The 72,089-nt window shown below is 40.2% G+C and overlaps 2 protein-coding genes, 2 long non-coding RNA genes and 1 other non-coding gene across 7 annotated transcripts; 3 read left to right on the top strand and 2 right to left on the bottom strand.

Annotated features, from left to right (window-relative positions):
* Positions 1-1,423: 1,423 nt before the first annotated feature.
* LOC112844745 (high affinity immunoglobulin gamma Fc receptor I-like) lies at positions 1,424-14,459 on the top strand. Its single transcript, XM_025904369.1, has 6 exons — positions 1,424-1,570; positions 1,674-1,764; positions 1,845-1,877; positions 2,260-2,499; positions 13,594-13,872; positions 13,982-14,459. Exons 1-6 carry the CDS (start codon positions 1,442-1,444, stop codon positions 14,269-14,271), a joined length of 1,062 nt encoding a protein of 353 aa, XP_025760154.1. The 5' UTR covers positions 1,424-1,441; the 3' UTR covers positions 14,272-14,459.
* A 1,145-nt stretch (positions 14,460-15,604) lies between these two features.
* Positions 15,605-18,393, top strand: LOC112844746 (uncharacterized). 2 transcript variants are annotated; one of them, XR_003217493.1, is made up of 5 exons: positions 15,612-15,983; positions 16,092-16,157; positions 16,314-16,364; positions 17,340-17,405; positions 17,538-18,393. It is a non-coding gene; the product is annotated as an uncharacterized LOC112844746 (long non-coding RNA). The 2 variants fall into 2 exon arrangements; XR_003217492.1 differs by having other exon boundaries at positions 15,605-15,983; positions 16,314-17,405.
* Positions 18,394-61,226: 42,833 nt separating this feature from the next.
* Positions 61,227-62,452, top strand: LOC109194436 (uncharacterized). Of its 2 annotated transcripts, XR_002061650.2 has the most exons (3): positions 61,230-61,300; positions 61,416-61,694; positions 62,413-62,452. It is a non-coding gene; the product is annotated as an uncharacterized LOC109194436 (transcript). The 2 variants fall into 2 exon arrangements; XR_003217491.1 differs by lacking the exon at positions 62,413-62,452 and having other exon boundaries at positions 61,227-61,300; positions 61,416-61,626.
* On the bottom strand, positions 61,550-62,406 carry LOC112844750 (uncharacterized). Its single transcript, XR_003217499.1, has 2 exons — positions 62,154-62,406; positions 61,550-61,904 (listed from the first exon to the last, which is right to left on the bottom strand). It is a non-coding gene; the product is annotated as an uncharacterized LOC112844750 (long non-coding RNA).
* Positions 62,453-64,398: 1,946 nt separating the features above from the next.
* On the bottom strand, positions 64,399-68,528 carry LOC100692859 (complement C1q tumor necrosis factor-related protein 3). The gene is made up of 4 exons (XM_003460225.5): positions 68,247-68,528; positions 66,708-66,770; positions 65,457-65,588; positions 64,399-65,360 (listed from the first exon to the last, which is right to left on the bottom strand). Exons 1-4 carry the CDS (start codon positions 68,455-68,457, stop codon positions 65,083-65,085), a joined length of 684 nt encoding a protein of 227 aa, XP_003460273.2. The 5' UTR covers positions 68,458-68,528; the 3' UTR covers positions 64,399-65,082.
* Between the last annotated feature and the right edge of the window lie 3,561 nt (positions 68,529-72,089).

The raw sequence follows: 72,089 nt of genomic DNA, 5'->3' as shown, positions 1-72,089 counted from the left end.
GAGTGAGAAAAGTTTTTCTCACTGAAAACTCTACATCCAGATGATCAGAATCAACTTTTTGGGAATGAAGGATGGAGGCTGTGTTTGTGAGCTTTACCTGTGATTGATACTATAGACTGTATATTGACAATGGCCATTGTTATGTGTTTTGATCGAGTGAAAAACTGAGGTACACTGTAGGCTTAGTATCATATAAGTACTCACATGTGACACTGTTGCTAATACAGCTGCACTGGCTCCCCATTGAATTCAGAGTTCATTTCAAGATTCTGGTACTGACCTACATCATTAAACTTCTACAGCCCAATGTGCCTAGCAGGTCTCTTAGGTCATATAATCAGGGTCTACTTGTCATTCATCATACAAGGCTGAGAACTAAAGGGAGACAGAGCTTTTGCCACTGTGGCTCCCAGACTGTGGAACTCTCTCCCACTGAGCTTAAGATCTGTGGACTCAGTAGCTTCTTTCAAAAAACAACTAAAAACACGTTTTTAGAATTGTATTTTGTTAACTGCTGTCTTTTTGTGTGTTTGAAGAACTTGGTGATTTTTTATCTAGAAAGGTGCTGTATAAATAAAGTTTTATTTGACTTACTAGACTCGTATAGAGAGGACTAACAGAGTAGCCAGAGTACCTGGAGAGAACCCAGACAGGTAGAGGGAGAACATGCAAACTCCAGACAAAAAGTCCCAGCTGGTGGATTCAAATCCACAAACTTCCTCCTGTGAGGTAACAGTACACACCACTGTACCTCTGTGCCACTCATTTGTCTTATTATTGAATATCTGTGTAGGTTCTCAGTCATCCAGGTCATGGTTGTCTAAGGAGTTTGGAAAGAAAGTCACTAAACTTCCTTAAGTTTCTTGAAGACGTCTACATCTCATCTAAGAGGCTTCTTCACTTCTAAACGCAAATGGTGGAGAGTCCTGAGTGTTTAACCTTAGTGGGGATTGTCCCTTAAGAGGAACATACACCCGTTTTTAATCATATGTGTAATCAAGGGATCTCAAAACTGCATTGTAGGTGACTGACAGCTGATGCCATAAGCCACCACCTCTGGTCAATGATGGTCATCCACAGTGGACATAGATGGCCTCTTTCACTCACAGTATTTTCAGCTCAAAATGTGAACACGTGCACCTTCAAACGATTCATATTTGATATGTTATTGGGAACAGATGAAAATAAATCAAATATTTGGAGATCATTGTCTGTGCATAATCCTGGAGAGTGAGTGAGTGTGGTGGCCTGAAACTGAGAACAACACATTTCGGGAAGACAGCATTCATGTATGGCACAATAGATGTTTGTGGATGTTCAGAAACATTGGCTGATAAGATGAGTCAAGATAAAATATTCCAACATTATGATGATCCACAGCACACTGCACACATCACATAAAAGTCTCTGAGGATAAAACATAATTATGAGCTGGTAAAATATGTCACCTGACCTGAAACAACAGAAGGTAAGAAGAAAACACAAGAAGCAAGCCTGCATGTTTGCAGTGGACAGGAAATGTGAACACGTCACACAACTGCTGTGGTCAAAGCTACAGGAGCTGTTTGAGGTTTGTATAAAAGGAAAGGAAGCACAGAGAGGCCACAGTCAGAAGAAACACTCTGGTCTTATCTGTATTAAATGCAGCTTCTCTTTTTATTATTGATGTAAAGTCAAAGTGTTTGAGATCAGCTGAGGATCAGAGTGCAGCAGGGCTGGATGTGAGGATGGGGCACTCTTTGCTCTGCATGACGGGCTTATTGTGTAAGTACTAAATACTTTAGTTCATTTTGAGTTTGATTTTCTGCCAGTTTGATCCTGATGATGTTTAATCTTTACTTTAGTGCTCGGTACTCTCTTCTATGTTAATGCTGGAGGTGAGAAATGTTTCTCTTTTATTACATTTATAAAATATGTATAATTTTGCTCTGATATTTCATATTTCATATTTCATGCACCATTTTAAATCACATTCTGTTTCTCTGTTTGTGCATCGTTTTATTTAAGGTATAAAATCAGTTTATTAACAATAGTCAGTTAAATCCTGCAGCTCTGTGCAGTCACTCTGTGGTTTTGCTCAGAATATTAATTAACTGCTTTAATTTGTTTCATGAAAACACATCTTATTATTTTCAAGTCCAAATGTCACCAGGATGCAGTAAATCTTTTGACTCTTAACAGCAGCAATAAAAATCAGGACAGCTTCAAAATGACTTTATGCTTCCATCAATCTCTAACTTGATGTGTTTATGTGAACAGTTCCCAATAAGCCCACCGTGATCCTCGAACCATCCTGGCCTCAGATCTACAGCGGTGAGACAGTCACTGTCAGATGTGAAGGAACTCAGTCGCTGTTTGTATGGAGAGAAGACGAGTTAATCAGACCATCAACATCTGAATACAGAATCAGCAGAGCTACTGAGTCTGACAGTGGAGGATACAGCTGCTGCACCATGGCTGATTTAAAGTGCAGTGACATCATCACACTGACTGTATCATGTAAGTTGGACACATTTCATTCAGTCATATTGTTCTTTGTCTTAGTTTAGTAACAAAATCAGAGAAAATCATAACAAATATTAAACACAGATGTAATTATTTCTGTTTCCTCAGTACCTGCACATGTGTAGTTTCCACCACTGCAGCTCTGAATTATGACAAAATTATTTTGTTTTTATAATTTATTTGAAGTTGTTGAACAAACATGATCAATAAATACAGAATGAGCAGAGCTGCTGTCTGACGATGGAAAATACAGATGCTGAAAAAAGAAAAGGCTGATCATCAACAGAGAAGAGTTCTGTTATCACATCACAGCCCTGGTTGGAGTCGGGGATAGCATACAGTATGAAAAACATCTGTGTAAATTATGGTGACTGATAAATGCTGCTGACTGTCCACTGGTTATGCATCTTTATGCATATATATTTATGTGATCATGATCCTTAAAACAAACATTTAAATAAAAAACAGATTAACAAAAAATCTGAAAATAAGAGTTTCCACAATCAACTGGTCTCAGATCAGTTAACAGTGTATAGTTCACCTGTCTCTGCATTTAGGAGTACAGTTTGGTGGCAGAGCATAAAAACAGTCTCACCTTATTCTTGATTCACTCTGATAAAGTTTTCATCATGTTATATACATCCAGTGTTAGCTCCTGGCTCTCTAGCTGGCTAACAGTTAGCTGAGATACCTGTGCTGTCCTCATGTGCTGCTGACAGTTGTTGATTCTCATCTAATTTGCTTTAAAGACACTTTTTTATTCTTGTGCTGTTGATGCCTGTTTGCATCATGTGTGATGGTCACACTGAGATCAGGGACCGACCTACCTGAGAAACCTGAGATCTATTATTGAACTCCATCTATCTTCTTAACCCATCATCCAGGGTTGTGACCTATTAAGCACTTACTGAATACATAAAAAAAATACATAAATTATAAATTAATAAAAATAAATTTTGATTTTTTTTAAAATTACTATTGAGTTTTTATGTTGAAATCTTTATTTGTAATATGACAAAGTTCTTCCCCAAAGCAACTGACAGTCTGATGTTTGTCTTTCCTGTAACTACAACAGCAAGTAAACCCAGAGTCACACTGACAGCACACAGTTCAGTCATACCAGCAGGGGGCAGTGTGACACTGAGCTGCTCTGTGGAGGGCTCTGCTGGCTGGAAGTTTGACTGGTTCAGACGTGATTCACAGTTTTCTGGAGCTCAGAAAATAGGAGCTGGAACATCAGAGCACACTATCAGTATTTCAGAAGGAGGCATCTATTACTGCAGAGGAGGGAGAGGAGATCCAGTTTTCTCCACAGAGGACAGTGCTCCAGTTACAATTCAGAAACAAGGTGAAGGTGAAATTTGGTTGTGAAATAAGACGAAAAATCATGATTAAACTGAAGTAACAATTTATAAATATCATTTTTTCAGTTTAATATTTGTGTCTATTTGTTTGTTGAACAGTTTTGGCTGTTGTGAAACTGCAGCACAGCTGGTCTCAGATATTCACTGGTGAGACAATCACTCTCAGATGTGAGATTCAGGGAGGTGAAGGAAAGGTGTGGAAATATGAATGGACAGCACCCAACACAAACAGCCCTCCAACATCCAGTGAATACAGGATCAGCAGAGTTTCAGTGTCCCACAGTGGAGACTACAGATGTCGGGGTAGCAGTGACTATCTCTTAACAGGATGGAGTGATGCCTTCAGACTGACAGTTTCATGTGAGTTGGACCATGATTCATGCTGACATTTAATGTTTTCATGTTTACATCTGTCTTAACAGGAAAACTCCAACAATGATCCAGCTGTCTGCAGGCAGCTCAGGACAACAGTTTTTCTCACTGTGCAAACAGAAAGTAGAGACACCATGGAGGCTCTTAAAATATCAGCAATGTAAAGAGGAATGTACAGAGATGACAGTTTGATAAGAGGATGATAAATCAGTGAAATCTGTAGTTTGTTAAACAATCTAATGTGTCACATGCAGGGAAACTAATTATTTTTTGTGTTTGTAGATCAATTACTTTGTGAATGTTTAAAGTGTGAATAGTTCTGTAAGAAATGTATTCATGATGAAGATTTAATTTTTCAATGGTTTTGTTTCTTCAGCAGCAAGTAAACCCAGAGCCACACTGACAGCACACAGTTCAATCCTACCAGCAGGGGGCAGTGTGACACTGAGCTGCTCTGTGGAGGGCTCTGCTGGCTGGAAGTTTATGGGCTCAAAATGTGGTCATAAATATTTTGTACTTGTAAATCAGGATTTGTATGTGTAAAAAGAATTTGTGCGTGCGTAAAAAAGATTTGTATGTGTAAAAAAGATTTGTGTGTGTGTAAAAAAGATTTGTATGTGTAAAAAGAATTTGTGCGTGTGTAAAAAAGATTTGTATGTGTAAAAAGAATTTGTGCGTGCGTAAAAAAGATTTGTATGTGTAAAAAAGATTTGTGTGTGGACTTAGCCAAAAACCCCCCTGCAAGTTACAAGTACGAATTTTGACCCTATTTTTCTTCCTGTCATCTGATTGGTCAATGTCATGTCAATCACAAATGTAACAATCCAATCAGAGAACAGATGGGTTTGACTGTCGGAGGGGCACTTTTTTGAACTGCAGGTCCTTGAAGGGAATAAATGCCCTTTTACATGCCAACCCAGCGTTTTCCTTTATCACCACGAAGGAAAACAGTCTGTGGTCGTCCGAGTTTGGTGATTTTTGTGTCACAGGTCTACGTGCTTTATACAGGGACTTCCACAGCCTTTTCAACAGCGCTGCGGACCGCGGGGGGGGGCAGTGTTTTGGAAATGACAGTCTTCATTACAAAGCTTTCTTCGTTATGAATTAGCATACATGTTTTTATTGAACATTTGAAGAACTAGCAAAAAACCCAGAAACTGTTGTAGAGGACATAAAGTCAGAGATAGAAACGACAAGGAGCAGGTGCATCTAGTACAGGTAGAGCTGCTGCAAAAACCCACAGAGCTCAGCAGCCAGCGCAACAAATTCTGGATCCTTTGCTTTTAGTTAGCAGTTAGCATTAGCAGCACATCCTGCGTCCGATGTGAAAGGACCTTTATGCTGCGCACTGTGACTCACAGCAATGGTCCCGGGTCAGCCCTGACTTTGTGTTAAACTAATCCTAAAGTAATAATGGTATTTCTAACCATTGACATACCACAACTTTATCCTTTCAACAGCTGCTGAAAGTAAGGGGACCTAGCTGCTATCGGATATTTATATAGAGATCCTCCAGCTTCAAACTGTATTACCCTTCAAGGACCTGCAGTTCAAAAAAGTGCCCCTCCGACAGCCAAACCCATCTGTTCTCTGATTGGATTGTTACATTTGTGATTGACATGACATTGACCAATCAGATGACAGGAAGAAAAATAGGGTCAAAATTCGTACTTGTAACTTGCAGGGGGTTTTTTGGCTAAGTCCACACACAAATCTTTTTTACACATACAAATCTTTTTTACGCACGCACAAATTCTTTTTACACATACAAATCTTTTTTACACACACACAAATCTTTTTTACACATACAAATCTTTTTTACGCACGCACAAATTCTTTTTACACATACAAATCCTGATTTACAAGTACAAAACTGATTTACAAGTACAAAATATTTATGACCACATTTTGAGCCCATAGAAGTTTGACTGGTTCAGACGTGATTCAGTCTCTTCTAAAGCTCAGCTCATGAGAGGAAATGAAGCAAACAGAGTTATTAGTGTCTCACAAGGAGGTCTGTACCACTGCAGAGGAGGGAGAGGAGATCCAGTTTACTACACAGAGGACAGCAGTGACGTCACAGTTGTGGAGACTTGTGAGTTTTAAACTTTCTGTTATTTAAGTTTCTCATGTGTTTCATACAAATGTAGAAATAAATATTGTGGCATCAACTCCAGAAAAGACTAGAAAAACTGCATATTTATAGCTCATTAGCTGCTGTTAGTCTTTAAATTGTGTTTTGTTAAATATTTTTGGCCTCTCTCTTTCTAAATGCTTCTTTATTCTAAAAAAGACTTTAAGTGGACATGAAAGACTACATGTATGAAGCCATAGAGCCCTAAAAACAAACAAACAAAAATAAAGGTTAATCCTGAACATGTTGCCATCCGAGGTCATCACCAAGCTAACAGCTCAGCTAACATCAGGTCAGATCAGGGTCGGTAACCCGCGGCTCTTCCGCCCCTCAGCTGTGGCTCCCGCAAACTTTGGGTGAAAAATTAAAAGTCCAACCTTGCTTTAAGAAGGTGGCCTGATGGGTAATGTATTCCGTGCCACAGGTTGAATGTTGTGGTGAAGACAGGGAGCGCCTCTCTCTGCGGTGTGTGCGAAGCAGCGAGTGAGAGTAACATCTGCAGGAGGAAGTTTACAGAGTGAGAAAAAGCAAAGTGTGTTTATAGCAGCAGCTACTGCAGCCAGAGAGAGTCTGACAGGCCCAGCTGTGAGCCAGATGTTAGTATCCAGCTGTTCACTGTGTTCACCGCCTCCAGAGGAAGAAAGTGTGCTGCTGTAACCTTCCCACGCCTCTCTCCATCTCTGCACTTTGCCATAAGTTGACCCAGAGCAGAAAGCTAGTTAGCAGCTACGAGCCAAACTCAGAACACTGAGCATCAGCCAGAGGTCTCCGTGGGTCAGAGCCGTGGATCTGGAGATAAACCTGCCATTCTGACACTCATGTCAACATGACACAGTCTGCTTTCATAAGGAGACAAATTTGTCTTGAAAGTGTTACAAATGTGCACGATATGATCAACAAGCAATGATTTGTGACTTGAAAGCAGCTCACATTTGTGGATCTGTGTGAAGCTGGCAGTTAAATTAGACTCAAAACCCCACGTGGGCACGAGACGTGATCTGTGCGTGTCAGGTGATTCGTCCACATGTATTTAAGGTTTTGTGACCTTTATATTATCACCAGATATGTTGTTATTGTGCAATAAATATCTTTATATTTTCGACCCTGAGCTGATGTAATTGTATTTTATACTCAGGGCTGCCCGTGGCTGCATGACAAAAACACAGAAGATCATCGCTCATTGAAATGGACTGAAGACATAATTACATACAAATAGTTTTCATGATTATTCTTCTTATTTTACAATTATTGGACCACAGCTACATTTTATTTACTTATTGTGAACTCAAACAGAGCTGCACAATGATGCTTTATTTAAAGTAGGCCTGCACAGGCCTGTGCTGTTTTTCTCCTCTTTAATGTTTTTGTTAAAAAGTTCTTAAAAGGTAAAAAACCTCTTCTTCTACATCTTGTATTGTATTAAGTATATTTATTATCATCTCTGAATTATGGACGATGAATTTTAAAGAAAGAAATCTGAAAAAAATCTGGACCTTAAAATTTGTGCCTCAATGATCAGCAGTTACTCAGGTTTGTGTCGACACATTTGTAAAATAGTTTGTGTGAACTGGAGACCTGAAAAGTTGCACACAAATCACTGCACACGTTTGTAAATATTACTTAATGATTGTGAATCATATTATACACAGTTGTACCACTTTCAAGGTAAATTTGTTGCCATAAAAACAAGGATATACTGTCCACCTTCACTCCCTGTCTCTGTAGCAGTCAGTGGTTCTTCAAAGGAAAATGCAGCTGTTAGCTGTAATGTTAGGATTTGTAGAGCACTTTATAAATGTGGAGTGTGTGGAGAACAGGCTGTGTGAGTCAGATACACCGGTGGGCCACCACACACGTGTACCACTGTTAAGGGTCCGAAATTTCTACAAATTAATCAAACCCTTGTTTCTTTTTCTTTTTTCTTTTTGACTTGCTCTTTCTGATTATGGAAGGCATGTCCAAGATACTCGTATGAAAGCGTATTTTGAGTGATTTTAACCGTGTGAATGCTGTCAGTATTTGATTTGAATGTCTCTGCATGATTTGTCTGAGTGGGTGAAAAAGGGAGAAGTTTGAGAGAAAAGGCAGTGTGTGTGTGAGATGAGTCATGGCGTCTGAAAGAGGTTAGAACATTTAAAAGTGTGTATGAAATATATTTCTTTTGTGATGTAAAGTAGGATGTTTTAAAGTTTGAAAGTCCTTTTAATTCAAGAAATGCATGAGTGATGGTATGAGAGGTTGAGTTTATTTTTATGTTTGAAAGAGCTCTATTTAAAAGTGTGCATGAAATAAGGGTGTATTGTTTTTAGACCAAGACTTAGTAAAACTAAAGAGGGTTTGTAGACTGTAAATATGAAAAAAAAAACAAAAACAAGGGTTTGATTAATTTGTAGAAACAGGAAAGAGAAACAGGAAATACTGTGCTGCTGTGTGTGTGAGAGGAAGGTGTGTGTGTGACTGATGATGCCAGGGGAGCTCCCAGAGAAATAGACAGACGAGTTAAACTCGAGGGAGATGAAGCAAATCGAGGTTTTAAGAAGGAGAAAGGAAAAGGATACTAATTATATGCTTTACTGTGCCAATACAGGTGGACTTCTCTCAACATTGAACTTTGAGTAACTGGCAAGAAAGTATAGAGGAACAATTGGGAAAAACAGGCCACTTTTTGGCTGAAATTCTACAGCTTCACCTGTCACTTTGTCCCTAAACTGAGAAGAAGTTCAAAGGACAGTCAATCTCCTGATGAAGACCGACAGAACATCGCGGACTCGAATACAGCAGGCAAACGACAGTGCCCCCGATCCATTAACACTGATCACGACTGACGACCAGCAGCAGCATGTAAGAAAAGCAACATGTACTGTGAAAATTTGTGTTTGTTCAACAAACAAACACAAATATTTGTGTTTGTTTGTTGAACAGTTTTGGCTGCTGTGAAACTGCAGCACAGCTGGTCTCAGATATTCACTGGTGAGACAATCACTCTCAGATGTGAGATTCAGGGAGGTGAAGGAAAGGTGTGGAAATATGAATGGACAGCACCCAACACAAACAGCCCTCCAACATCCAGTGAATACAGGATCAGCAGAGTTTCAGTGTCCCACAGTGGAGACTACAGATGTCGGGGTAGCAGTGACTATCTCTTAACAGGATGGAGTGATGAAACCCAGAGCCACACTGACAGCACACAGTTCAGTCATACCAGCAGGGGGCAGTGTGACACTGAGCTGCTCTGTGGAGGGCTCTGCTGGCTGGAAGTTTGACTGGTTCAGACGTGATTCAGTGTCTTCTAAAGCTCAGCTCATGAGAGGAAATGAAGCAAACAGAGTTATTAGTGTCTCACAAGGAGGTCTGTACCACTGCAGAGGAGGGAGAGGAGATCCAGTTTACTACACAGAGGACAGCAGTGACATCACAGTTACAGAAACTCGTGAGTTTAATTATTTTATTTCTACCAGACTAAGAGGTCATTATGTAATGTGTGCTAACAACTTTATCTAATAGTTGTGAGTTTATTAACCCTCAAATGAGTTTTCTGCTCATTAAGATTACTTGGAGAGGTGGGAAAATACAAACATTTATTCAACTTTTATGCTCGTTTTGAGCGAGGGAACCCCACAACCACAACCAAAGGAGACATGACGCCAGATCACCAACCTCTGACTCTCTCCCCCACCGATGTAGGAGCGGTGCTGAGCAGGATCAATGTCCACAAGGCTGCAGGTCCTGATGGCATACCCGGGCGTGTTCTCAGAGCGTGTTCTGGGGAGCTTGCAGGAGTGCTCACAGACATATTCAATCTGTCCTTGGCCCACGCTGTGGTACCGGCCTGCTTCAAATCCACCTCCATCGTCCCGATACCCAAAAACTCCAACCCATCTAGCCTCAATGACTACCGCCCAGTAGCACTCACCCCCATCATCACTAAGTGCTTAGAGCAGCTGGTCTTAGCACACTTCAAATCCTGTCTCCCCCCCACCCTGGACCCCCACCAATTCGCATACCGCCAGAACAGGAGCACAGAGGATGCAGTCTCCATCGCACTGCACTCTGTCCTCTCACACCTGGACAACAACAACACCTACGCCAGAATGCTGTTTATAGACTTCAGTTCAGCGTTCAATACAATCCACCCCTCACAACTCATCAGGAAACTGACAGACCTGGGCATCAGTTCCCTCATCTGCAAATGGTTACTGGACTTCCTGACCAACCGCCCCCAACATATCCGACTGGATAACCGCTGCTCATCAACAATTACAATGAACACCGGTGTACCACAAGGCTGTGTGATGAGCCCTTTCCTCTACTCCCTCTTCACCCACGACTGCAGACCTGCTGATGGTTCCAACACCATCATTAAGTTTGCAGATGACACCACGGTGATTGGCCTCATCAGCGACAACGATGAGACCGCCTACAGGGAGGAGGTGGATTGTCTGGCTGAGTGGTGCGACACAAACAACCTGCTGCTTAACACCGAGAAGACTAAGGAGCTCATCGTGGACTACAGGAGGAATGCTGACCCACATCCACCCATCCACATTAAGGGGACGGCTGTGGAGCGTGTGAGCAGCTTCAAGTTCCTGGGAGTCCACATCTCCGAGGATCTCATCTGGACGACCAACTGCTCCAAGCTGGTCAAGAAGGCTCACCAGCGCCTCTTCTTCTTGAGGACTCTGAGGAAGAACCACCTGTCCTCAGACATCCTGGTGAACTTCTATCGCTGCACCATCGAGAGCATCCTGACCAACTGTATAACAGTCTGGTACAGGAACTGCTCTGCCTCGGACCGGAAGGCGTTGCAGAGGGTCGTGAAAACTGCCCAGCGCATCGCCGGAGCACCACTTCCTGCCATAAAGGACATCTACAGGAAGCGGTGTCTGAAAAGGGCTGGGAAAATCATCAGAGACCCCAGTCACCCAGCACATGGACTTTTCACCCTCCTGCCCTCTGGGAGGCGCTACAGGAGCCTCCGGACTAAGACCACCAGGTACCGGAACAGCTTCTTCCCCACAGCTGTCAGACTCCTGAACTCTGCCTCCTGACATCTGACCCACGTTAAACTCATGGACTGAACATACACACACCCACAACCACTAGCACTTTATCACTATCACAATTATCCACATATCTCACTTATCTTAACTGCACTACTGTATAGTTCTGTGTAAATATCATTCTGTACATACGATAATTTTTAATCCTACAACTGTTTATAACTTGCATAGTTCACATTTCTGTATAACTGTATATCTCAGATTTCTGTATAGTTTTTATTTCATATTTATATCCTGTTCATAGCCTGTACATAGCTTGTACTCACTACAGCCTGTACATACTTATAGTTATAGATATTCATAACATACTTCACACCGTGTACATTATAACATACCATAATAGACCCATTTCTGTAATATACTTACACATCTATATTATTGCTAATATATATTGTAATATATCTATATCACGACTAAAACACTTTCTGGATGGATGCAAACTGCATTTCGTTGCCCTGTACCTGTGACATGTGCAATGACAATAAAGTTGAATTCTATTCTATTCTAACTTTGTTTTTGATTTAAGTCCAAAATGGTGAGATTAAGGACTCACCCTTACAGAGAATGTCTCCAAAAAACATCAACAAAACGATTCACACCTTTAAAAAATGTGTTTTAGCTACAAAAGTTCAAATTCCAAAGAAAAATGAGACCTTGCAGTGAAAAGTTTCAGATTTTGTTTTAATAACAAACAATAAAACAATTGTTTCTTTGTTACAGTGTTGATGTAAATACCAGCCGTACCTGCAGGTGTAAACATGAGACTGTGCTGTAACTATGTAAACACTGTATATGAGAGTTGTGTTGGATCTGATTGTTCAGCGTTCAGCATGGTGATGGCTGAGGGATAAAAGCTGTTCCTTAGTTTGTTAGTTCTTGTCTTTATGGCTCTGAAATGTCTGCCTGAAGGTAGACGTTCAAACAGTGCATGACCTGGGTGAGATGGATCCTGAAGGATTTTCTTCATGTTCCTGAGACTGCGGGAGCTGTGCAGTTCTTCAAGTGAGGGCAAAGGATGGCTGACTATCCTCTGGGTGACCTGTATAACCCTGTGGAGCTCTTTCCTCTGTGCTACTGTGCAGCTGTGCTATACAGTTCTTCATGTAGCACAGTATGCTATCAAAAACCAGCTACAGGTCAGGGTGTTGGAAAATATCTCAGTGCATCCTGATGAAGCAGTCCTGCCTCTGGCCTGGTTTTGACTCTTTGTGCTGTTTATAGCTATTTTGCAAAGTGGGATGTGGCCGTGATCAAAAACTGTTATCTGTGGTCAGACTTCCTGAGGTGTGGTTTAACCCTGTAGCCTGTTGGAGGTTGATTTTTTTTTTCACTCACATCACTCTCATGTTTTAAACAGCAGAATTTTTATGTTTCTATTTGTCTCTAACTGGATATTTTCTGTGAACAGTTCCCAATAAGCCCACTGTGACCCTGCAGCCATCCTGGACTCAGATATACAGCGGTGAGACAGTCACTGTCAGATGTGAGATTCAGGGAGGTGAAGGAGCTCAGTGGACGTATGAATGGAGAGCAGCCAAGTTAAACACACCTCCAACATCCAATGAACACAGAATCATCAGAGCTACTGAGTCTGACAGTGGAGGATACAGCTGCCGGGGCAGAAGGGACTATTTCTTCTCAGAGTGGAGTGATATCATCACACTGACTGTGTCATGTAAGATCTTTCATCCAGAGTATCTAAATAAGGAAAAAGCACTTCTTCTTTCTTACAGCTTTATAACTGTCTTTCATGTTGGTCAGTAAAATGTTTAGTTTTTATTCCAACAACAAAAACCTGAACAGCAGCTTTTTATTCACAGTGAAGAGAACAAAACATATGAGAGTAACTTCTCTGCTGTGCAGCTCTAATACATGAAAGATGAAATGCAGAACAAATGCTGAATCTGTCTCAGCTGCTCCACCACATCCACTAAGAAACATTAAATCCACTGATTGTTCCTCATGTGTGTTTTTAACTTAGAAATGCAGCAAATTAAATCTGAAAGATTAGTGTTGTATTTGTGTGATAGTTGTACAGTTTGTTGTAGCTTCACCATTAAAGTTATGTGATATTTATTATTTACATATTTCCACCAAGTTATTTCAACTGGTTTGATTCAGTCATTGACTTTTGTTCTTTTTCTAAACTGAACTGCAGATAAACCAAAGGCCAAACTGAGAGCTGATAACACAGCTGTTCCAGTAGGGGGCAGTGTGACCCTGACCTGCTCTGTGAACCCATCATCATCATCTGGATGGAAATACTACTGGTACAGAGATGAGAAATCCTCTGAAGCCCTGACCACACAAGATGCAGTTTTCCACTCAAATGGACAAATCAGTGTCTCACAGGAAGGACTCTACAGGTGCAGAGGAGGAAGAGGAAACCCAGTTTACTACACAGAGGACAGCCAGTCAGTCAGGATTGGGAAAACTGGTGAGTTTAACATGAAGTCAGATAAATTCCTGATTAAGGAGGAAGATGAAGAACAAAAGGCATTAACATTTTTGACATTCATGTGTTTTTATTGTACTTTCTTGAACAGTAACAGCCTCAAACAGGCCTGTTGTGACTCTGTATCCAAACTGGTCTGAGATATACAGAGGAGAGACGATCACTGTCAGATGTGAGATCCATGGAGGAGACACTGAGTGGGATTATGAGTGGGAAACAAACAGCAGGATAAAAGCTCCAAATCAAAATGAATACAGGATTAGATCTGCTTCATCATCCAACAGTGGAAACTATCGCTGTAAGGGCAGAATGAAAAGTTCACAGCATAAAACAACAGAGTGGAGTGATTCAGTCACACTGACAGTTTCTGACAGTAAGTAGAGTCATAGTTCATTTAACCTGGAAATAGAAACAGTTTGTAAAAATGTGTTTTTATTAGTACATGTTGAGATATTTGACATGTTTAGATAGTCTCACTCTTAAAGTTCATCATAAATATTTGTGAGTCAACATTTTAGTGACATTGAATTCAGAGTTAAGAGACGAAACATTGAGAGAAAATCTTTGTTGAACAGATAAACCCCGTCCTGTCCTCACTGTGTCTCCATCATGGCTGAGTCCTGGAGCCTCAGTAACTCTGAACTGTGAGGTTGAACATCCGTCTGCAGGATGGAGCTTCTACTGGTATAAAGCTGTTCCTGATCTATCAGAGAAATCCTCCAGTTATGAGCTGCTACCTGATGGCAGTGGGACTGCACAGGACTCCTACATCATTCATGGACAGACACACACAGCAGGATATGTGTGCAGAGCTGGAAGAGGAGACCCAGAGTATCACACTGATCACAGTCAACCAAAGTTTGTCTGGTCTGCAGGTCAGTTTGAGGAATTTTAATCTTCATATTGATGATTTGAAAGTCTGTAAATCTGGCTGCATAACTAGCAGGACTCCTGTGAACCACACAAAAGTCAAATGTATATTTCCACTATGATATTTTGAATCCTAACATCTGTGAGCTTTGTCTCTTCACTGCATGTTGTTTCCAGATGTTCATTCAGCAGCGTCTCTCACAGTGAGTCCTGACAGAGTGCAACACTTCACCTCTGACTCTGTCTCACTGACCTGTGAGGGAAACTTCACTGAGTGGAGAGTGAGGAAGTTCTCTGAGGACGGCCGACTGTACTCTGACTGTAGGAGAATGACTGGATCCACATGTAACATCAACACATCAAAGTCAGATACTGCAGTGTACTGGTGTGAGTCTGGATCAGGAGAGTTCAGCAGTGCAGTCAACATCACTGTACAGAGTATGTTATTATACATTTACTTCTTGGATTTGAATGATTTAGACATCACATGAACATTTCTCCCAGCTTTGCTGTATTTGAAGTAATTTATGTGGGAAAAATAAAACATACAGCAATTTTTAAATACACAAGATCAGATCTTCGTGATGAAAAGCATTTGTACAATCTGTTCTTATTATTGTTTGTCAGCTTTTTCTAAAAGTGTGCACCAGCTGATGTGACTGAAACAATTGTGTGTGATTGTGTCACAGATGATGGTAATGGTCCTATCCTGGTGAGTCCTGTTCATCCTGTGACTGAGGGAGCTTCTGTTAGTCTGAGCTGCAGTTTGAGAACACAAAAAATACTTTCCAATGTGTTTTTCTATCACAATGACAAACTTATTCAAAATGATACCCGAGGGGAGCTGAAGATCTCTGCAGTGTCAAAGTCTGATGAAGGTTTCTACAAGTGTCAGTACTCAGGAAGAGAGTCAGCACAGAGCTGGATGTCAGTTAAAGGTGAGCAGGACCAAAACATGCGATGGATTTTTGTAAATGAGTTTAGTGACTCAGAAGGAACATTAGATTGTTTCAAAATTGAGACAATGTTATATAAACATTTTATGACATTTTCACTATTATTATATTTTATTAATAATAGATGTATTTTTGTTTGTGTCACAGTAACTGTGTCAGGAGCTGACGGCTCTTCATCTCCTGTGTGGTTGATGGTTGGACTGGTTTGTGGAGTCTCTCTCATTATTATTCTCCTGCTCTTGTTGTATCGCTGCAGAAGAACCAACAGTGAGACCTTTTCCGTTACTTATTACAAACTCTTTAACATTCAAAGACATAAATGCGTCATTAGGTGCATTTAAAAGCAAAATGTATGATTTTACATTTTTAATGAAGGTGCTGTTAATGAGCAGACGCTCAATCAAGATCAGCAGCAGCACGTGTACTCCTCTCTTCTTCATGGTTAGTTTTTCATCTAGTTATAATGTTCTGATGCTATTTGAAACAAGACTATTTACTACATTTCCTACAGCTTTTAATATAAATGTTATTTTCAATAATAATTATGTTTAAATTAGTATTACAGACATGAGGTGACTGATTTTCTCTGACCTGTAGGAAATCGTTGTGGCTATGAGACAGTCAGAAGATCTGAAAACACTGGAAGTGGTAAAATATAGATATTAATACAGAGCTTATGGAAGGTGGATGATTATATAATAACTTTGTTTAACAGTAATGAGCTGGTCTAGTTTGAGGCAACAGGGAGGAAAACCTGCATTTTCCTCCTGTATCCGAGGTTCGACTAACAGATGGGCTCTCCTTTCCAGCACACTTTATTGTTATTATGATTTGTCCCCCTTGTCCCCAGACTCTCCTTGCCATATGAAGGATGTGTTAGTGGGAATAAGGAGGTCCTTGAGGTATTCCTTCCACTGCCCGACAATATCCTCAGTCAAAGTTCGCAGCACTCCACCCTCACTACCCACTGAGGGTTCACAGTGTGTAGTGATGGTTCCCCGTCTGAGTCACCTGACTGTTTGCCAGAATCTCTTCGAGACAATCTGAAAGTCTCTTTCCATGGCTTCTCCAAACTCCTCCCAAACCCAAGTATTTGCTTTAACCACTGGCTGAGCTGCATTCCATTTTCCCAGTGGTACTTATCGGCTGCTTTGGCAGTCCCACAGGCTAACCAAGCCCACTAGGACTCCTTCAGGTGAACAAGGCCACAGATCTATTATCTATTATTGTATCTAATGATAACAATAATAAATAGTCAAATCGATCATCTACCTACAGCCTCTGGTGTCCTTGTGCCACATGTATTTATGGACACACTCATGTTTAAACATGGGGTTTGTTATTTATTTACAAACTGTGGTAACAAAACACAGTGGAGGTTCAGATCTGGCAGGATATTCCTCTCGATCATGCTGTCCAGGTCTCACTGTCATTGCCTACATGAGTGTAGAAGTCTCCCAGTAGCACAACGGAGTCGTCAAGTGGAGCACCCCCTAGAACCCCTCAGCCCCACCCTCACCCAACAACAGCCCCTGGGATGCCTAGGACACACAAACTCCTCCACTGTGATAAGGTAGCGATTCACAGAAGGAAGCATTAACATCAATAAGATTATAATTTCAGGTCCAGCAGAAGATGTTTACGCCAATGTCGCATCTGTGATTCAGCTCAAGGTCATTAACAAGACAAGTGAGTGCACAAAATCTGAGGTTTAAAATGCAAAATAATAATAATGATAATAATAATAATAATAATAATAAATGCATTTGTGAACCAAACAGAGGGTGTTTGTTTTGAAATGCTTTCATTTGATCACCTCAGCAGGGCAACGTGGTGACCCAGAGGAGAGCTCTGACTACAATAATGTCAATCTGTCAGGGTGTTTGGTGTTTGACTCAGCATTCTGAGGTTATTTTGGTTTTGTGAGTCTCTCTGTGATCGTGTGAACATGGTGTAAATTTAACTTTATACAGTTTAGCCTTGAGTTTAGTGCTTTCTGTGTTTCTGAGTTTTCTTGTATTTCCAGTTTATGCTTTATTGTCTGTGAGGTTCCTCTTGTGTCTTTGTCTCATCCCTGTGTCTATTGTGTGAGTCTCTCATGTGACCCATATTTACGCTCCCTTGGCCTCTGTGTATCTTAGTAGTGTTTTGTCTTCCTTACCTTTTGCCCCGTTTTTCTCCTTGTGTTTCAGCTTTTGTATCCCTGCTTGTTTCTGCTGTTTCTGCATGAAGCTCGTGTGTTCATGTACTTCCTGTTTTATTTTTACAGTCTTTGGTCTCATGTGCAGTGTGTTTGCTTTTGCTTCCCTGTCTCATTACATTTAATTCATCCGAGCTGTTTTCTGATGTGTTTCCACTTTCCTGATCACCCTCTTGTGCGGTGTTGGGAAGGTTACTTTTCAAATGTATTCCACTGCAGGTTACAGAATAAATGCCCCAAAATGTATTTTGTAACGTATTCAGAATACTTTGGATTAATTAATATACTGTCATGCTTTTTACAACTACATGAATGTACTATTTGTTTGTGATGTATTACTATTACTTAAGGTTACTCGCTAAACCAATACCAACTAGATTTTTACATTTTATTATAAAATGAGTAACAGTAGGTGGACATCATGTACGGCTGCACTTTTTGCAGTGATCTCGTATAGAAAACTATTCTGCGCGTATATAAAACAGGTCCGCGGCTCCAAGCCGTAGTAAAGGGACCTCTGGCTAATACGTCGGGTTCGTGTCGGGCTCGTAGCTGAAAACTAGCTTTACTTTGTTGTCTAGGTCAACTTTGCCAGCGAGAGACAGAGAGAGGCGTTGAAAGGCTGCTCCAACGGAACTCATTATTTCTAAGGAAAACACGAACACAGTGTACAGTCGAGTCTTAATAGCTTACTTACAACTGGGCTCGTCAGGCACTCTTTTTGGCTGCAGTGGTTATTATTATATTTACATGCTTCCAGCTCCTGTTTCTGTTCGGTGACAACTTGTACTTTTCGACTCTCCTTTTTCTCCCTCCTCGCGCTCACAGACACATAACAGGTATGGTAGTCCATTCTCCCTGCAGCACGGACTACACTGCCCATGAGGCTACACTCTTTAGGGCTATGCCTGTAACACTCTGCCTTTTGCCTTCATAATAAATAATTTTTTGAATAGTAATTTTTAAAAATATTTCTTCACGTCATTATGTGGGCTGCAAGTAGAGGTGACATGGGCCTGAGATTGAGACACAGGCATTAGAGCCTCTTAATGCGTGTTTTATTTGGGTTTCACCGGTGTGGAATTACCAAAAATAAAGAGGGGACAGACTAACATATGAAACAGGAAAAGACCGCCGTGTGATCCATTTATTTCAACAAAGTAACTGTATTCTGAATACCACCTTTTAAAACGGTAACTGTAACGGAATACAGTTACTCATATTTTGTATATTAAATATGTAACGGCGGTACATGTATTCTGTTACTCCCACTGCTCTTGTGCGTATATTGTGTCCGTTGTCAGTGCATCTGCTTATTTATGCTAATCCCTATCTATCCCTATCTCCATATTCTCTCAATCCTTTCTAGGTTTTTCAAGGTATTCCCAATGTTCCAGGTTTTCTTATTCTGATGTTTACATTTTAGCTTTCTTAGTTTGGGCTTTTTCTCTCAGTCAGTTCTTTGTCTATTTTTTGTTTAACCTGATTTGGTTCAAGTTTGTTAAGAGTCACATTAAATTGTTCTTATTTTTTTTTTCTTAAAATTGTAATTTTTGCCTCTTGTTGTCTGTGTTTGGGTCTTCAGAAAAAGCCACAGAGTCTGCAGCCGCAGATTGTGTCATAATCCAAATTCAGCCACAGCTCTGAAATGTTAACAGCAGCTCTTTAGCTGTTTTTTCTTTATTTTAATCTTTTTTCTATTAAATGTCCCAAAAGTGAAAGTAAAAAGGAGAAGATTTTGAATTCAAAGAAATTATCCTGATAGCCTCAGGTTATATTTCCTTCAGAAAGAATCACTCAGTGTTTTTTGCTTGTTTCGCTCCTATTAGATAATAATTTTAATTGACCTTAATGTACTGTAGATCTGTCTTTATCTTTTAACTATTTCTTTGACTTTTGATATATTGCACATTTCTTTCTGTGAAGCACTTTGTAACTTTGTTAATAAAAATGTGATATAAAGGAAGTGTGTTGTTGTTGTGTGTCAGACTGAGAGTACATGTTACAGCTGTTCAGTGTTGTGCATAAGTTCACTGAAAGAGAACATTCATTGAAAGCCACTCATTGTCATTTAAAACAGCTACAACCCTCCAAAATGAACTAAAGCGATCAACATAATGGGAAGTAACAACAGCTCTGATGTTATGCTCAGAAGCCTTTTTACTGTGTAGCAAAGTTTTCCCAGTTTTCTCGGGAAGGTCTGTGTGGAGGACCACAAGAAAAGAAATTCTGTGCTTAAATAATGAATTGCAGAATAAATTCTGCATTTGAAAATTCATTTTTGAATTCCAATTTAATAAACTGATTAAATTGGAACAGATTTCTGGCTGATCTTAATGAGTGGTCATTGCTTTCTCTCTCTCTCTCTGGAATGGCTGCACGGAGGTAACACCCATGATAAGCGCTGAGGTGTGTGTCTTTGTCAAAAAGAACATTTGCATAATGACTGAAACCAGCCCACTGAATGATGAGGATGTACACATCCTGGACAGGCAGCAACACTTGTTTGAGCACAGAGTGAAGGAGGCCATTTACATGAAAAGGTAAAGACCATCTCTGAATCGAGGAGGGGGCCTAAGGGTACATCTTTCGCCATCTTACAATGCTGTGATTGCAGCCATTCCCCAACTCTCTGAGAATTGTACTCATGGCCATTGATCAGTGGTTGTTGATCAATGGTTATGAAAATTTGCATAATCATGATGAAAGAACTGACCTCCCAGCCCGTTGTTTATTCAATGGGCTGGTTTCAGTCATTATGCAAACTGTTTATAAGATTGGGGAAACCTGCAGTCAGCTGAGACTGAAGAAGTCACTTCGATGAGTGACGAAACGTTTCTCCCACTGAAAATGCTACGTCCAGATGAACATAATCAACTTTTGGAGATTTACTTACCTGGATGATTGAGAATTTATCAAGACATATCACAATTTATGCTTTTTTAACACCATCTTGAAATATATACACATACGGCGTTGCCTGAACAGTTTAAGTGGATGGCTGTGAATAAGCCTCAGAGCACGACCGCATCAACCAGAAAGAGTCAGTAAACAGGAAATGAACCAATACAGGTAACCCAGCAGGAAGTGAGGTTATTAGCAAGTTTGCCTTCAAAATAAAATCTTCTCATTTAACATTTCTACCCGTTTTACTGTTCTTTCTAACTTAAATGAATTATTTTAAAGCAAACATAAACAATAAATGACATAAATGCTTTTGAGGCATCACACCGGTACTTTCCAGTTCTCTCCCTCAGTTCCCATCCCTGCTAGCATCCAACTCTGATAAGTCTTCTATGTGTATCCCAAGCCGTGTAGCCCATCTGTCTGACACGAGGAGGCCTTGAGGGTGCAGGTGCTCTCCACCTCCCACTATGCTCATAAAACAACCACTGACACCAAGACTAAAACGTGAACTTGACACAGTGACAGAAGACGAACAAAAATAAAAGCATGATTGACTGGGGAAACAGAAAGGAAACACAAAAGATTATGACTAAAGATACAAATTTAAAAGGAACACAGAGTGTAAACAAAGGAGAAGTAACCATGAAACAAGAAACCATGAACCAGAAATATAGATAATATAACTAGGAATATAGACGACTGTGGATTTCCAACACAAAACTCACCACTAAAGACCAAAGAACAGGAGCACAGAACTGTAATACAAGGATAGAAAAAGAAAAGAAAAAAAACCCAAACATCTCTGATTTTACAGTTTAGAAAACAGTCAGATTCTCTGGAAATGCTGAGAGTGGTACAGTATAACCTCTGATAATAACAGAGCAATAAGAGATATATTGATTATAAACTGACTGATCAGACCTCATGTGATGGAAATGATGACACAGACGAGAGCTCTGACTACGATGGTGTGAATCATGAGTCAGGCTCAGGTACAAGTCTACAAATACTTCACAAATACTTTCAGAATGAAATCAATCATATTGTTCTTACAGTAACAATATGATTACAGTTCTTTAGTTAGATTCAATCTTTTGCTAGTTTAGCCAAACAAAAAAACAGGACTTTCATATTAATTTAGATGGATGAGTTTGTGAAATTTGAATGCAAAATAATTTAAAAGTTCACAAAGCAGACTCACACCTTCAGCATGGAAAACAACATAAAATCAATAATTGAACTATAACTGTGTCTGACAATATTTCTGTAACTGTAAACTCATTTAGTTGACTTGGCTCTGATGGAAGATATTACTGTCTACTTTTGTACTTATTCATGTTTATGTTGCAGTAACTCTCTCTCTCTCTCTCTCTCTCATATATATAGATATATATATACATATCTATATATCTATATCTATATATATACATATATATCTATATCTATATATATACATATATATCTATATCTATATATATACATATATATATCTCTCTCTCTCTCTATATATACATACATATACATATACATACATATATATATACATACATATACATATATATATACATACACATACATATATCTATATATATATATATATATATATATATATATATATATATATATACACACACACATATATATATATCTATGCGTTACCGCAGTTAGCTCGTCAATGCATTAGCACAGTTAAACTAGGACCTGGAAACTAATAACTAAACACTGGGAAATTAGAAAACTGGAAACAAGATGTGGGACAAAGATCAAAAGAGCACAGAGGAAAAACAGCATAATGAGGGTACAACACGACACTGACAGAGAGAAACACCGGAGTTAAATACATAAGCATGACAACACAGGACACATGACTCACAGGACAGGGACTATGAAAATAAAAAAGGAAACGCGTGACAGGCACAGAGACATGGACTTAACACCGAGAAATAGACTGACTGAATATAAAATATGGAACACAGGGAAGACACAGTGACTTAAACCAGAAGCAAGAACAACAAATCAAGAGAACTAAAACCATGAATAACAAACAATCAAGAAATATGAATTAAGCACAAAACACTGGGTCACACCCAGGACCATGACACATCCTTTACATTACTGATGAATTTTATTGTGTCTTTGTTATGTACATTACAATATCAGGTTATACCTGTATATGTATAACTGCTATTTTTTGAAAAACAAAATAAACTTATGATCAAAAGCTTTCACTTAAACTTCATCACTAAACAATAAAATGAATGCTACACATGTAGTATATCCATATAAAGCAAACAGTCACTCAAAATGCTTTTAAGCATATTAAAAACGTTTTTTTTAACAGGGCAAATGAAAAAATCCTGCACTTTGTTCTTATTTGTACACTTGTCTCTACAAACTTATTAAAGTATGTTTAAAAGAACAAAAAGCAAAAAATACTATTCCTTTTAAAGTAAATGCTGAACAGCGTGTGAGCTGCCTTGGCAGGGGGTTGATATTATTTTTTAAGTGCTTTGGTCACTGCTTGGAGTATCTGTCTGAAATATAAAATGTTCACTTTTGTTTATTTTTTTTCTGTTCTGTTTGATTTTGTTTTGCCCTGTTCAAAAATCTTGTTTGACCTCTTGGTGATGCTGTGTACGTAGCAGATGTTTTGGCTTCTGCAACAAGCTGTAAACTGAGTCAGTCTGTTTGGCACTCTCTGAAGTATGTTGTGTGTTGTTACCAGAACAGACTGTCACTTCTGGACAGGTGTAGATGGTATTGTGACTTTCCATGGAGATCATCTTCTCTCTTGGGCTGCTGGCTGGACTGAAAGATGTCCACGTTCTCATAAGCAGGGTCAGGATCATTGGAAGAACAGACAAATTTCGAGAAAGATAACTCGAAATTTCGAGTTAGCTATGATATGACTGACCTGGCTATGGTAGTAAACAGTAGACAGACAGTAGACACTGATGTGGCTTATTAAATTTTTTGAACTGTGTTCAGTCTAAATATCATTGACTGATGACCTGTGATTTGTCTTTGGCATGATCGCTTTTTTGTCTGCCATATTTGTGTATCTGAACAAATCTCTTAAGCATATCTAAATGGAAAGTGCTGTCTATTTACTGGGGTGGCTGTAGCTCAGGTGGTAGACCAGGTCATCTACTGATCAGAAGGTTGGTGGTTTGATTCATGGCTTCCCCTAGTCTGCATGCCGAATATCTTTAGACCCCAAATTTCTCTCTGATGCATCTATTTAGTTTGAAAGCATTTATAAAATGTGCTTGTGTGAATGCACAAGTTGTGTAAAGCACTTTGAGTGCTCAGAAGAGTGGAAAAGTGCTATATAAGAACTTACCATTTTATTTCTTTTTCTTTTTTTTTTCTTCTTTTTTTTGCCTGTCCCGTTTAGTTCTTTTGCCATCAGAATTATTGTCTAAAGGCAAAGAAAGATGCCCAACGGATTTACTTTACCAAATGGACCATCCCAGCCTTGCCGTAATGGTCCATTTGATTCACCTTTTATTGTTTATTTTATTTTCACTTGCTGAATACGGGAGAGACTTGACTGGGGAAAAGAAAGGGGAGAAAGAAAGAGGGAAAGATAAACAGCGGGGAAGAGGGACGGGGATAAAGGGCAAAAAACAAAAACCAACAAAATAAGCAGACCAAAAATACATCTATCAATCACCTGGATCACCTGTTGAGAAAGAAAAAAGAAAACAAGCAGAAGAAAACGAGAGTAATAGAATAAACAACATCACAATGATCTATGGGAATATGACAGTAAATACTAAATATTAAACATTATTGTGCAGCACGTAAGATCGACAGCGCACAGTGTGCTTTGAGGTCGGAGCCAAAAAGGGTGTAGTTTGTGTGTGAGCAGCCGTGTGTACACCTGTGAGCATGGACGCGCTTGTTTTTTTTAAAAGGTTCCTTCATGTAATGATCTGCTAGAGGGTGTGGGGGGCCACTGCCCCGTCCTCCAGGGCATGAAGCAGGTATGGAGGAGATCAAAACTCCAGACATCCAGAGGCCCTCAGAACACAAGAGACCAAGGAAGACCAACAGAGGGGCAGCCGCGCCACTATCCCAGAAAGAGCTGAGGAGAGTCCCAGATGAGGGGTCACTCAGCAGCCACGGAGCAGAAGCCAGGGGGGGTTGCAGTGACGTGCCCGTGAGCTCCGCCGGCAGCCAGCTGTGCCTGAGTGACCGAGCCCCAGGCCGAGAGGCCGAGGGCACCCCACCCCCGAAGTGGCCCGAGCGAGCCCCAGGCTCCAGGCCCCGATAAGCAGCCACTAAGGAGTGAGCCGGTGTATACCTGGGCGCCCATCCCCGGACACAAAGAACCACCAACGCACCGATGTCTGAGGGCGTCCGCCACCGGCAGGGGAAGTGGTGGGGAGAGATAGGCCTCCAAACCTTGGAGGACCTGAGATGTCCCCAGAGAGGTGGGGTCTGATACCCAACCTGACATATGGACACAGACATACAGGCACACACAGATACAAACATCCATTCCCACCCTCATGCTCTCATAAGCAATTACTCCACACTCAACCAACGTGGAGACAGACATAAAGAGACGCTGTACACACAATCACACTCCCCAAGCGTACTCTAAGAACCGGGTCTAGGTACCCTTGCCCCTGGAGGGGGAAGCTGCACCCAGACCCAGGTGGTGTCACCCTTTTCCCTGCGGTGGGGAGAAGCAGACCGCCCTGACTCCGCAGCAGCAGAGGCCCCACATTCCAGACCCCAGTCGGATGGCCAACTCCTCCTCCTAGCCCCCCCGCTCCAGCAGGCCGCAGAGAACGGGGGTGTGAGAAGACTCCAAACCTCCCTCCACCCGCTCATATGTAGTGTTGATGTATGTGTGTTCTAAGGTGCATTTAAAACCCAGGAGGGCATGGAGCTACCTGCCAGAGCACCAGGTAAGCGCATAGCCCCTCCTGCTAGCCCTCAATGTCTACGTGTATTTAAAATTGAGAGGTGGGCAACGACGCCAGGGGTGAGGTTGTACACCCTGATGGTCTTCTGGAGTCCGTGTAGCGTGCCCACCCCCAAGATCCTATATGTATGTGTAATGAGAGTGTGAGTAATGTGAATGTCTAAGTTGTGGGATAAAATTGAGGCAGAGGCAGCCAGAAGGGGACGGGGGGGGGGATGCCTCCTCTGCACCCTGGTGACACACCCCTACCCCAAGGCCCTGCATGTGTGGGTGATTGTGGTGGAGCGGGAAGAGGGAGGCAGCTGGAGATGGGGAGGGAAGGACCATTTTATTTCTGATAGATGAACAAGTTTTAAAACACTGAAACAAAATTCCCCAAAATTCAGAGTTGCAAAGAAATACAAGATCAAAGTGCAAACATAACAATACTGAATGACAAATGTATTCTTTTGAACAACCTGGAATAACCACATGTGCATAAAACACTGTTCTTGGTTACTTTCTGTCTCTCACAGACATTTTTTTAATCTAATGATAGACTGGACCACTAAGAAAAGAGGAAATGCAGCCTGTGGTTTCAGCCTGAAGTTTCCCTTGCTGTAAATATCTTGTTTCATTTTATCAGCACATAGCAGAGTTAACAAGGAATCCATAAAAAGAGCACATGTAAATGTTCACTTTAATTTCTGTCTGCATGGCAGACATAGCGCCGTTTTACAGACAACTGACATTGTCTGCCAAAACTGAGAATTTTGGTCATTGCTATCTTAGTTTTTGAAGACAATTTTGGACCTCAGTGAGAAACTGAGCTACACTGCATGCTCACATGGAACATTTCAGTGAGGAGGTGTCCCCACCCTGACAGGATTTATTGTGGGGACTAACTTCAGCACTTAATTGTCCTTAACCATGATGCTGCATTCAGTAACACTTGAAACTACAGTGACTGAGATCATTAATGTATCCTATATTTACTGGTGTCATAAATCAGTTGAAAATCTGGCTTTTTTTTCTCTTACCAATGAATGAAACCAATGTAGATTTAAATAAGACCATCATTATTAATCCATTAGAACTTTAAGGACTGTTAACACAATTGTTTGGTTCAAGTTTGTATTATTATTTTATATGAAGTTGAATGAAGTTCATGTTAACTGTGTGTAATGAGGACCTTGGTTATAGTTTCACAGGAAGTCTCTCTTCTCAGTAAAGACATATGATTGGTGGAAAATACTGTGTGAATATTTCTAATATTTAGTTCTGGTGTGAATGCTGTAGTTACAGCAATGATTCATTGTAAGGCTTTTTATATTTCCTCAGTATGGATTCAGTTTATAACATTACTATGGCAACAGGTTTAAGGAATATGTGTTATAACACCATTAGAATTGTTTACTAATATGTTACTATACCTGGCCTCTGTTTCAGGGCTTCTACAACAAGTTCACAAAATCTACAAACTATAATAAAGCTTCAAACAATGAACAAGTAACCAAAGCAGACTGGTATCAGACACTGTGACTGAGGACAAAGAGGAACTGAAGCTTGAAGCTTTTGCTTGTAAAGACTGTCTCTAAATTCAGCCAAATGCTGAACAGTCTTAACAAAGATGACCTGAAATTTCTCTTCAGCCTGATGACTTTTTTCCTACGGTTACTTTATAACCTTACTTCTCCAATCGAGAGAATCACTCTCCACACATGGAATGTTACATATTCCATGTGTACGGAATGACACACGAGGCAGGGTTTTGAAATTCTTTAATACACTCTGGTTTACAAGGTCACACCCCACGGCTTAGTTTAATAGGAACAGGTCTCCAAAAGCCGTTGAAGCTGGAGAGATAATCTCTCACTCAGAAAACCAAGGTTTTTGTGGGCCTTTTTTAACTTTATTGGACAGAGCAGTGAAGAATGACAGGGGAGAGAAAAAGGTGAAGACATGTGGCAAAGGGCCACGGGTTGAACTCAACCCGAGCCAGCTGCTCTACGCAATGCAGTAAATGGTTGGCAGCTCATCCCAGTGAGCTAATCTGGTGCCCGAAAACCAAGGTCACAAAGTTTTTTTACATTCCCTATCACATCGAGCCTATGTGTCCACTCTGGTACATATTACATGTGCATAACTCTCCCCGTGAACAGATGGTGCAGTCCAATACCTTAAGGACATTACATACACACCAGATCAGGGCCCTGCCAGATGCGAAGGCCAACCCCTGAGAGCAGAGGGGCTATCTGTCTGCAAGATACAAGACTGGCACCTAAGAGTCCTTCAAGATGCAGGTACCAACTGTAATAGCCACTTTGTTCAACCCGCAAAACGCCAGGCTGACTGTGGAGATGATGCCTTGTAGGCTGTTACTGAGATCCACCCAGCACCCACTCTCAAAGGAGGGGCTGGCTGCTACATTTTGGTGTCAAGACCATAGAATCTGGAATCACGCCACTGCACAAATGAGGCCCCAGCAAAAAAATATAATAATAAAAAAAAACAACAACAACAATTATTAATCCGGAGAGAAATCGAGAATACTGTATGCTTTTTTCTTGATGAATTAAAAACATTTGACACACTAAAATCCAATAAATTCAGACCTGCAATGATCGTGTTTAATTTAAGAAGAAGCAGTAAGTAATAAAAGATCAAAGTACAAACATGACAATATGTTGTTATATATGTTTTTCTTCTTCTGAACAGGCTGTAATGTCTAAATTTGTGTAGAAGATTGGTGGTGGTTACCACCTGCTCTACCACATCTATTGATAGTTCAGGTCACCTACAAAAGAGGAAATGCAGCCTGTGGTTTCAGTCTGAGATCTTCTGTTCAGCAGATGTGTTGTTTTATGTTATCAGCTCACAGCAGATAGTTAACGAGGAATTAAGACACATGTAACAGTGATAATTATTACTACTATTCTAGCACAGACAAAAGTGTACCTTGCATACAAAGGCCAAAGTGCAATTCACACTGTGGTATCTAAGTATACTTGTCACAGTGTGGAAACAGGTAAAAGTGGAGTCATTGTGGTGATCACATACTAAAGAGAAAACAATGTTTGTGTGCATCAAGAGAAACTGAGAAGCTTGTTTCTCATGCTGAAAAGCAGCTGCCTTTAAAAGCCTCTGTATGTACATGTTGTAGCTGTTCATCCACCCATCCATTCTCTTAGAATTATCCTTGTCAGGGCTGAGTCGGTTCTTTCTGTGTAGATGTTCATATATGTGTAAATTAAATTAAATATGCTACACTTCCATCTTGCTGATATGATTTTCTTCTTATTGAAACTCCAAAACAGCCCACTTCCTCTTTCTAGATTAACAACATATAAGCCTCTAAAGTATAATCAGGTTTGTAACCTGTCAATAAAGTAAAAAGTTGTAGGCAGTCCTGTGAAAATGGTCAGATACAAGGAAGGGACTGAAAATGAGGGAAGTTTTTTGTAATCCTTGAGGAAATTATGTGGTCACAGTTGCTCCACGACACTGAGAACAGTAACTGACTAAATTAAATAATACAATATATTTCAAAGTTACAATATATAAGAAATAGCTTTAACATGTGCAAATAACTCAATTATAAATGTCCCAGTATAAGGCAAATAAATAGAAAAGAATAGAATAGAATAAACCTTTATTAGCCCACAAATTAGAAAGTTGGGTGTCACACAGCTCTTATAGCAAGAGGATTATAAACTATAGAAGGAAGACACAAAGTGGTCCCATGTATATAAGCAACTGAAATTCATATGTACAGAAATTGTACAGAGATTTGTACATAAGTGTGAATGTGTGAATGTTTCTGGTGAAATATGCATTGAACAAATAAGCTGTAAGTGAGTAGATGCAATTAATAACATATGATATATCAATTAAACAGGTGATGAGTAGGATAACCATGTTAACATTGCATCCGTCAACTCTGCCAGCTTTGCGTTGGCTTTATAGCTTTGTCATTTTCTATATTATCCCAAAATGCCCTTGGTTTACGTGTGTACAATCGCCAGCTACTTTTTATAAGTTAAAGCATCGTATGATCCGGCTTTTAGGCAAACAATGACAGGAGATGATTATGGACCTCCTCCACCACTTTTGAGCCCCAACACCACTTCCTGGAAGAATTACCCGAGGAAACGAGGAAAGTGGGCTGGTACACTTATCAGAGTCAGAGCTCTTCTCCATGCTTCCTGTTGAACTACAGGACCAGCAGAGTGCATCTTTAGATGGATCCTGCCTGTTGTCCCTGTAGCTCCCACAACACTTGGTCCACCCCTCTCAGCATTCTACTTTCCTAAGCAGCCTCACTTCACTGAGCTGGTGGCTCAGATGTTGGGATTTACGCCCTTCAAATAGCCCTGCTAAATGTAAGATCTTTAGCAAACAAGACATTTGTATTAAACAACTTCCTAAAGTTCAACTCTGTGAGTCTCTGTAGCTTTTTCAGAACTGGTTCCTCCTGATTGCTCATTCTTCAGCCTCCCTCGCTCCTCTGGAAGGGGGGAGGCTTAGCCACCGTGTTCAACACTCGATTTCATTGCCATCAAACATTACAGCACTATTCATTTTCTAGTTTTGAACTCCAGCTGTTTGAGTTAGGATTTAATCAGTTTTCAGATTTTATGGGTGGAATTGCTCTGAAATTTGACAGTTTTTTAATCCTTGGTGATTTTAACATCCATGTCTGCTGTGACTTTTGGTCAAGGACTTTTTAAATATCATTGACTCTTTGAATGTGACTCACACTGGACTTGGTGCTTTGCGGAAATATCCAAGTTGCGCATCTCTGATAATTGTTCACTCTAATGTTGCGCTGCTCAGTGGATAAGCTGTGCACCCCAGCACTCAAAAACAAGCGCTTAACGTTTTCTGCTGCTTTTCTGGATTCTGGAATAATGAACTCCAGTTGTAAAAGTGTTGAGGACCTTTTGTACATTCTTCATTCTCCCTGCACTGATATTTCAGAGTCTATTGCTCCGTTCAGGACTGTGTGCACTAAGCCATTATCAGTGCCTTGGTTGAATGAACATACTTGCTCCCTTATACGTGACTACAGACGTGACTAAAAGGACAGACACATTTCTCTACAGATTTTAAGGACTCATCTTTCTGCTTACCAACAAGCTGTAAAAACGGCAAAGACACAGTTTGTCTCAAACTTAGTGTCAGTAAACAGTCACAGGCCTCATAGTCTTTCTCCTATGTGCTGAGTCATCTTAGAGCAGTTTGATCCTGTCTCCCTTAACGATTTGACTGCAGTAGTTCGTCACCTAAGATCATCACACTGCCCCTCTGATTGTCTCCCCCAAGGTAGCTTAAAAACACTTTTAATACTGTTGGGCCTTTTATCCTGAGGTTAATTAATACTTCCCTTGCTACAGGCTGAGTCGAATCATGCTGTAAACAAGCTATAGTTCAGCCTCTTCTTAAAAAACACAACCAACTGTTCTGTCCAATTACAGGCCAATTTCAAAGCTTCCTTTTCTTTCTAAAGTTCTGGAGAAAGTGGTCTATTTCCAGGCCCACCTTGATTTTAACAAGATCTCTGAAAAATTTCAATCTGGTTTTAATTTACGACATAGCACTGAGATGGCACTCCAAATGTAATTTTATTAAATCATGGCCTTAATTTTCAGATTTTTGTTTCACACCACAAGGGAGCATCTTCTTCCAATTGAGAATTAGTGTTGCGTCACCGCCAGTCTTTAAATTTTGAAGAAGCCAAAGAGTAAAACACACTACCTGGCTTTATGTCATCGTTTACCTGATTTTCCCCCCTTTGTTAGGTTAGGAAGTTTTAATAATCGTGCATGTGGTCCATACGAGTGACATAAAACTAAAACCTGAATTTGTTTAATTCACACTTTGAAATTTAACATGTTGCTACTCACCAAACAAGCCTGAGCTGCCTGTAACAGCTGAGTGTGTGTGTGTGTGTGTGCTTTCTAAACTTAAAGCTCCTTTTTGTAACAATTATACAACACATGTCCTGCACTTTTGATTTTACAGAGAATGTTTTGTGTGCCTCTGCAGTGATCGTCTGTAGCTAAAGACATACTAATCCTGCTGGCTCTGCCATGCTTATGTGGAGTTTTCCTCAACAGAGGTATGGCCTGCAATGTGTGTCACACACACACACACACACACACACAGTGTGTTGCATCTAGTTTAGCTTAAACGTTTGCAGTGGACAGGAAATGTGAACACGTCACACGACTGCTGTGGTGAAAGATACAGGAGCTGTTTGAGGTTGAGGAAGAAGGCACAGACAGACGATGGAGGGAGGAGCTGAATAAAAACTCTGGTCTTATCTACATTAAGTGCAGCTTCTCTTTATTCTGCATTTATAATGGACGTGAGGATGGGGCACTCTTTGCTCTGTTTGCTGGGGTTATTCTGTGAGTACAATACACACCTTTACTGTTTGAATGGCAGCGATGAAGGAAAATGTTTCTCACTGGTGACAATTACAGTGTATCACTGCTTTAACCTGTTTACCTGACAGCTTCAACACAGCAGACTAGTGACTGTTTAAACTGTTAGATACGCTGCTGCTGTTTGCATTCATTACATTTACTGTACACAATTTATTAATATTGTTTTTATGTTGATTGCACTGAAAAATTATATTCTTTCATATTTTACATACTTAATTTAACAGTGTGTTTTTCATGTTTCCAGCCTGTTTGACAGCTAATAGAAACACAGAAATTTGGTGATGAGTAATAACTGTGACATCTGAAGATTTAACTTTAAAAAGCCTCAGTTTATTTATTTATTGTGATTTTGTCAGTTGTATAATGTCTGATGTTGTTTCATTCATTATTTTAGTGCTCAGTACAGTCATCCATGGAAACACTGAAGGTGAGAAATTGTTTTTTCATCCATTTATATCATATGTGTTGTTCTTAAATAGTATTTAGCTTCTCCTGTGTTGCTCTAAATGACGTCCTCTGTGTTACATTTTGTATCATAAACCAAACATTTCACTGAGATTATTGGTTAAAATGTTAATATAACCATGTTAAGTGTGTGAGCACTCAAGCACACACCCACCATACAAACTGTATATTTACTGAAGAGCTGTGGCTTCATACATGTGGATTTTCTTTTCATGTTTGTCTGATCTGAAGATATCAACAGTGTGTGTGGTTGTTAAGGGGCCCAGAGGCCAGTTTGTGGATCTAAACAGATTCAGTCACAGGAAGCAATGCTAAGGTCTCTCTCACAACTTTTCTTATGAAACAAGAACAAATAATGACACAGGGGAAAATACTTAACAAAGGGATATGGAAACGTGAGGGCTCTGTGAACAGAAGGAGAAAATGAGCAGACAAGATGGAGGTTAGGGAGGGTGAGGCTGAGCTGGCTTTTGTGGCTTACTTGGCAAGTGTAGAGTGGAGGTTGCTCCAGGAGGAGTAATGTTTGCCGGGTGAGTGTTCTGCAAGTGAGGTAAGTTCAGCCTGATTATTCCAGTGATTGATTAAACAGTTGAAGGCAGGAGGTCAGGCAGCTAATGAAGAGTGAGTCTGTGAACATGAAACAGCACGAGGTATTGCAAGATAGTGACCAGCATCCAGGTAGGAATGCGAACTGCACACAATGTGAACGGTGGAAATTACTGAGAGCACAAAGAGAACAAGGTAAGTTAATCATAGAAACAATGAACAAGAAGCAAAGGCTGCCTGTTATTAACATGTGGTTAGTTGATAAACTGGCAAAACAGAAACATTAACATTCGTCTTAAATACGGCTGATTGTCCTGGATCAGATGAGCAAAGCAGGTGCAAGGGCGAGGGCTCCTCCCAGAGGTGGAAGTGCAGAGGCATCATGGAAAAATACAGCCAACTCAGCCCGACCATGACAGTGCATATTATTTCACTGAATCATGCTGTAGGCATGTATCCTGGATTATATTGTAGGAGTTTTTTGGATTACCTTTTGGAATTATAAAATTATCAAAAGCTACACACAGATGACACCTTCAAGGAAACCAACATGAAATAAGGTCACCAAAGGCTGCTCTGAGCTCAGCATAGAGTTTGTTACCTTCATACTCCCTCATTTAGTGTTTCAATTAAAAGCTGTCAAAGCAAAGCCTCTGTAGATGTTAAGTGTGTTGAATTGTGTGGCTGCATTTTCCAACAAATTTGCATCAAAACATTCAGCAATCTGCTTTTGAACTTTTTTTTAAATTACAGGAGGGGAAGTGAAGGTCACTCTGACAGCAGACAGATTAATCATACCAGCAGGGGGCAGTGTGACACTGACCTGTGATGTGAAGAACTCTGCTGACTTAAAATATGAGTGGGTCAGAGAAACCTCACCTGCAGTGAAGTCCAGAGAAGCTGCTGGATCAGATAAAGTGATCAGGATCTCTAAAGAATGCAAATACCAATGCAGAGGATGGAGAACAGACAAAACTTCACTCATAGCACAAAGTGATCCAGTCATCATTTAGGAAACTGCTGACTTTAAAAATGTCATATGAAATAAAACTCTCCAAAATCTCCAAAGTTTAGAGATCAGAGAGGGATATTATTATGATATAAAATTGTGTCACAAAGGGATTTAACAAAACTGTCATAAAGTTATAACAAACAATATTGAGCTTATAATATTTAAGGATAATGTTATTATTTTGTTAATAATAATATGTTAAACAGTCAGAAATTAAATGTTTGGTTCAGTCATTCATAAATGTGTTTTGTGATTTGGCCCCTAATGCTCCAGTTATTGTTATCAGTTTTTGGACAGAGTGATGTCACTCTGTGTGATAGGCTCATTTCACAGGCCATCTTGACCAATGGCCTGTGTCGGATCCACTTTTGCTCTGCGTATTTTTATTGTTTTTGTCACTTTTATTGAACCACGCTGACTCTCTACTGACCTACGATCGTGAAACTCTGTTAAATATTCGACTTGCCACAGAGAATTTGGAATCTGCAGAATCTGCGGCCATTGAAACAGGTTCCCTGGATGGCTGTGACCAGTCTGATGGACCCTACCAGGATTGCTCTTGTTAACGCTAGGTCATTAGCAAATAAAACGTTCATATTGAAGGATTTCTTCACCTCTCATAATCTGGATTTCCTCTGTGTGACAGAAACCTGGCTCAGTGACGGTGAGTTAAGCTCTTTCTCAGAACTATTACCACCAAACTGTTCGTATTTTAACTCAGTGAGGACTCCAGGCCGAGGTGGAGGAGTGGCCAGAGTTTATAAAAATACTTTTCACTGTCGTCGACTACAGCTGGGCTATATCATACCGCTCACGGTAATACCGGTGTAATTATGGGCAACGATAGGAAAATGAAATATCGCGATAGAATATGGGTAAAACGCGCCTGCGCAGTGCCTTTGTTTACATACGCACATGGCAGCGACGCAGAACGAGAAGAGCGAAAGCGGATCGTTGAATGAAACGGATGAAACAGAATTGGTTTGTAAAAATGCTGCAACTTCAGTGGTGTGGAACTGGTTTGGCTTTCGTCCGTCAGATACACAACAAAGCACTATTTTTGGTAGCGCATGCTAGCGGGCCGTCGTTATTACCGTGTTGTTTGGAAAATATGGCACATTTAAAATCAATCCTTTGATTTTTCTGAAAATCGACAGTGCCCCTTATGTATGAATTCTGGTTGTGTTTACTGACCTCGAAGCGATTTTATGTCGTACATGGCGCTCGAAAATCTCTCAAATGTTTTAGTACGACTTTGCTAAGCTACGAACCCGCACCGCTTGATGGATTGTCGGAGCATTACGGCTACCGTAGGCAGCAGCCTTGCGGAGTGATACGTACTGTGCTTCAACATAATATTACCGTATTGTGTGTGTATAACCTCTTTTTAGGTTTTGTGGATATTATACATGGTTATGCTGAGGATATGTCGGCCAATTTCCACTGGAAATGCCTTTTGGTTAAACTGTCAGCAAAGAATTTGCACTGTTACATTTTTATATAACTTTAATGCACATAAAAAAAACAGCTGCTTGTTTAAGTGAACGTACATTGATGGGGTTTTTTTGCACTAATGAAGTTGTGGAGTTGTAAAGTATTTTGTCTAGTGTCAATTATATCGTCAGTTATATCGTTATCGCAAATTTTCAAATGTATATCGTGATAAATATTTTTGGTCATATCGCCCTGCTCTATCGCCAACTGTCACCTCACTACCAAGCTCGAACTGAATATGTTTGAGGTCGGTAGCAGTCATCCTGTTCTTCTGCGGTGATCTACCTTCCACCAAAATATAACAGGAACTTTGTTAATGACTTCTCTCAGTTCTTGGCTGAAATAATGCCAAAGTATGACAAGGTTTTAATCCTGGGTGATAAGAACATTCATGTGTGTTGTCCTACTAAACCATTGGCAAAGGACTTTTTAAACCTACTTGATGTTTTTAATGTTTTGCAGTCTGTCACTGGTCCCACTCATAAACATGGACAAGCTCTCTAGAGATGGTGCCACCTTGTGGTATGGCATGAAACTACGTTAACCTACAGCAACAGCTGCTTATCATTACATCCTCCTTTTTTTCTTTTCTTTTTCTTTTTTAATAAACACATCACCAAACATATGCGAGTCAAAAAACAAACATTAAACAATATTCCAGTAACTGTAGAAGAGATCCTGCAAGCTATCAGCAAATTGCAGTGTTCTAAGTGTCCCGGACAGGACGGGTTTCCTGTTGAGTTCTATCGTAAATTTATGCCTAAACTGGCCCCGCTCATGACAAATATGTATAAGTATTCACTGGAAGTTGGATCCCTCCCACCCTCTCTACTGCAGGCATCTATATCATTGATCCTAAAAAAGGATAAGGACCCACTACAATGTGGCTCATACCGTCCCATTTCTTTGTTAAATGTGGACTATAAAATCCTTGCTAAACTTTTAGCGATGCGTGTGGAAGCAGCCTTGCCATCTGTAATTAACCCGGATCAAACAGGCTTTATTAAAGGGAGATATGCCTTTTCTAACCTTAGACGTTTGTTTAATGTTCTTTACAATCCCTCAGACTCCAACAGCCCTGAGTTTGGGATCAGTCTAGATGCTGAGAAGGCTTTTGACAGGGTCGAGTGGGGATACCTTTTTTATGTTTTGGAGAAATTCGGCTTTGGTAAAATAATCATCTCCTGGTTGAAACTTCTTTATACTTCCCCGCTTGCCGCTGTCAAAACAAATGGCACATGTTCTGACTTTTTTCCTCTGTTTAGGGGGACTAGGCAGGGCTGTCCCATGTCGCCGTTGCTCTTTGCACTTGCAATTGAGCCCCTGGCCATATCGCTGAGATCAAACCCAGATATCACCGGGGTTACTAGATATGGTACAGAACAAAGGGTCTCCTTATACGCAGATGATTTGCTTCTTTATATCTCAGAACCAGCATCCTCATTTCCTATGGTGCTCTCAATACTTGAACAGTTTAGCCTTATTTCTGGCTATAAGCTGAATCTCACCAAGAGTGAACTGTTCCCCCTGAATGCTGCTGCACAGAAATATCAGTGTACAGCACTGCCTTTTCGAGTTGTATCGGACAACTTTACATATTTAGGGGTTAAAATTACAAATCAATTTCATGCTCTTTACAAGCTTAATTTTGACCCACTTGTGAAGAAAGTTAGGCAGGATTTGGACAGATGGTCTCTACTCCATCTGTCTGTAGCAGGGCACATAAATACAATTAAAATGAATATCCTCCCAAGATTTTCTTTTCTTTTTCAGTGTGTCCCTGTATTTATCCCAATTTCCTTTTTTGTTAAATTAGACAAGATTCTCTCTGGGTTCATTTGGAACAAAAAACCCCTAGAATACGCAAGACATATCTTCAAAGACCGAAAAAGATGGGAGGGATGGCTTTACCAAACCTTATGTTCTATTATTGGGCATGTAATATTCGTATTCTCAGGTACTGGCTACAGGGGGAAGGCATGAATAATGCCCCGGCGTGGCTGAGCTTGGAGATTTCCTCTTGTGCCTTATCCTCTTTACCAGCCCTGATTTATGCCCAAAAGCAGCCTCCGAGTGCAGGTTTTTATAATAACTCTATTGTCAAAGTTACCTTGAAAATATGGTATCAATTTCGTCGTTATTTTAAGTTGACCTTTTTTTCCCTTCAGTCACCTATTTTGAAAAATCCCTCTTTTCAGCCTTCGTTAGTTGATGGTGCTTTTTATTTGTGGGCCTCTTTGGGTATCAGGTCTTTTTCTGATCTGTATATTCAGAATACATTTGCCTCCTTTGAACAGCTCTCTTTGAAATTTGGCCTTCCAAAAAGTCACTTTTTTTCGCTACTTACAAATCCGGAGTTTTGTTAAAGAGAAATCCTCTCAGTTCCCATCTAGATCTCCTTGTCATGACTTTGATAACCTCCTATCACCTCCCCCTCCATCACAGGGCCTGATTTCCTGTCTGTATGGGAGAATATGTTCCTTTGGCAACTTCTCAACCTCAGCTATTAAAAAGGCATGGGAGCAGGATTTGGGGTGTGTGATTCAGGATGACTCTTGGGATAAAATTCTTTACCGGGTCCATGGCTCCTCACTATGTGCCAAACACGGGTAGATTCAATGTAAGATTTTGCACCGCATACACTGGACTAAAGCCAGATTAGCTCAAATATACCCCAACCTTAGCCCTGATTGCGACCGTTGTCATCAAACACCTGCCTCTCTAATACATATGTTTTGGTCATGTCCATCCCTCAAACAATACTGGATTAATATTTTTCTGACTTTATCAAAGATCATCCAGCTAACCCTCCAACCTGTGCCCTTAACTGCTTTGTTTGGGGTTCTTCCCGATACAGTTGTCTTGCCGACGCCCCAAGCGGATTTGGTAGCATTTCTCACCTTATTGGCAAGACGCAGATTATTGTTATGTTGGAAATCCCCTTCTCCCCCATCCTGGGAAATCTGGATCAGAGACGCTTTGCATTTTAGCAAACTCGAAAAGATTAAATTCACCCTGCGTGGGTCTATGGCCAAATTTTTTAAGATCTGGCAACCCTTTTTTGACCATGTTCAGACTTTGTGGTCTCGCAACGCTCCCAATTAGCCAGCTCAGACTTTACTCTATTTTATTTCATCTTATGTTTAAGTATATGGACTCTATTGTGCCTGCGCCTTATGATGGTATCTACTTACCTACTTTATACATATTTCTTTTCTCTTACAGATTTGACCTATCTTTACAACTAAGCTGACCACTCACTATGTTTTTTTGTTGTTTTTGTTTTTTGTTGTTTTTTGTTTTGTTGTTGTTTTTTTGTGCCCATCTCCATTCAAATGACATATGTAAATGTTCCATCTTTTTTTTGTGTCTGTGTGAGGGTGTGGGCTCTGAAACTCTCCACATCTCTCTGTACACTCAGGAACTGTTATCTTGTACTCCAGGGTTTACTATTCGTATTATTAGACTGGACCCTTTCTTTTTTCATTTTGTATACCCACTGGTACTCCTATAATTATGAGGTGGGAGTGTATGTTTCATATTGTTTTATGTTCTTCAAAAGGAAAACGGCATATTGTTCAATTTCTCTTTTGCAAAAATGGATGCAGAAAATTTAATAAAAAAAAAAAAATATATATATATATATAAAAAAAAAAACAATATTTCAGATGGCACAAGCATAACGTTTGCTCCAGACCGACTGGCGTGGAGCTCGGGCCAGAGGATGTGCTCCCCGGGCAGCCTACACACCAACTGCGCGTTGGAGGCTAACACCAACAGGGGCAGTTAAGCTAAGTTCACGTCGGCAGACAACAGAGCTAACTAGCAGCAGCTAGCTAGCCCAACTCAGCAGAAGTGTTCTCAGCGAGGTGAAGAACGTAAGAACTGAAGGATGACAGCGGCTATATGTGCAAGCGGGGCCGTGCACGTTTCATTACATCTTAAAGTCATCTGCCTTAAAGGCGTGAATGAAGGCTTCTTCAGCCAGGACACGCGAGGGCGTGATATCCCATACGTATGCGTTGTACCGAGTGAATGGACTGAAAGGGAACAAGGATATTTGGCATGTGTTACTGGCACCAGACCTAGGGGAATCTGGACTGGCACACAGGCTAGAGAGCGCTGCGTAGCCAAGTATGAACAAACTGTGGAGTGGAGAGGACACCGAAGTTAGCGTCTTGCTCAGGCCAGAGTTCATTTATTTCTGCAACATATACACAATACAAATCACACTAGACCATGCATTCTTCCCATAAAACAGATTTCATAAACAAAAATAAAGTTACAAAAAGCATTCTCTCAAAAGCAAAATAAATACAAACTAATTCAAAAAAACTTTACATACTCACAACTTAAACAAAACACTCGTGGCTAAAGCATAACAACATACCAAAATAACCCATCTCTCATTCACCCAACCTTTCCCCACATTCACGCCATATATGCTATTACTTTTGAACATGGCGTCCCCGGAACGCAACACAACATGGCGGCAGACGGCTGCAAATGTTGTTTCACCAACGAAAAGCTTTCCCCTTAACACATGTACTCAGTACTGTTTGGCTAATAATAAAACAAACACTACAACACATTTTCTGAAGTCGCAGGTTGCCACTGTCATAGCATATACTTATAGTGCTATGTAACGTAATAGCATTATGCCGATGATACACTAATAATACCACAAAACAACATCATCACAATCATCCCAAAATATGGCCAAATAGTTGTTACTCAACTTACATGACATTCACAACCGGTTCGGTAACATAAAAGTTTGTTTGTCAGTACCTGCGGATTAATAGAGAGGACGCCGAAGTTAGCGTCTTGCTCAGGCCGGAGCTCGTTTATATCTGAGCTGCACATGCGCGGAGCCTATAGCTACAGTCTCTCTGTAGCAGCAGTGCAAGAACACCATCTACTGGCATAATGAAATATAACTTTGGCCTGGCAACGCATAACAATGTCAAAATAAGTCATAATAATAAACAAAAAATAAGGGGGTATTTGGTTTTCTTACAAAAATAAACATGTAGCCTTTTCCAACCTGCTACACATGCATACTGGAGCAGCCAGGGATCGAACTACCAACCTTCCAATTAGTAGGTAGAGCCACAGCCACCCAAACCTTAGTGTATTAACTTGAATGGAGTGTACTAACCCTGTGAATGACAGCGTTAACCATGACACTATGAAGCCACTAATATACAGATTATAGATCAAACATAATATCTAGGCAAAATAAATATTACAACACATGACTAAAAACAGACCCTTAACGTTTAAACACAAGTTGTTTATGTGATATTGTGATGTCTGTATATGTGTGTTGATCATATTCAATCTGACAAGCAGTTTATATCCTTGAATCAGCTGTTTTTTTTCTTCTTCTCAGTCTCTCTACTCTCATTTTATTAATAGCAGACATATTAGGCTGTTATTTGTCTCTAACTGGATATTTTTCTGTGAACAGTTCCCAGTAAGCCCACTGTGACCCTGCAGCCATCCTGGACTCAGATATACAGCGGTGAGACAGTCACTGTCAGATGTGAGATTCAGGGAGGTGAAGGAGCTCAGTGGACGTATGAATGGAGAGCAGCCAAGTTAAACACACCTACAACATCCAATGAATACAGAATCACAGTTACTGAGTCTGACAGTGGAGGATACAGCTGCCAGGGCAGAAGGGACTATTTCTTCTCAGAGTGGAGTGATATCATCACACTGACTGTATCATGTAAGTTGGAGAACCTTAATCTGAAGTCATTTGTTGAAAATTATTATAGTGTCATAAGTAAAATGTGTAGTATTATTTGTTACAAAATTGTGTATTATTTGTATTATGCCGTAGTTAATTCAATATTTAATATTTGTGTACAGTATTCAGTTTTAAATCAATCCATAAAGGTTTCAGGTTTTGGTTAAAGAGTGTGGACACATGAGCAACATGTGCTACATCGGTTTTTTGTGAAATAATGAAAAGTTTGTTATTCATTTCTCATTATTCAGGTGTCACTGAAATCACACTGGTTTAGCTTAATGTGCATGGACTCATATATGAACTAAAATAAATAAGTCATATTCATTTATATTGTGGCATGCAGAGGAATCTTAACAAAGAAGCTCACAGAGAGAGATCAAGCTTGTTATTCAAACAAGCTCTGTAGGGAAAGCTCTTTATTAAAACACTTGCCAGTGCTACAATGTGCCTCAAGGTTCAACAACAGCACAACAGAAGTCACTCATGGTACAGCACTCTCTACAAAACAACAACTGTCAGTGACTCTGCACCACAGCGTAAACACAACATTCAAGATAACAGTTAAAAGTAATGTAACCATAAACAATAAAACAAGAACATCTAAACAGCAGCACATGTCCCAAGGCATGATGGGAGAGAACTAGCTGTTCCCCCAACACGCCACAATATGTATATTTACATTCATTAGTGCCAGCTTTTTACAGTTTTGTCAGTTCAGAAATGTTAATTTCCACAGTTGTCCTGGCTCATTGGGATTTGTATGGTTTAACAGTTTACAAGAGAAAATATCAATGTATTTATATTAATCTCACTCAGTCTCATTTACTTTTATGTTCTTTTTCTAAACTGAACTGCAGCTAAACCAAAGCCCACACTGAGCGCTGACAACACAACTCTTCCAGTAGGGGGCAGTGTGACCCTGACCTGCTCTGTGAACCCATCATCATCATCATCTGGATGGATATACTTCTGGTACAGAGATAATATCCTACTGAATTTCTCCTCGTCTGATGGACAACTCAGTGTCTCACAGGAAGGACTCTACAAGTGCAAAGGAAAAAGAGGAAACCCAGCTTACTACACACATGCAAGCCAAGAAGTTCAAATTAACAAAACCAGTGAGTTTGGATTCAGCAATCATAAATAAATTCATGATCTGGATTCATATGATTGCAAAACTCAAAATACTGACTTATTACTTAAAATTGTTTTTTATTTAAATGTTTGAATGAATAGGGCCAGCCAGTGCTGTTGTAACAGTGCAACCCGACTGGCCCACATTATACAGTGGAGAAATGATCACTCTCAGCTGTGAGATCCAAGGAGGAGACACTGAGTGGGAGTATGAATGGAGAACTACAAGCTCACATAAACCATCAAACCAAAGTGAACTCAGAGTAGATTCTACTTCTCCATCTAACACTGGTCACTACAAGTGTAGAGGCAGAAGCAAAAGGGCTCAAGATCATATAACTGAGTGGAGTGTTCCTTTAAATTTGACAGTATCACACAGTAAGTAAAATCATAATCCATTCACCCAGTCATTTTTGATTAATTATGTGTTGAGGTAATAGTTCAATTTTTTGGCGCTAACATGCTAAATATGTAGCATACAGGCAGTGTATTTATGGATTTGCATGTATTTGATCATCACTCCAAGAATTTCCCAACAGATAAACCCCGTCCTGTCCTCACTGTGTCTCCATCATGGCTGAGTCCTGGAGCCTCAGTAACTCTGAACTGTGAGGTTGAACATCCGTCTGCAGGATGGAGCTTCTACTGGTATAAAGCTGTTCCTGATCTATCAGAGAAATCCTCCAGTTATGAGCTGCTACCTGATGGCAGTGGGACTGCACAGGACTCCTACATCATTCATGGACAGACACACACAGCAGGATATGTGTGCAGAGCTGGAAGAGGAGACCCAGAGTATCACACTGATCACAGTCAACCAAAGTTTGTCTGGTCTGCAGGTGAGGAATTTTTAAATTAACTGTCAATCTTATAAACATGTGGCTCTACTTAACTGTTCTGCATGCACTCTTTTCTTTCCTTAATTATCATGATTTGTGAAAGAAAAGACATGACGTATCCAACTGTTAGTCACATTAATTTTCTGTGTGCTATTCTACTTCTTTATTTCTCCCCAGGGAGTTTTTAAACTGGTACAGCATCTGTAAATTTAAGATCATAAATGAAATTAACATAAAGAAATAAAGTGTTATCGAGAGAAATATTAGAAAGAGCAAAGAGCACATGTAATTAATGCCATGTGTACATATGGAAAAAGTCCAATACAACAAGTCAGAATGACAAAATGAAATACGATAGTTCATACATGTGAAGATCACACACAAAAGGAAGGAGACAAATATAATGTTACTATAGGACTATAAGACAAAGACATTTGTAACCCTTATTTGTCTCATAAGGGTTACAAATGTGGAGGATGTCTGTAGGTCAGGTCATCTACTAATAAGAAGGTTGGTGGTTTAATGCCTTGCTCCCTGGATTTTCAGTCAGGTTTCAGAGCTTATCACAGCACAGAAACAGCTTTAGTGAAGGTTACAAATGCTCTTCTTATGGCCTCTGAAGGTGGACTCATCTCTGTGCTTGTCCTACAAGACCTCAGTGCAGTGTTCGATACTGTTGACCATAATATTCTATTAGAACGACTAGAACATGCTGTACGTATTAATGGTACTGCGCTGCAGTGGCTTGTATCATATTTATCTAATAGATTCCAATTTGTTCATGTAAATGGAGAGTCCTCTTCACACACTAAGTTAAATTAGTGTGTGAAGAGGATGCAGAGGGTTCAGTGCTAGGAACAATTCTGTTTATATTATACATGCTTCCCTTAGGCAGTATCATTAGAAGACAGCATACATTTTCAGGAGACAGACACTATCTCTACTTTTAAGATCAGACTTAAAACTTTCCTTTATGCTAAAGCATATAGTTAGAGCTGGACCAGGTGACCCTGAATCCTCCCTTAGGCTGCAACTTAGGCTGCAATAGACGTAGGCTGCTGGGGGATTTCCATGATGCATTGAGAATTTCCTTTTCAGTCATTTTTCTCACTCAACATATGTTAATAGACCTCTCTGCATCGAATCATACTTGTTATTAATCTCTGTCTCTCTTCAACATGTCTTTCATCCTGTCTTCCTTATCTCACCCCAACCGGTTGCAGCAGATGGCCCCGCCCCTCCCTGAGCCTGGTTCTGCTGGAGGTTTCTTCCTGTTAAAAGGAAGTTTTTCCTTCCCACTGTTGCCAAAGTGCTTGCTCATTGGGGGTCATATGATTGTTGGGTTCTTCTCTGCATGCGTTATTGTAGGGACTACCTTACAATAGCACTGTATAAATAAAAGTGAATTGAACTGAACTGAATTAATTTATATATAATTAAAAAGTAATCATTTACACACAAAATGTTAAGTTCAACTAAGTTTGATCAGTTTTGCTCTCAAAAAACTCCCTGTCTGTGCAAATGTGTAAAAGTGTTTTAAGACAACATCTTCCTTGCTGTTCCCTGATGTGCTCAGAAAAGGTCACATGTGCAGGTAACTTTACAGATTCTCAAATGTAACCTGCATCCATGTGGTAGTGGAAAACTGGGACATTGGGGCTTCATCTGTGTTTTTGTGCTATTTCAAATAAAATGTTTTTTTCCCCTAAATAACCAGAATAGTTCATCAGCCCTTTACTGAAAACATTCACTTCCCAATAACAGATGCTATACAGTAACCTATAAAGGTTATTATGCGGTTCACATGGTGCTGCTATATGTAGGACATTCTTCTGCTGGGATAACAGGACTGCAGTCTGCAGAGGGAGAAGAAATGACGAAGCATTTTGAGATGTGAGAGAATGAACAAGAACAGAGGAGAAAAGACAAAGTTCTGAAAATTTCTGAAAATCTTCAGAACTCATTGGACTAAATGTGAACCATAAGGAGAAGGCTTAACACAGTGATTGGAGATTGAGCCTGAATTATAACCCTGATTTAAGCCTTCTTACATCCTGTTTTTCAGATGTTCATTCAGCAGGGTCTCTCACAGTGAGTCCTGACAGAGTGCAACACTTCCCCTCTGACTCTGTCTCACTGACCTGTGAGGGAAACTTCACTGAGTGGAGAGTGAGCAAGTTTAGTGAAAAAGGCTTTTTTTCACACTGCTGTGACTGCCAGAAACTGAGTGGATCCTCTTATAAGATCCACAGCTTACAGGAGGGTGTTACTGTGTACTGGTGTGAGTCTGGATCAGGAGAGCTCAGCAATGCAGTCAACATCACTGTACGAGGTGTGTTTAAATGACTTCACTTTATTTCATTATTTCTTTTTTGGGACAAAAATTGGAGCTGAAGATTGAATTTTATTCACTAAACTAAACTTTTCAAACTTGCTGCTACTTAATTAAAATAGACAAAAAAGACCACTGGAGATGAGACTTATAACCAGTTATTGAAATGCAGTTTTAATAAACTCAAAAAGCAGTGTAGTAGTGACTTCACATAATCATAGACGGCTCTGGGACAGCAGCTCTCCTAATATAGATGATACTCTGATATTTAATGACGTTTACTATGAGATAACTTTGCTTTGGTAAAACTGAGTTTTATACATGCTGTTTAATAAAGACACGGAGTAAATAAGGTTAAACTAATAAAGATGATTATATTTTACACATAAACATTTCAGATTAAACTAGGTCAACAGTCAAATTGAATACACTCTTAGTATACTCAGTGCATGACTGTCATGGTTCACTGTGTGGCAGACAGGGTTGGACTCAAACACAGGACTCGGAAACCCAGACATAAAACACAAAAGTAGCTTCATTGCTGAAATTATAACACAAGGCAGGAGCCTCTCCAACGAGAGAAACATAACTTGGAGACACACAAGGATGAAACACAGAGCATGAGGAACAATGCAACAAAGAACAAAGAGAGACTCACACAAAATATTCCCATTAGGTAGTTTGGAAGATGGGAAATGCCAGGGAACAAGACAAGGGGACGCAAATCTAAATACAGGAGACAAGAGACTACCAAAACAAAACAGGAAGTAAAAAATATTGAGTTCAGGACTAAGACATGTGAACTTGACCCAGTGAGAGAAGATAAACAAACATGGAGACATGACTGACTGTGGAGACAAAGGAAACACAAACGATCATAAGTGAAGATTATTGAGCAACACTGAGTGTAAAAAAGTAACCACGAACAAGAAATATAGATAATATAACGAGGACTATACAAACTAAACAGAAGACGATGGAGCTCAAACACAAAACTCATCATAACATAGAATAAACTTAAAGACACAAAGAACAGGAGCACAGAACTATAATACAAAGATATAAGAAAAGAAAAGAAAACCCCTCAAACATCTCACACTCAAAACTATGATCGTAACTTTATATAATAAAAACATAAAACTTCTTACTGTTAAAATGGGTCTTTAATAATAATAAAAAACCTTTTAAAGTTGTTTTTAGGTTCATATTGTTTTTCTTGAGGTGGCCTAAACTTTTCAGATTTCATTAGATCTAGTTGGACTTCTTTCTGACTTTGTGTTTTGATATTACCTGAAACTTTAGGCTCTGGATCTAAAATCGGTTCATTTATCGTTCCATTCATCATCGGACTTGTTAGTGGAATTATCCTCGTGCTGCTGCTGCTGTGTTGCTGCAGAAAGATAAAGGGTGAGAGCTTTTCTCATCAATGATTTGATGTGACACGTTTAAGGAAACTGATTACAAACCAGTGTAACAATAACTTTTAATTTTCTTTTATAGATCTTTGTTGTAACAGGTTGGTGCAAAAGTTTTCTTTCATTTTAAAAATAACATGAAATTATAACTATTCCTGATTAAATTACACAGTATTTATTGCATGTTTTAGTCTCACTCAGTCTCAGAGCACCAATCAAAACTCTGCTGCACAACAAAAAGCCAGCAAGAATGAGGACAACGTTTACTCCTCTCTTCTTCCTGGTCAGTCCCAGAAACTATTACTTGCATCATTTTTAACACTAAGTTTGTAAACAAACAAATATTGTGAAAAAGTAATTTCTCTTCTGTTGTCTGACCTGCAGGTGATTTTCCAGTTTATGAAATAATCAGATCCTCTGGAAACACTGGAAGTGGTACAGTATAACCTCTGATAATAACAGAGCAATAAGATTTATAATGATTATAAACTGACTGATCAGACCTGACGTCATGTTATTATTTAAGGTGGACCAGCAGATAAGCACAGAAATGTCACATCTACACTTGAACTTACAGTTATTGATGAGAAGACTGACTTCAGAAAATGTAAGGATATCAGGATATCATGTTTTATTAATATGTTATTGTAACTCCTAATCTCGAAATACAGATAAAAGAGAGCTGTTCTTAATTAAATGCACTAATACTGTCTGAACAGGGAGAAATGATGACCCAGACGGGAGCTCTGACTATGAGGATGATGATCATGAGACAGGCTCAGGTACAAACGTACAAATACTTCACTGGATCACTGATAATCAAATGAGTTTAAGAATGAAATAAATCCTATTGTCCTTCCAGTAAAACAAGTTCAGAGTCCTGTTGGAATGACTTTCATTCATTTTATTTATTTAGATTCAATCTTTTGCTTGTTTAGCCAAATAATAAAAATAACAGGAAATTTCACAAACATGTGCATCTAAAACCAGGAAAAAAAGGATAATAAATATGTTTTTTCATAATATGAATATAGAAGTTCACAAAGCAGACTCACAACATCAGCACCATTATATATTTGTTTCTGTTTTTACACTTTATTTGTTCTGATTTAGTTTCAGGTTCAGGAAGAGGACGTGGACATTAACAAAGAAACTTGTGGACAAGAACATAAAATAAATAACTGAACTTTCACCATGTTTGATAACATTTCTGCAACTGCATAAATCACTGAGTTTCAGATCATATTGAAGAATTAAACTCAGCATTGATGGAAGACTGATGAAACCATCTACTTTTGTATTAAATTCTTATTTATGTTGCAGTAACTGTATATTATCCTCCTAAGAACCTTTCATGGCATGCATTTTTTTTAATATTGAGTCTTTTATTGAGAAAGCACGCAGTATGGCTTTGTACATTGCTTTTGTTTTCAAATTTTTAAACTTATAATTGGAAAATGACCCCCAAAAATAGGGAAAAAAGTAAATAATAATAATTTAAAAAACTAAAATAACATTAATTGAAAAGAAAAACAAATCAAACAAAGAAACAAAGAAAACCCCATTGAAACTTGGGTAGGGGTGTAGCAGGGCAGCCAAGTTATTAACATGGGTATTTAAATCAGTGCATCAAAACAATAATAATAATAATAATAATAATAATAATAATAATAATAATAATAACAATAATAAAGTGTGATGGTTCATAGAAAATCACACCTCACAGGCTTAACATATTCAGTCCATTTAGACCATATTATAAAGCAGGTATCCCTCTGCACTTTAAGAAAGAATGACAATTTTTCCATTGTATAGATCTCTTGTACAAAATATATCCAGTCTTTTATCGTTGGTGGTTAACAGGCTTGAGCCATCTCCTCGTGAGGGCCTTTTTTTTTTTATGGTAAATGGCCTGTAATTGTATAGTGCTTTACTTAGTCCCTATGGACCCCACTCACTACTGACTCGTGGCCAGTAGGATATACAAAAGTCTTCTATCAGTGGAGTTCAATTTATCCACTGGTATGTTACACAGAAATATGGTCTCAAAGGTTAAAGGAAAAACAAATGAAAAAACTTTTTGTAGATGTTCATAGATTAGAGACCAATACTGGTGAATGACTTGGCAGTCCCAAAAGATATGGAAATGGTTAGCACCATCTCCCCCACATCTCCAACAAGTGTCACCAGTTCCCCGATACCTTTTCTGAGCAGGGATGATGAAGAATCTCAGGATGCTTTTCCAGCAAAATTCACGCCAAACATTTGACCCGGTTGTGTCCCACTGTATCTTGCATATGTTGCCCCAAAACTTGTCTGTAATGATCAGACTACCTTCTTTTTCCCACTTCGCTTTAATATAGACAGTGCTGTATGGGCAGAAATCTGTGTTTGAAGTTGTCATCTTGTACCCTGTCAGAGCCCTGTATGCTTGCAGAGACCCCTACAGTAGGGAAACATGCAAAACAGTGTCCAAACCTTTGTATTTTAGCTTTATTTATGTCTTACACAGCATCCCAACTCTTTAGCTAACTTAATAACTGTAGCTAAAGTGAACAGTTAGTCTAATTCATTAGTGCAGCATTACTGGATCACCTCCGTTTGAAGTGATATGATATGTGACCATCACTGTGTTTAACTATCATAATAATTCTTAGGGTACTGAGTGCATGCTTAATTAGTTGGGTTTTTTTTAACATACTGCTCCATTGCTATGTTTGACAGGCTGAAGTTGTCGGGTCACCTCCTAAATCGACCATCTTTTACAGGTGTTTTGTGCCAGAAATGGAGTGTCCACTGAAGACTGAAGATACTGAATCTCTACGCCGTGCCATTGATCCCTCTTGTGCCTTCATCTAGACAAGAGACATTAACTTAACCACTCTCACATGCTCTGTACCTACATCACCTTCCCTGACAGTCGTAGCTTGGCTCATCTGAGGGTGAAATTATAAGAATGTGTTATTTTGCAAAGTGCTCTCTAGGGTTCCTAAATAAAATATGGCATTGAGGTCATTTATTTTGAATTAATCCCTTCTTCTGAAATATAAGAACCTCTCCTGGTTTTAATGGCACTTTGGATTTCCTTACTTTCTGTTCCACTCCCAACCCCAAATAGATGCTGACACAGTAACATGGAAGAGGGAAAGAAGTTGGAAAGGACTACTATAAATAAACCTAATGCCTAACAATGAAAAATGTAAAATAAGAACAATAATAATAATAATAAAGATAAAAGATGAAGTAACAAGTTTTTAGTTTTTTGTTTATTCCAAATGATCATCCAGATGTCTGTCACATGTGATGACAAACAGCATAATGGAAGGCCTTTGTCATCACATGCTTAAACTCATATATTTTTGCATATGCTGAACAGGCAGTCAGACATGCTGTAACTGTGGGGTAGAAAACTGCATGAATACCATACAGCAGGGGTCTCAAACTCCAGTCCTCGAGGGTCGCTGTCCTGCAACTTTTCCATGTGTCCCTGTTGCAACACACCTAGTAGGTCATTAGCAAGAGTATAGAACTTGAATGCATGGTGAGTTGGCAATTCAGCCATTTGATTCACGTTACAGCAGCTCATGAGTGAATGAACATGGTGCAATAAAAGTATTTTAGAAGTATATGTTTCCAAATACATATATTTACTTAAATTTACTTGAGTAGGTAGGGTTAGGGGTTGCCACCTCAGCATGCAGTCAAGTTCTATACTCTTGCTAATAACCTACTAATTGTATTCAGGTGTGTTGCACCAGGGACACATGGAAAAGTTGCATGACACCGGCCCTCGAGGACTGGAGTTTGAGACCCCTGTCATACGGAATATGACAGGTGTGGTTGAACTACATGAAGACTGAAGTTTCTCTTCTCTTCTGGCAGGACAGGAATGTAGCCTTGTCCTGTGAGCCACCGTAAGGATGTACTTGGAGTAGAACTGGACTGTCACCAGCCTCAGGCTCTTCACCTTTTCAAAGACAAAGCAGTCATTTAGATAAAATATTAGATACTGTTTACCTGAGGATCTGACACAGACTGATTCATGTTCTACACAGTTCTGACAAGTTCATAGAAATTTCTGTTCAATTAGAACCAAGTATTTGAGGTGATGATTGTAATTTTTATACAATTGTTGTAATTTGTATTTTAACAATATTTTGATTGATGCTTTGTTCCCTTCACAATATTATACTTTAATATATAATATTGTAAAGGAAAAAAAAACATCAATCAAAAAATTGTTCTCTTTTTTATTCGGGCTACTTACATTTATTTTGGGCTACCAAAAACTGAAGAGTGCCTGCCCGAAGGGCTACCAGAGATTTTGAAATTTTGCGAGCCCTCACTTAGAGCAAAACTGGAGTGTCACCGGCCTCAGGCTCTTCACCTTTTCAAAGACAAAGCAGTCATTTAGATAAAATATTAGATATTGTTTACCTGTAAATGCACAAAGAGAATTTAGAAATGTAATTATTGTCAAGAGTGAAAAAGCACTGATAGTGTAATCTACAGCTGTGGCCAAACGTTTAGAGAATGAGAAGTGTTGTTTATTTACAAAGTTTGCTGTTTCAGTGATAGTTGTATATCATATTATATCACTTCAAACAGAGGTGATCCAGTAATGCTGCACTAATGAATTAGACTAACTATTCACTTTAGCTAAAGTTATTAAGTTAGCTAAAGAGTTGGGAGAAACTCAGGAGAGTTTTCTCCAAGCATGACATCCCAGTGTACTTCAGACCCAGCAACACACTCAGACAGAAACTGGTTCACCCGAAAGACAAAACTCCAAAACACAGACTGAACAACGTGGTGTATGCTGTACAGTGCAGCGAGGAATGCCCAGACCTCTACATTGGAGAGACCAAACAGCCACTTCACAAGCGGATGGCACAGCATAGAAGAGCCACCTCCACAGGACAAGACTCAGCAGTTCATCTGCATCTAAAGGACAAAGGTCACTCTGTCGAGGATGCCAATGTTCACATATTGGACAGAGAGGACAGATGGTTTGAAAGAGGAGTGAAAGAGGCCATCTATGTCCACTGTGAGCGACCATCTTTGAACAGAGGCGGTGGTTTACGACACCAACTGTCTGCCATCTATAATCCAGTTTTGAGTTCCCTCCCCAGACGCCTTAACGCCCACTCACATCCTGGGCCATCTGACCTCAGGAATTCACATGACAAGGTGGGGCCAGGTTTCACAATGAGCTCACCCGAAACCCTGGCTGATTAGGTCCCACACCCGTTTTCACACCTTGGCTCATGTGATTAGAGGATCACCAGGGGGTCCTTTGTCCCTCTTTGGGGGGATACTCCCACTGGGTTTAAATCTGGGACTCTCGGCCATTTGACCTTAGAACTGAAGAAGCTTCTCGGATGAGAGGTGAAACGTCTTCAAGCAACTTAAAGAAGTCCAGACGCTTTTCTTTGCAAACTCCTTTGACTACTTGTAGTATGGGTTCATCTGGCAGGTGTATTTTGTTCTGTAGTTTTATGTCCGATATTAAGGCTGTAACTGGTACTCCTTTAACAATTGTTCCTTCAACATCTTTCCGTCCCGCGGTGTAATATACACAGCAGAGACATATCAATGGTCTTACCTGAGCTGCACAGTTACACTCTCGTAGACAAGGAAGTCCACAACCTCCCTTATCTTTCTTTAGTTGGAGGGTTTTATATTTAACTCTAGCTTTTTTCCCATTCCAAATGTATCTCAACAACTTTCTATCCCTCGCCACAAATTGTTTTTTGTGGTATGAGAATCGGTAGGGACTGAAACAAATACAGCCATTGGGGAAGAATGTTTAACCTAATTGATTCAATCCTAGAGAGCAGGTCCAGAAAAGGAATGGTATTCCATCTTTGTGTATCAGATTTTATGGATTCATTCAGTGGGCCATAGTTGGCATCAAACATTTTGGTGAAGTCAGGGTGTATTACCACCCCTAGGGTACCTAATGCTATCTGCATCCCACTTCCATTTATAGGATTGTTAATTGCATGCATTGATTAAGAATCACTATAAATGAAATCATATGCATTTTTAATTTCTCTTTGCTATGTGGGCTGATTGGGACCTTATGAATGTAAAAACAAAGAATTATCTTTTTACCTGATGTAGTTTCTGAGAAGAGGATATCAGGGCCTTGTAGAGCAAAATTTAATATTGTGGTCTAGACAACCCAAAATGTCATGTCCACATATGTGGATGCCAGGTCTTGAAGGTTAAATATTTTTCCCCTCCTTCAAGCTCAGGTCCTCTACCAGAGGGCTGGGTACTTGAGGGTCCTGTGCAGTATCTTAGCTGTTCCCAGGACTGTGCTCTTCTAGACAAAGATCTCGGATGTTGTACCTTGGCTCTGCTGGAGCCACTCACCTAACTTGGAGGTCACTGCACCAAGTGTTGCGATTATCACTGGGACCACTGTTACCCTCATCCTCCACATCTTCCTGATGGTGTTCCTTCTTCCTGTTGTTGCTGTCATTCGATATCGCTACATTTGTCACTACAGCCGTCTTCCTCTGCTTGTCTATCACTAGTATGTCTGGTTGGTAAGACATCACTGTTTTGTCCATCTGTATCTGTAAGTCCCACAGGATCTTAGCTTAGTGTTTCTCACCCTAGAGTGCATCTCAAATTTTGACCTTGGGACTTCCAGGCCATACTCAGCACAGATTTTTCTGTATACTATGCCGGCCACTTGGTTATAGCATTCCATCTGTGCTGTCAATTTGTCCAGCTTTGTCCAGCCACTCGTAGCACTTCTGGATGTCAGCCAATTCCTCTATCTGCCGGTCCCCAGCCTCTTTCCTTCCGTACCTGATCACTGGCAGGGCGTAGGTGTTGATAGCCCGGATCTTGTTCTTACCATTCAGCTGACTCCTCAGAACCTGCCTTACTCTCTGCATGTACTTGGTGGTTACAGATTTCATAGCAGCCTCTTTGTGGTTCCCATTTGCCTGTGGGATTTCCAGGTACTTGTAGCTGTCCTTAATGTCTGCAATGTTGCCTTCTGGTTGTTTTATCCCCTCACCTCTGACAACGTTCCCTCTCTTCGTTACCATTTGACTACACTTCCCAAATACATATACATATATATACATATATATATATATAGAGAGAGAGATATATATAGATATATAGGTATATATACAGATATATATATATATATATAGATAGATAGATAGATATATATCTATATATATAGATATATATACAGATATATATACAGATATATATATATATATATATAGATAGATAGATAGATAGATAGATAGATAGATAGATAGATAGATAGATATAGATATAGATATAGATATATCTGTATATATAGATATAGATATATATCTGTATATATGTGTACAGATGGCCCACCCAGGGACCCCAAGCAGCTGGATAGCGTAGTAGTTAGACTACACGCCTTTGGAGCAGAGGATCGCAAGTTTGATTCCTGCCTGGGGCGTCCTAAGGCTAGACCCCCTATGCTAAGCGAGCCTACCGCAGACACGAGCGAGACAGATAAATATGAAGGCATGCCAGCTCGGATGTCGCCCGGATCAACAAGGTCCGCGTCAGGTGTTGAGGAACCAGGGCACCCTGACGACAAGTGGGCTACTGGAACAAGAAGGCATCGGTGGGCAAGAGATGAAAACAGGGCGTTGTTGGAATGCTGCTACACAAGAAACCCTGGCGGAAGGGGTTACATGAATTGGATGAGGGACCTATGGATCCACAGTGACATGATTCACGCCTACTGGCTGAAGAAGCTCACTGCACTCCATGAGCGTCTGGCAGCACAAATGAACCAGCTGCTAGTTAGCGAGAGACACCCGGAATGGCTAACCGAAGGTCGGACGGTCCTGATCCCCAAGGACCCCAAGAAGGGACTAGACTGACCAACCTGTGCACTGCCTGGATTGATTACAAAAAGGCCTATGACTCAATGCCCCACAGCTGGATACTGGAATGCCTAGAATTGTACAAGATCAACAGGACCCTAAGAGCCTTCATCAGGAACTCAATGGGGATGTGGCGTACAACACTAGAGGCCAACTCCAAGCCCATAGCACAAGTCACCATCAAGTGCGGGATCTACCAAGGAGATGCTGTGTCCCCACTGCTGTTCTGCATAGGCCTGAATCCCCTCAGTGAGATCATTAACAAGACTGGCTACGGATACCGACTACGGAACGGAGCAGTTGTCAGCCACCTCCCGTACATGGATGACATCAAGCTGTATGCCAAGAGTGAACGAGACATCGATTCACTGATTCACACTACCAGGCTATACAGCAATGACATCGGGATGTCGTTCGGGCTGGAGAAGTGTAGTCGGATGATAACAAAGAGAGGGAAGGTAGTCAGAACTGAGGGGATTGAACTTACCAGAAGGCAACATTGCAGACAGAGGACAGTTACAAGTACCTGGGGATCCCGCAGGCGAATGGGAACCATGAAGAGGCCGCTAGAAAAGCTGCAACCACCAAGTACCTGCAGAGGGTCAGGCGAGTCCTGAGGAGTCAGCTGAACGGTAAGAACAAGATCCGGGCCATCAACACCTACGCCCTGGCCGTGATCAGGTACCCTGCTGGGGTAATAGGCTGGCCAAAGGAGGAGCTAGAAGCCACTGACATAAAGACAAGAAAGCTCCTTACCATGCATGGAGGGTTTCACCCCAAGTCCAGCACCCTGAGGCTGTATGCTAAGCGGAAGGAAGGGGGCCGGGGACTGGTGAGTGTCAGCACCACAGTCCAGGATGAGACAACGAACATCCAAGAATACATTGGGAAGATGGCCCCAACTGACCGAGTGCTCAGTGAATACCTCAGGCAGCAGAAACCCAAGAAAGAGGAGGGAGACGAGGAACCATCATGGAAGGACAGGCCCCTGCACGGTATGTACCACCGGCAGATAGAGGAGGTGGCTGATATCCAGAAATCCTACCAGTGGCTGGACAAAGCTGGACTGAAAGACAGCACAGAGGCACTAATCATGGCAGCACAAGAACAAGCTCTGAGTACAAGATCCATAGAGGCTGGGGTCTATCACACCAGGCAAGACCCCAGGTGCAGGCTGTGTAAAGATGCCCCTGAGACAATCCAGCACATAACAGCAGGGTGCAAGATGCTAGCAGGCAAGGCATACATGGAACGCCATAACCAAGTGGCCGGCATAGTGTACAGGAACATCTGTGCCGAGTATAACCTGGAAGTCCCGAGGTCAAAATGGGAGATGCCCCCAAGGGTGATGGAGAATGACCGAGCTAAGATCCTGTGGGACTTCCAGATACAGACGGACAAAATGGTGGTGGCTAACCAACCGGACATAGTTGTGGTAGACAAACAGGAGAAGACGGCTGTAGTGATCGATGTAGCGGTTCAGAATGACAGCAATATCAGGAAGAAGGAACACGAGAAGCTGGAGAAATACCAAGGGCTCAGAGAAGAGCTCGAGAGGATGTGGAGGGTGAAGGTAACGGTGGTCCCCGTGATAATCGGAGCACTAGGTGCGTTGACTCCCAAGCTAGGCGAGTGGCTCCAGCAGATCCCGGGAACAACATCGGAGATCTCTCCCCAGAAGAGCGCAGTCCTGGGAACAGCTAAGATACTGCGCAGGACCCTCAAGCTCCCAGGCCTCTGGTAGAGGACCCGAGCTTGAAGGATAAACCGCCCGCAGGGGCGTGCTGGGTGTTTTTTTTTTGTTTTTTTTTTATATATATATATATATATGTGTGTGTTTTTAATGGGTCTGACTTACCATCAGCATAGTGGACTAAGAAAAGAAACATTTAATAGGATTTGAAAGTTAAGGATGTCAAAATGTGACTGAATTAATATTTAACTTAATTGTTTCCAGCGTGACAGCAGTAAAGGCTATGGCGTTCTATGTATGCCCTGGCTGCTACAATCTTGCACCCTGCTGCATTTCTTTGTCTCTTTTATGCTAAATATTAATGAGCTGAAAATGAAATGATTGGAATAAATGAGTTTTTGGTAGCGCTTGTTTGTGTTTTCTTCTCTCTGTAAACATGATAGCTGAAAAAATGGAGTTGTGATAAAACTTTGTAGGGATGTAGAGTGGCGTCGTGTTAACAGCCCATTAAAAGTTGGCTTACATCCACCAAGGTCATGTTGGCATGGGGCACTTTTTAAGTACCACTGATTCATTTTATTATGACTTTGTTATGTACATCACAATAACAGGTTATAACTGTTTCTGAATAACTATTATTTTTGGAAAACAAAATAAATTTATGATCAAAAGCTTTCACTTGAAATTCATCACTGAACAATGAAATGAATGCTACACATGTAATATATCCATATAAAACAAACAAACATTTGCAGTCGAAATGATGCCAAACATGTCAAAATGGGTTTCAAGAGGAAAAATGAAAAAAAAATCCAGTACTTTGTATTTTTTTTTACACTTGTTTCTACAAACGTATTAAAGTATGTTTAAAAAGAACAAAGAAAACAAAAGTAATATATACAAGATAAAGTAAATACTGACCAGAGTACCTTGGTGGAGGGTTTCTATTATTTTTTAAGTGCTTTAGTCATTATTTGGAGTATCTGTCTGTAATAAAAAAAAACATGTTCAGTTTCTTTTTTTTGTTTCTGTTCTGTTTCCTTTTGTTTCCCTCTGTTCACAGATCTTGTTTGACCTCTTGGTGGTTCTGTGTATGTAGCAGATTTGTTTGGCTTCCACAACATGCTGTAAACTGAGTCAGTCTGTTTGGAGGGCCTCCTCCATGGTGGCCGTCACTTCTGGACAGTTGTAGATGGTATCTGCTTTGTGGCTTTCCATGGAGATCATTTCCTCTCTTGGGCTGCTGGTCTGTATGGACTGAAAGATGTCCACGCTCTCATAAACAGGGTCAGGATCATTGGTAGAAGAGACTCTAGACTGAGATAATGGCAGTGTTCTTATGGGCTGAACATTAGATGCTTGTACATGGAAATAATGAAGTAAAAATATGTATTCAGTCATATTATCACACCATGTACCAGAAGTAACCTTCCTAATACTTGGAATGAGAAGGTTATATGATCAATATCTGTTACCAAATACATCTTACCTGGTAGCATTTGTATTTTGTTTTAACTAAAAAGAAAGAAAATGCTCCAAGAATAATTAATACAGAAACAGGAATAAGTCTTCCTTTTAGTATGAGTTGTTGTGATTTCTCTTCATCTTTATTAGATTTAAAACCTGCAGATATGAAAACATAGTTTCAATTAGTATTTGTTTTTCTTTTCAGACATAAAAATAAAATGACTTTTATGATAACAAACAACAGGGTAAAGATATGAGAACATTTCTTTTTAGACATTTAACTATTTAAATTACAGGGAACAATATATGAAAATATTTAATGTATTTGTCTAAATAAAATCAACAGCCTGTTATTTTTAATTAATATTTAATACTTACACAGTGTTAAGTTTTCAGGAGCTTTATTTGTGCTAACATGGTTGTTGCCTCTGCAGACCACAGCTCTGTTCTCAGTGAAGATGGTGATGTTGACCTCACTGAATGATTTCTGGGTATTAGGAGTTGGTGGGCATGCGTGTTGTTGTTCCTGGGTTTTGTTTCCCTTTTCGGCACAGGTAGGCAGGGTGGTGCTTGATGGCATTCTGGCACACCTGCGACGCATCGGACGTCATCAGTGGGAGCATTCATGGAGCTGAGTGACGGACGTCTGGTGTCGGAGTATTGTCGTTTCCACAAGTGCCTGTCTCCCCGCCTGCTCGCCTGCCTGTTTCTTTGTGTGCTGGCCCTCTTTGGATCTGTGACAGAGATTTACCTCGCGCCGGCTTGTGACCACTGTCATACCTGTATTTCGGTGTTTCAAGTAGCTCCGGTGCGCCATCTATCCTCCAGCATACCTCGGCTCCATTTCATCCCCTCGGCTCTGTCTCCTCGCACATTTTCCCGGCCACTGTATAGCCCCTTCCCTTGTAAATATTCCCCTATCGCTGTAAATAAATCTGCTTCACCACTATCCTGTGGCCGTGTGTGTTTCTGCCACTAAATCCACCCGTTTAAATTCCCCTAACACTGGAATGTGCTGCAGCCGTCTTCATCACAAACAGACCAAAGCCAATAATCCTGGATGGAGCAGTTTACTGTGATACTGCAGAGTCCAGCAGACTGGTTGGAGCCAAGCTTTGACATTATAATGACAGGTCTGGGAACCACATCTGTAACATTGAGCCAAACAGATAAATTAATGATTTAATGCAAAAAGGAGAACTGACAATGACCTGGATGATTCTTAAATTGTAGGATATATGATGTTGTGGTTAAAGACAATGACAGATTCTGTTTTTCTTTCAGTCACAATTGTGCACAGGCTAAAGTTCTCATTATGACTTACCTTGAACAATGACTTGATGTTTCTCTGACATTGTAATAAAGTTTTGGCGGTATGAGACTTCATATATCCCAGTGTCTGTATCAGCCAGGTTATTAATACACAAGGAGAGGTTTCCAGCACTATAAACCACTCTGTCTTTGTATATTGGATTGATTTCTGTATCATCAGCAATAATTATTGTGTTTAATTTCCATCAACCATGTTTATATGGTGGCGGTTTCCTGACATTCAGACACACTGAGCTGTTTTTCAGTCGATAATATGTCACTGTTGGGTCCTCTGCCCTGAGACCTAAAAGAAAACAGTACAGCAAGAGCCTTAAAACACATTATTACACCTTAAAAATCACACCATGAATACGATACACATATTAAAGCAGGTGTATGAAAAAGGAAATCACTTTGATATCTTCCGTTTTGCCACATTAGGCTGAGAGTAATTATTTTTAATCATCATCAACAGAAAAGATACATTTCATTTCATTTATTAAACTTCGCTTTATTCATCACAGTGACATGCATGCATGTGCAGTAAAATGTGTTACATCCTTGTTAAACTTTCAGAGTTTTGTGGAGCTGATGAGCTGAATCACTTTTTATATGATTTACTTTTGTTACGTTCTGTTGCTGTTGTGGTGTAAAATAATGAGTCTTTTAGATTTCAAACACATGCAGCTAAAATGTGAGAAAGTGTAAGTTTCCCTGATGAGATCAGTTCTGTGTGATTAAAGAGTGAAAGTGTAAAAGGTCAGAAAGCATCAAAACATATTTGGCACCATTATTTCTTTGTTTTTCACTTTTGAAGTCGTATTTGTTCTGATTTTGTTTCAGGTCCATAAAAAGATTATTTCAACAAAACTCAAGACTCACGAACAACGTCAGCAACAAAATCCAACTCAGAACATTTTGACAACATTTAGAGAACTGCCAGCATCCAGATCAACAGCAGTTATATTAAACAATGACATGCTCTTGGTTTAATGTCAGCACTGGAAGACTGATAATATGGTTCATCTTTGTATTAAAATCTTATTGTGTTTATTTCTGTTGTAATAAGTGGAGGTTGGATGGTGTGGGACATGGTTTCCATCAAGATACAATTTCATGATTTGTTGGGATTTGTGTTTATTGGTTTGTTTGTTTATTTTGTGCTTTGAAATGTAACATGTTGCAGCTGAGACAGTAGGAGCTAACTTAGCTCAGCAAACAAGCCTGAGCTGCCTGTAGCAGCTGTGTGTGTGTTCTTAAGCTTAAAGCCTTAGTTTTTCAGGAATGTTTTTCCTGTCGAACTACGTGGGAAGCAAGAGTGTAATTATTATCTCTGAGCAACTGAATATGCTAATAATAATCTGTGCACAAATAACATTAGATATGGCTGTATGGATTTTATTTATATTATTTGAGTTCACTTTGGTTTATATTCAATATGATTCTGATTGGAAGGTGAAATGTAAGACTCTCAGACTTTGATGCATTTGTGTTGTGTTTAGAACAATTGTGTGTAAATAAAGGTCTGGCAGAAAAACACACGACCTGTCAGACATCTCATCATTTACCTGTTTTCTTTAGGACCAGATATAATCCAATTACAGACTTTTACTAGCTGAGTATTTCATAGGTGAAAATCTTTGTAATTAAACTTGCAGTACAGCTGCAGAGGAACAAGAGGAAACCCAGTTTACTACACTGATATAAGTGATGATGTCACCATTGAGATAACCTGTGAGTTCAGTCATTTAGTTTGAAATATACATTCACTCATGATTATCAAACATACAGTTTTCTGTGTTGATTTCATGTTTCTATTTGTATCTCAACTGTTAATATGTGTAAACAGTTTCCAATAAAGTTGTTGTAAAACAACAACCCAACTGGCCTCAGATATTCAGAGGTGAGACGATCACTCTGACATGTGAGGTGCAGGAAGGAGGTGAAACCACTGAGTGGGAGTATGAATGGAGAGGACCCAGCACACCCACACAGTGGACACACAATAATGATGTGACATTCAGAGTTTCTGAGTCCAGCAGTGGAGACTACATGTGTAAGAGTCGACGCAGAGATGACTCATATTCTTCAACAGAGTGGAGTGAAGCCTTCACATTGTCAGCATCAAGTAAGTCATGTTTGTTGTGTGATCTCCATTTGACAAATGTCATAATGGTCAGCACAGGATGAATTCAATGGTCTACAAAGCATGTTCCATTGTTAGTCAGACAAAGAGCTGCAGCTGATAGTAGCCTCATTGTAGACAGTTTGTCACCACTTTGTGTCATCAACTTTCAGCTGGTATAGAGACGTCAATGCTGACCTGCTGCTCCATCACCTGAGGACAATAATGACACAAATAAACAGAGATAACAATACTACTACTACTACTACTGATGATGATGATGATGATGATGATGATAATAATAATAATAATAATAATAAAAGAATAAAAGTCATTCATGCCTGTCATCACATCAAATATTGCCATCTCTTAAAATAAATAAACACACACAACATACCATCAAAAATAATGATAATGTTTCTATGATTAACATTCTCATAACTCTGAGTCACTTTCACTCACCATTAGCGGGAGACTTATTGAGATTGACCCATTTAGATTCCCAGACCCTCAAGACGGGCCAGCTTATTAATCAGTCCTCACGTTCTTCTGAAATACAACCAAGTAAATATAAAACTTTCACAGTGTCGATTAAAATGAGTGTACAGTTTGTATCTCTGCAAGATCCCACAGATTTGGTCAACTTCACCATTTCCATGTAGTTATTTAAACTGGTTTGATTCAGTCATTTGCTTTTGTTCTTTTCTAAACTGAACCGCAGATAAACCAAAGGCCAAACTGAGAGCTGATAACACAGCTGTTCCACTTTAGGTTTCTGAATATTAAACTTGTCTCTGCCTTTCATAGTGTGTAACTTGAAGGCCCTGAGTACTTTCTCCCACACTGAAAACACTGGAATGATAACATTATTTGAACATTACCTAATAAGACTGATTCAGGACAGACAATTAGTTATGTTAAACTTTTCTAGCAGTCCTTCACAAACAGGGAACAGTCTGTCTATTCTCTCCATCTGTCAGCTGCTGCTGGCTCTTCCTCCTCCTCTTCCTCACACACTGCTGAGTTTGTCCTGGTGGATCATCAGGGGTGCAAAGCCTCACAGATGATGTGCAGCAGTGGGTCCCTCAGTCTGTCCTCACTCTGGACACTTGCAGTTGTCACACATGGAAATCAAATGTGTGATAAGCTGCAGGATTCAAACACAAGTGTAACTTATAAATACATGTTCATACTTTTATTCCACAATCAGAGAGAAAGAAACAGAGAGAGAGTGCAGGACAGACAGACAGGTGACAGTCTCAGGTGTACACACTGCTACAAAACAGCACAAGAGAAGGAGGATTTAGTGTTTGTGTTACTATGAGTGCTGGTTATCAAAGCCCTGTGTTTTCTTCCTCCTGTCATTGGTTTGTCTGTGTTACTGCTGCGTGTCTTCCCCATGTTGCCTCAGTGGTACCTCTGTCACCTTTCTTTGTGTTTCCTGGTTCCTCATTCCTTGGTTCTGGTCCACCCTCAGGTTATAAGTTCATGCTTAGTTTTCCCCAGTATGGATTTACTTTATTTTCACTGTTCCTCCCGTTTGCAGTATTGATCTGCCTTAAATAAAGGCTTTTTGAGTCCTCTTCTTCTATAATTCAACATGTCTGCCGCTGCATCTGTGACAGGGACAGACAGTCACAAAGGAAGAAAGACAAAGACAGGAAGTAAAGACACGACTCCAACACAAACATGTTCACAGACATTACTTATTATGCTATCAAGTCTTCAGAGAAACCACCAAAGCTCTCCTTTGCAGCACTTTGTGCTTCATACTTTACACTCCATTTAAACTAGAGGAGGAGAGGCTAGAAAACATAATTCTGAGAGGTGTCCATGAGGGAGCCTTGGGGCTATCGTGGACAGCCTCACGGCAAGCTTTTCCTGCTCTATGTGTCTCATACCCAGTCTGTGCTTCTGTTAGGTCTCCCATGTTTAGTCACTTTTGTCTTTGACAAAAACTTGTTGTTTAGTCTCAGTGTTAGTTTAAAGTTTTATCTCCCACATCAGTCTGACGTAGTTCAGCTGTGTCTTGTTTTTCCCAGCTGTGTTTCCCTAATTAGCTTGTGTGTATTTAAGTCCTCAGTTTCCCTTTGATCTTTGTCACAGGCTGTGTATCCGTCTATCCGTGTGTCTCCCTGTCAGTTAATCATTTCCTGTTAGGTTATTTGTTTATTCAGCTTGTTTCTTGCAATAAAGCTGCATTCTAAGATTAACTTCTACCTACTGAGTCCTGCATTTGGCTCCTCCCTCTGCCTGCTCCACAGCACCCCCAGGCCAAATTATCACTATTTTGTGCACTAAAAGGAGGAGGAGGAAGCACATGGTTATTATTTCCGCCATCCACGTGTCTTATATGGTCAGATGACCATTGAACGTTTACCCAAAATGCACTTTTTGAAATTTTCTCCAGTCATTTATCAGAAAACTGATCAAATATTTATGGAACCAAATTTTTTGTTTATATTTTTATTCATGTTGTTGTTTGAGGTGTTTATTGAGATCATAATGTAGCTAAGGGTGTGCTCGTCATGGCCCGGATCATGTCAGAGTTCATCCTCACAGAGCTGTCAGCATTACTGTAGACAATGTTTTAAAAGCAGCTCTTTGTTCTACACACCAGGTGTCACTTTACCTTGGATAGTAACTCCCAGCATGTGTAGGTTTGATCTCTGCTGTATGTATGAAACACATGTAAAGAAATCCACAGTGTTAGTTCAATGATGCTTTTATTTTGAAACTAAAGAATTGAAAGAAATGAACCCGAGTAAGTTTACAGTCAGTTATCTGTGTCTGGATTCAGATACAGATGAAAAATAAAGAAACATTTCAGCTTCTAGAAATTCCTCCACAGCACTGACACACATTTTATATCAAACTAAATCAGCTGTTTACATTTTTATCATGATAGTCAGATTAAGTTTAACATCTGTTAAGTGTTTAAGAAAAATATCTGCATGATTATCAAAGAAGAGAAAAAAGAGTAACTGTTGGATTTTGCTAAACTTATTACTAGAGACTCCAGTTAAAAGCAAACATGTGGGCCAGCAGTCACCAAAATAACAGACTGACCAACACAGGACAGTGGAGCCAATAAAAAATAATGCAGTTTACCAACGTATAGAAAATAGTCATTGCCTAATCGAGGAGCAGCACTTTATGAAGAGCCGACTCAGGACAAAGAGAAGAGAATCACTGAGCATTTAACTGGATTTATTTAAATCAAAGATCACAAGAAGAAGTAAATTATCTGAGTCAGTAGAATCAGAGGAGACGTAGAAACAAATAAACACAAAACTAGAACCCAACCAGGAAGAGAGAGAGAGCAAGAAACTGATTCCAGCAGGTGATTTACTTCCAGTCCAAACAGGAAGTGTTGGAGCAGTCACACCTCTCACATGGTGAAAATCAGATGACCACTGAAGGTGGTATGATGGTTATGATTGTCATGTATCCTTGTATTAGCATGGAGAAGTACAGACACCTGATCTCCAACCTCTAGAAGCAGTGAGGCTCCATTAGATGCACTCACACGACCAGATGTTGGAGCTTCATATGCAATACAAATGAGCTCTCCATTCTTGAACAACACACCACCTGTCTGAATGTCTCCATATCCAAACATGTGCAACTCAAAGTGGTAGACTCCTCTCACTGGTGCAGTGAAAATACCTGCATGACATTTGTTTTTGTTAAATGGAAAATCAGAACATCTGGAACATCAGCCTGACATCAACATAGCTGAGAAGTGACATTCAGTGTTATTACCTGTGTGTGGGTTGTATGCATTTCCAATGTTTGTGACAACACATTTGAAGATCAGAGTAGTATTTGCGTTATAGGGTCCAGTGTCTCCACGGCCTTGACCCAGCAGAGAGACTGAGAAAGCAACCTGTTTGACTGAGACAGAGAGAAATGTCATTATTTTCAACTTTCTGTTTTAGAGTTGGACTCTTCCCAAAAAAGTGACCATGACAAAAACTTTAATCTTCAATGAAATGTTTGACAGTTGAAAGCATTTCATTGTCACAGAAGAAATCAAACTCTGTGATTGGAAACTGGAATTTGATTGAATCTATTTTTGAGGATCCCAAACTCGTCCTTTAGATCAGACAGGAAGTTACTTTGTAGCTTCTGCCAAGACAACAAACTGTGTTACTCCGTGTTTTAGTTGCATCTTGGTTTGTGCTTCAGACAAACATGAACTCAGTTTAATGTCATTCAGTAAATTAGATCCACTAATGAACTTAATGTGTGCTCTGAAGCTTAAAGAGTGATTTTGAGCTGATCGAAGAAGTTTTTAGTATCAGTGTCTTAAATCCAGAATTAAATTGACCAGATTACTGTTTATGTTTGTATTTCTGAATTCAAGGTCAAACATTAAGTGCTGTGGTGAATGCTCTACACTACTATGCAGGCCACATTTGGTGATAACCACACAGTGAGCATTGGTTAGAAAGTGCTCCCTATGTTAGCCCAAGCCTTAATGCAGACAGAGAATCGTGACACAGTCGACAGTTTTACTGCTCTTTAATGCAGCACAGAGAATATGTGTGTGTAATTCTGAAAAATCTGAAAAAGTATAAGTTATAATAAATCAGGATGCAACAGCATGAGCTAGCTACTGTATGCCAACTTAGTAGCTATATCCAATGTACAGCTGATGTAGCAGGCTAGCATGACACAAAATCCTCCCCATATTATACGGCATGTTAAAGTTCGCTAGAAACTGAAAACTCATTCAGAGCCTGCACGACTTAATGAACAGTTGGACGCACACAGAGACACAAGCAGCAGTCAACTGTTAATGTGATGAAGCCCTGAAAGAAGAGACTACAGCATGGCTCAACCAGTTCTTAAATGCTCCATATGCACTAAACACAGTCTGTGACTGCCCCCTTGTGGGCAGTCTGAAAAATAATCATGTCCATTGCATCTTCAGAACAATTACACAAATGTGAAAATGTGACAAATACAGAAAGAGTTCAGCATTTCTATTTTCAGATTCCCACACAGTACCCTGTAGCTCCTGTTTCAGCTCGTCGATCTCAGTTTTCTGACTCTCCAACTTTGCTGCTTGTTCTGAGAAAAACACGAACAGAAAACAAAATCTCACTGACAGCGCACAGGGATTCACATGTTTCTAAGTAACTGTGACTCATTCTGTTCATGCTACACTGAGCAGTGGTCTCCTCCACGTCCCCTCATTCTCCACCTCACACACTGTAGAGCCACAGGACCACACCTCCTACAGGTGCTGGGTGGAGAATGGTTGAAGAAGCAGACCTGTTTGACTGCATCACTGAACAAACTGATTCTCATTTGAAATTTGTGCAGTTAAACTCTGTCATCTTTATCCACAGTCTAGGAGTTCGACACTCTGTGTTTCTTTATTCAGGCACGATTCATAGACTGTATGTAAAAGTTGGCCACTAAATGTCATTCAACAAGCAATCGATGTCGATAAAGACTGTAAAAGTGATCTGGGTTTGACTCTGCCTATGTGTGTTTTCCTGTCTTCTACTGTCCCTCCTCCAATAAAATGCCTGAGAGAAAAATACAATCTGATTCTGACTGTTTTTTCTCTCCATTAAAGGTTTAAAAATTCATATACATTCAATTCCCTGTATGATGTGACATCATGTAGTCGACAGACTGAATAATGAGACAAGCATGTGTTCACTGTAAATTTGATCTCATTTTGAAGAAATGAAACATTGTTCAGAAAAGCTGCCTCCATAAATGAATTACTATGTATTCAACAACAGTAATGTTGTTGTTTTGTCAAATGAAGGCACGACTGTTTTACCCTCCACAACATGAGTCAGTGAAACAACTTCATCTTCTTGTGTCTGTGATACAGCACACGTCCCCTTTACTGCACGATGGCATAATCATCGATATCATGTCATACACATATACAGATGTGACATTTATACACATACAGTGCTGTGCAAACATTTTAGGCAGGTGATAAAAATGCTGCAAACAAATAATACTTTCAAAAATGGAAGTGTTAATCATTTATTTTCACCAATTAACAATATTTAGTGAATGAACAAATGAGAAATCTAAATCAAATCAATATTTGGTTTCTAGTGTTTGCCATGAAGAGGAGCTGTGAGCTGTTTCATTATAAACACATTCCAGTCAGTTCCTGATCCTGAGATGAAAGGAAACGTTTTGTGGTTCTGCTATAAAATATTAAGATGTTTCAAAGTGTTATAGTTTACAATCAAACATGTAAAACAACATATTTTAACATCATACATCATTAGGAGGATACATTTACAGCTCCGTGATACTTTCACTACAATCTCTTTTGACTGCAGCTTCAGCTGATCAGTCTCAGTTTTCTGTCTCCACCTCTTTAAGCTTCTTTACCTGCTCTTTAAAACATTTTGTTTTCTTGCATCATTAATTGTCTGAAGACTGCTCCAATATTTCTGTGATAAAAATATTCAGTCTCATAAGAAAACACATAACCATGAATGTTGGTCATTCCAGTTTCTGATGTTCTGGATATTTCTGAAGTAACATTGATGTATGAAACTGTACCTTCATTCTCTCTCTGTAGGACAGTGATCCTCTCATTCTGCACAGCCAATGAGGCAGTCAGCTCTCTCAGCACAGCATTGATGTCCTGTGTATTGGACTGTTGGACTTCAGTCTCAGTCTGATCTGCTGAAACAGAGCAGACTAGAAGTAGAAGTGGGAAAAACATGATGATCTTCATTCTGTCACCAGAAACCTGCTGTATAACTGTCATCTGTTAATCTGAGAGTTTTATAACGTGAGGAAAAGAGGAGTGAATGAGGAGGTTACTGCCCTACATGTCCCCTCATCCTCCACCTCACACACGGCACAGCCACAGGACCACACCTCCTACAGGGACTGTTGGTGAATGACTCAATAATCAGACGTTGACAGCAGGACTGAACAAACCGGATCATGGAAACAGGGCAGGAATGAATTCTCCTGTGAATTCACATATTTGTATATACAGACATGGACACAATTGTTGGTACCCTTTGGTCAATAAAAGAAAAACTCACAATGGTCAGGGAAATAACTTTAATCTGATAAAAGTAATAGTAAATACAAATTCTATAAATCTTAACCAATGAAAGTCAGACATTGCTTTTCAACCATGTATTAAATCTGGTTCTTGTCATTCTTTTACTGAATAGAGATAACATGACTCTATAAACTCTATGACAAAATATTTATAATTATTTAATTCAATCATCTTCCGGAAGAGAGAGACATGCACAGCCCAAAACCAGTTGCAGATCTCTAGCATTAGAAGCCATAATGTGTATCATATAGGTCAGCGGTCCCCAACCCCCGGGCCTCGGACCGGTACCGGTCCGTGAGTCGTTTGGTACCGGGCCGCGAGAGTTGAGGCTCAGGTGTGAAATGTATGGTTTTCAGGGTTTTTATCGGTTTTCAACTTTATTTTGTTATCGTTTTTATCGTTAACTCGGTTTTCCTGGGTCTTTTCACGTGTGTTATGAATAACTCTTCTTTCTTTCAGTACCGGTACTAGTTTTATTTTGTTGTATTTTTCCGTGAAGGGCGGTCCGTGAAAATATTGTTGGGCATAAACTGGTCCGTGGCGCAAAAAAGGTTGGGGACCGCTGATATAGATGTTATTTTCACACAAAGTTTCGATAAAAACAACTCCTTCTGTGTTACTAGTTCCGCTTTTTCTGTCTGGTTTCCTGTATTTTATTAATATGCTTCTGCAGCTCTGCACTAAACTTCCTGTTTTTTAAACTTCCACTAACTTAAGCCTCTGTTGCTAAGGCGATCTGTCACCCCCTGACCTAGTTCTCTCTCACAGCTGGTTTTGCTTTGTACAGGCCTTTATTAAAATACATAAAACAATATATAAACAATATATATTTATATTTTTATTTATATAACACATGCTTCAACAGAATTATTTAAAAAATAAATGCATGAAACAGGCCTGGACAAAAATCAAAGTCAAAGTCAAAGTCAGCTTTATTTGTCAATTCTGCCACATGTACAGGACATACAGAGAATAGAAATTTCGTTACTCTCAAACCCTAGATGAAATAACAAATGAACATTTAAATATAAGAGAGTGATTAAAAAATGCAAGTAAAATAATTAAAAAGTAAAAATTTAAATAAATACAATACAATTTTACGTATAACAAAAAAAGCTATACAATATACAATATACAATATTCAAGTAAGGGTAAATGACATTGAGTGTAAACCAGGCAAAGTAGTGCAAATAGGCAAATAGTGCAAATGGAGATTTAGTAATGTACGGTAGGAAATAGTGTAACAACAAAAATGATGGTACCCACAACTTAATATTTTGTTGCACAACCTTTTGAGCCAGTCACTGCAATCAAACGATTCCTGTAACTGTCAATGAGACTTCTGCACCTCTCAGCAGGTATTTTGCCCCACTCCTCATGAGCAAATTGCTCCAGCTGTTTCCAGTTTGAAGGGCGCCTTTTCCAGACTGCATGTTTCAACTCCTTCCAAAGATGCTCAATAGTCCAATGTTTTCCTCTTAGCCATTCTTGGGTGTTTTTAGCTGTGCGTTTTGGGTCATTGTCCTGTTGTAAGACCCATAACCTGCGACTGAAACCAAGCATTGACCAGCACATTTCTCTCTAGAATCCCTTGACAGCCTTGAGATTTCATTGTATTTATTTACTACATGGACTTTAATTATTTACACATATGTGTGTACTCTTTGGAACAATTTACATCACAAACATGTGTAATAACATTTTAAGTGGATCCAGTCTGAGAGTCACAGTCCGAGCTCCTCCACAAATCATGGAGTCAACCAGAATGAAACTCATGAATTCAACTCTCTTCATCCTGGTCAGCACTTAAACCGATCTTTATTATCATTATTAATATTGACTTTTCATTCAGTCTCCATTAACAGGAACATTTCTTAGGTTCAGTTTGTGCTCAGCAGTTTTTCAAAGAACATTTATCAAAATCCAGCTGGACAAACATCCAAATAACCAACTGACTACATGTGTCATGAACACCGGCTGTGTGGCAGGCAGGAAGTGGACCCAAACGCAAGCTCACGGAAGCAGGAATAAACTCAAAACACAGCTTTATTGCTGGACAGAAAAACGGTGAAGCAAACTGATAAGGAACTACACTGGGAAATAATACACTAATGCACAGAGAAACACACGGCCATGAATGAGGGAGAACGCGACAACGAACTGAAAGAGACGCAGACATAAATACACAGAGGGTTAACGAGGGAAGTGGGAGCACACGAGGAACACAGGTGACACTGATAATCATAACAAGACAAGGCAGGAGAAAACGCAACACTGACGGGAGACAGGAAGTACAGAGGTTCAGACAGGAGGAGAGAGCACAGACATAACGGGCTGGGGAAAACATGGAATAAAACACAAGGAGGGGAGACGAGGGCTCACAGATACACAGAGGAGCACACAGAGGGTAACCAAAATAAGGGACATCTTAACAGAACCTAGGAATCATGGCATAATGAAAGAACAAAAGTACAAAAACACAGAATACTGGGCCAACGTGGCCCAGGACCATGACATCACCCCCCCTCAAGGGCTGGCCCCGACAGCCCAAACCCAAGAACCAAAAGACAAGAAAAAACAGAAAACAACCCACCCAGGGCGGGAGGCGGGGGACCAGGACGGCGGGACCGAAACCAAACGAAACACAAGGAGCAAGATACCAAAAACCAAGTCCACAAATACACAAAACAGGTCAAAACAAGGAAGCAAAGTCCAAAAAGGGCAGAAGGTCAACTCAGGGGGGCGACAGCAGAAAAGTTCAGCGTGGCTGTTCCGGGGGCCGGCCACATGAAAAGTGGCAGTGGCGGCAGAACAGATCCGGAGGCCGACCGCGTGGAAGACGGCGGCGGCTACAGAGCGGGTCCGGAGGCCGACCGCGTGGAAGACGGCGGCGGCTACAGAGCGGGTCCGGAGGCCGACCGCGTGGAAGACGGCGGCGGCTACAGAGCGGGTCCGGAGGCCGACCGCGTGGAAGACGGCGGCTCTCAAGCGTCGGGCGTACCGGTCGAGGCTTGGTGGGCACAGGACCAGACGAGGTGGGACCAGACAACAGAGTCGGACCAGGCGACGGCGTAGGCGGAGCAGAAGCAGAAGCCGGAGCCGGACTAGGCGTGGGCGGAGCAGAAGCCGGAGCCGGACCAGGCGCGGGCGGAGCCGATGCAGGGGCCGGACCAGGCGCGGGCGGAGCCGATGCAGAGGCAGATGCAGAGGCTGATGCAGAGGCTGATGCAGAGGCTGGACCAGGCGACGGCGAATTGGACCTTCCAGCGGAAACGAGGAGCGGCTGGAGAGGTTCGCCTGAACCCCCAGCGGAGACGAGGAGG

The sequence above is a fragment of the Oreochromis niloticus genome, unplaced genomic scaffold (assembly GCF_001858045.2).
Source record: "Oreochromis niloticus isolate F11D_XX unplaced genomic scaffold, O_niloticus_UMD_NMBU tig00001146_pilon, whole genome shotgun sequence".
Lineage (NCBI taxonomy): Eukaryota > Metazoa > Chordata > Actinopteri > Cichliformes > Cichlidae > Oreochromis > Oreochromis niloticus.
The sequence above is the reverse complement of the archived record's forward strand: the minus strand, read 5'-3'. Positions and strand labels throughout refer to the sequence as shown.

Excerpts from the sequence above, each read along its gene's own strand:
- LOC112844745 (XM_025904369.1), top strand. The coding sequence starts at position 1,442 with ATGTCACCTGACCTGAAACAACAGAAGGTAAGAAGAAAACACAAGAAG. Across the intron at positions 1,571-1,673 it reads AGCTACAGGAGCTGTTTGAG|TCAAAGTGTTTGAGATCAGC; the intron begins GTTTGTATAAAA and ends ATTGATGTAAAG. Across the intron at positions 1,765-1,844 it reads CTGCATGACGGGCTTATTGT|TGCTCGGTACTCTCTTCTAT; the intron begins GTAAGTACTAAA and ends TCTTTACTTTAG.
- LOC100692859 (XM_003460225.5), bottom strand. The coding sequence starts at position 68,457 with ATGACAGTTATACAGCAGGTTTCTGGTGACAGAATGAAGATCATCATG. Across the intron at positions 66,771-68,246 it reads CCTACAGAGAGAGAATGAAG|AACAAGCAGCAAAGTTGGAG; the intron begins GTACAGTTTCAT and ends TGTTTTTCTCAG. Across the intron at positions 65,589-66,707 it reads GCTGAAACAGGAGCTACAGG|TCAAACAGGTTGCTTTCTCA; the intron begins GTACTGTGTGGG and ends TCTCTGTCTCAG.